A 72,089-nucleotide genomic window follows, 5' to 3' on the forward strand; every position below is an offset into this window, starting at 1 on the left:
TTAAGTTGAGGAAGCTTTTAAAATAAAGACAAATACTAAAAATTGAACAAGGGTATTTGGCTAGGTTCCTCCTTTTAAGACTGAAAAGACATTTCCAGCCTCTGGTCCAAATTTCCTAAACTGTACATCAGAGACTAAAGCAAGGTTTCTCCACATTAGCACTACTGGCATTTTGGGTAGATAGTTCTTTGTTGCGGGGCTGTCCTGTGAAAAGTAGTATATTTAGCAGCATCCCTGGCCTCTACCCATTAGATGCTAGTAGCATCCTCCCAGGTGTGAAAACCAAAAATGTCTCCAGTCATTGCCAAATGTTATACCTTGGAAGGCAAAGCTGCCTCTGATTGAGAGCCACTAGGCTAATGGGTACTCAAGGAAAGAAGGGCTCCTTGATCAAATATATATGGGCACTGCTGTGATAAACAACTTTAACCAGGTTTCTTTACTACAGGACTTCTCAGAGCCTTTAATGTGCTATTATGTATTATGAATCACCAAGAGGGGAGTTTAAAGTATGTAGTTTCCAAACATGGTAGAAAATCTATCTTACAAGTTCTGGACTGGTGCAGAACTACTTCGTCAACTACTCTCTCTTCATTACACACACACACACATACACACACACACACACACACACACACACACGCAGTGAGGGAAACAGAGAACAAACCTGAAAGCCCAGGTTGCTAGGGCCTGGTTACAAAATCTCATGCTCTGCAGAGTTGTTCGGTTTCTTTTTTTTATATATACATATTTTTTCTTTTTATACAGGGAAGTTTTTTTAGACAGTGAAAGCAAATATCCAAACCTTTGTCCTAATGCCAGTTGCCGTTGAGTCGATTCCGACTCGTAGCAACCCTATAGGACAGAGTGGAACTGCCCCACAGGGTTTCCAAGGAGCAGTTGGTGGATTCAAACTGCCAACTAATTTTGTTGTTGCTGTGGAGAATATAAACATCAATTCAACAGTTTCTATATGCACCATTTAGTGACACTGATGACATTCTTTGAATTGTGTAACCATTCTCACCCTCTTTTTTTGACTTGTTCCTCCCCCATTAACATAAAGTCACTGCCCCCTAAGGTTCCTATCTAATCTTTCCAGTTGCTGTTGTCAATTTGATCCCATATACACAGTTCTTAAAGAGCATAATGCTCAAGGCACACCTTTTTTATTAGTTAAGCGAAACCATTGTTCGGTTTTAAGATGACTTCAGGGAATATTTTTGGTTTAAGGTTTAAAGCTTACATCAGGGCAATGGTTTCAGGGGTACATCCAGCCTTCATGGCTCCAGGAAGTCTGGAGTCCATACAAATTTGAAGTTCTGTTCTGCATTTTCCCCCTTTTGATCAGGATTCTTTTATAGAATCTTTGATCAAAATGTTCAGTAATGATAGCTGGGCACCAACCAGTTCTTCTGGTCTCATGGCAAAGGAGGCAGTAGCTCATGGAGACAATTAGCCACACATTCCATATCCTCCTCCTATTCCTGACTCTCCTTCTTATGTTGTTCCAGGTGAATAGAGACCAATTGTTGTGCCTTGGATGGCTGCTTGCAAGCTTTTAAGACCCCAGGCACTATGCACCAGACTAGGAGGTAGAACAGAGGCACTACACGTGTTACTAGGCCAATTAACTGTGACGTCCCATAATACCATGACCCTGAACCTCCAAATCAAGAAACCAAATCCCCTAAGGTTTTTGGTTGTACATTAGCAGTCTCAGTAGCTACTCTTTGTGTGTGTGTGTGTGTGTGTGTGTGTTGTAGTTGTTGTAAATATATCTGTCAAACAACTTTTGCCCGTTGAACTTTTTACAGGTGTACAACTTATTGTCAGCAATTACAATAATGGCTGTGAAACCCTGCCCTCAATCAACATGACAACCCTACCTCTCCCCCGTCTCCTGCCCCTGGTAACTACTAATAAACTTTGTTCTCTATACTTTTGCCTTTTCTTGTCTTTCTATATAAGTGAAGTCATACAATATTTGTTCTTTTATGACTGACCATTTGTCCTACTCTTGATTAAACATCTAAAACTTGAAGAAAACCTTTCTCTTTTCCTTCCTGTTCACTCTGGGAAATAATTAAGCTCCAACTCCTTGGTAGCTACTCAGTGGCTATTGGCCAAGTGCCCAGGACGCACTCTGCCTAAGGCATTAGGTCATCACCATTTCAGTGCAGTACAGAATAAGAGCTAACGTTTGTTGGGTACTTTTACCCTGTGCCAAGGCACTGTTCTCAGTGCTTTACATGCATTGACTCATTATTCCTCACAACAACTGCAAATAAAGTTAGTACTATTAGTACCCAGGCCCCTTTTACAGATGAGGAACACAAAGAGGCTAAACAACTCGCCCAGGGTTATAGAGCCAGCAAGTGCAGGTGCCAGGAATCAAACCCAAGCAAACTGGTTCCATGACCCATGATCTAGTCATGGTGTTATGTTTTGATATGCTGAAAACACAATGCTATCAGTTTGTCAATACTACTCCATGGTACACCTTTAAGGAGCTCAGGTGGTGCAATGGTTAAGCACTTGGCTGCTACCAAATGGTCGGCAGTTGGAACCCACAAGCAGATCTGTGGGAGAAAAGACCTGGCTATCTGCTCCTGTAAAAATTACAGCCTACGAGACCCTAAGGAGCAGTTCTATTGTGTCATATAGGGCTGCTATGAGTTGGAATCAACTTGATGGCACCCAACAGCAACAATTACATGTTTACACTCTGGTAAGGCTCAATTGGGTATAGGCAGACTGGGAGAAAATGAAAGAATCACAAGATTGGGTGACTATACCTCAAGATCAGGTATAAGGTGAGCCTTGAGGCTGCTGGAAAAGAAAGGAGGTTGTGTTCAGAGGGAAGAATGTTGGGGTTGGATATCTAATACAAAATAGTTCTGGGAGATGACAAGATCCTGATTATAGCCCTAGATGTGGATAACTGAAGTTCAGGGTAGATGGCGGTAGATGAGTGGAGCAGATTAAAGAGTAGGGAGGCTAAGAAAGGAAATCCACAAAGACCTGAGGATCCCTCTGCTCAAGGCATTAGGTAACTGTTACTATTGATACACAATATCTAACAATTATGTTCTTGGACACCATTTTTTCATTTTTGCACTGACTTCACAAAGAGATCCCAGACCACAGTTTAGGAGGAATGCACACCAAGCTGGGAATGGTGGTCATCACTGAAGGCCAGGGGGTGGACAGGGCTATATGGGAATTTTATCATCTATATTACATATATATATATATATATATATATATATATATATATATTTGTTTACTGGGTTATATTACATATATCCATAAGACTTATTTTTTTTGAGTATGTTTATGGTACCTTTTAAAGAATAAAAATTGTTCTAAAGCTCTAATTTAGGAACTTAGGAAAGAAAGACTATGAACCAGGTTGTTCCCCCCCCTTTTTTTTAAATCATCAGGGGAGTGATAGGAAGGTGTTAGATGATACAGACATAGACAAGGGGTGGGCATGCTAGGTGGCTTAATCTCTTATTTATTTTCAGAGGAATGGACTGGCAGTAGCATTGTGGAGCTGGGAGAAGGCCAACCCTGCCTCCCAACCCTGCATTATCTGAGGGTTGATAGAGTAAACACCCCACCATTCAAGAAGGTGACAGGGGAAGCTATGTTCTTTTAAGGTAGCCAAGTTTCAGTTAAGGCAAGGAGTGGGGGAGAGGCTGAAGACATAGGAGGGTTCGATTTCCATGGAAAGAGGGTTCCAGAAGATATTGCAAAAAGGTGTGAGAAGGAGTGGTAGGAGAATGAGGGTGGGAAAGGCAGTGAAGCGTGGCCTGGGGACCATGCACAGGATGAGGGGTGACTGAGGCACTTACGTTTGAGGGGCTTATAAAAAAACAGCTGCCTTTGGGTCAGCCCCAACTCATGGCAACCCCATGTGTGTCAGAGTAGAACTGTGCTCCATAGGATTTTCAATGACAAGATTTTTCAGAAGTAGACTGGCAGGCCTTTCTTCCAAGGTGTCTCTAGGTGGACTTGCACCTCCAACCTTTCAGTTGGTATCCAATTACACCATTAGGATGGTAATGGGGGTGGGGGAGGAGTGGAGAATATAGAGGCCTTTAAGGGCCCAGAAAGACCTATGACATTGGGTTTAGAAATGTGGAACAGGCCTTCTGGATCTGAGTAGGATAGTGGACTTGAGCTGGGACACAACTGATGGTAGGATTTAGGTAGACAGAAAAAAAAAAAATTGACAATGGAAAGTCACAAAGGCCGAAGTGAGCATGGATAACTTGAGGGCCCATGAGCATGCCAGACAGACCCAAACTGAGGGTTTGTGTCAGGGATTAAAAGGCTGGCTTCTGAGGGTGGGGCTGGGCTCTGGAGAGCCTTATAAGGCAGCAGAGGAGTCAAGACATGATTTGTAAGAAACAGGGGCTCATTACAGGTTTTTAGCTGTGGAGGGACAGATGAAAATAGCATTTAAGGAAGATTAGTGTGAGAAATACCCATGCAAAGAGATGGGGCAGGAAAAGTTGTACTCCGGAAATTTTACAATTATTCAAACACAATGTGGTGCACATAGGGAGGAAAAGAAAAAAAATTTTTTAGTTTTAAAATCAAAACAACCAGAACTTATTTCAAATATGGGGGAGGGTGTGAAAAAGAGGTTAAAAATTTTTAAAATTTTGAACCTAGATGATAATAGACTTATATCAAGGACATGGGCAGACAACCTGAAAAGGATGATCAGCTTAGGGGGAAGAATTGGAAAATGATAAAATTCATTTTGGGACCTAGATTTATTGAATCTTATAGCACAATGAGGAAGCCCTGGTAGTGCAGTGGTTAAGCACTTGGCTGCTAACGAAAAGGTCAGCAGTTCGAACCCACCAGACGCTCCTCAGGAGAAAGATGTGGAAGTCTGCTTCCATAAAGATTACAGCCTTGGAAACCCTATGGGACAGTTCTACTCTGTTCTATAGAGTCACTATGAATCAACTCCATGGCACTGAGTGGGACAGCAAAATGAGACTTCACCTGGCCACATGGTAAAACTATCACATTTAATAAATGAAGACAATTTGAGTTTGAGATGACACAGGACATCTTAACAGAGATGTCCTAGAAGTAGCTGGCAGTCCATAGCTGCACTTTAGTGACAGAAGAAAACCAGTGACTTCAGTGACTTCAATTTCTGAGTCACAGGACTGTCTTGTCGATCTAATCTGTAAGAATGGATGAATTATCTGAGAGAAAGGGAATAGAGAGAGTAGAAGCCTCAAGACTTAGGAGGAGACAGGAGAAAACTGAACCAGAAAAGACAGGAATTTTGGCTCTATTTGCTAGCTATATGAACTTGACAATTTACCCTCTCTGAGTCTCGGGCTGTAGTCATATCAAGGCTGAGCAGGGGTAGGGTCTGCTTCCAAGCTCACTTACCTCATATAACCTCAGGTCCTTGCTACCTATTGGCCAGAGACATTAGGGCCTCTCCACAGGGCATTCATAACATAGCAGCTGGCTTCCCTCAGAATGAGCAAGTGAGAGGGTAAGAGAGTACAATCAAGACAAAGCTCAGTTTTTGTATAACCTAATCTCAGAAGTGACATCCCATCACTTCTACCAAATATTATTTGGTAGAAGTCAGTAAGTCCAGCCCACATTTAAGGTGAATGGTGAGAACACCAGGAGGTGGGATCACTGGCGGCCATTTTAGAAACAGCCTGCCACTATATCTCACAGTTATATACTTAGACATCATTTCTTTATTTTTGTAACTATTTCACCTAAAAAGGGCAATTCAATAAATGTTGAATCCACTGAGCTGGCCACAGACATAGTTGGGGCACAAAGAAGGCAAAAAACAATTCTACCGAGATAGGAAAGTCATGGAAATCTCCAAAGAGGAAAATTAGGCTTACACTGACTCTTAAAGAATAAACAGAAGTTTACCAGGAGACAAGATGAGGAAGTTAAAAGTTTATGCACTGATTCTAATTTAGATCATGAATCCTCATGATTTTAGGGCTGAATGAATACGACAGGCATGACAAAATTTTTTCATAATTTTCAAAATCTCTACTTATTAAAATGTGAGTCATTGAGTGCCTCATGGGATTTTATCATTTGATTTCAAATATATCTTCCAAACCCTAACAGTTCAACTCGGTGTACCATATCTTTTTGTTTGGCAGATATTTGTAGCAACAACACATTTGCTGTTTCCACTTTTCACACGTACGTTTCATGGCGTTCATTACACTGATCATGTTGTGCAATCATCAGCACTATCCGTTTCCAAATTTTTCCATCGGCCTTAACAGAAGCTAAGCTCAGTGTCCCCTGGACGATGAGTTCCCCTTTCCCTTTTCCTCTCATTCCTGGTAACTACTAATAAACGCTGAGTATACTTGATCTGGATAGTTATTTTACTAAATTAGCACTCCAAAGTTTCACCTGGAACCCTGGTAGTACAGTGGTTAAGAACTATGGCTGCTAACAAAAAGGTCAGCAGTTCTAACCCTGTGGGGCAGTTCTAATCTCTCTTATAGGGTTGCTATGAGTAGGAATTGACTTGACAGCAAAAGGTTTGGCTTTTTTGTTTTTAAATTTCACTCTTTCTAAAAATATTTTTATTTTATAGCAAACCTATAGGACAGAATAGAACTGCCAATAGGGTTTCCAAGGAGCACCTGGTGGATTCAAACTATCGACCTTTGGTTAGCAGCCGTAGCTCTTAACCACTATGCCACCAGGGTTTCCTATTATGAACATACAGATCAATCAAATATTTTTATGAAACAGCTCAGAAATTTAACTACAACGCACTTAAGAAAGTCTAAAGGCTATTCTCCCATATTCAAGACGATTACTTTATTACTATAAAGTCTCTAGTTTTATTTTTTGTTGTTGATCTTACCAATTACGTCAGCTTTGTAGGCCCACATACGTGGTTGCCCCACACCTTGCCTTCTTCGCCTAAGGATTTAGTGCTCTCAATGCTTAGGATTAAGAGTATGACTGCAGTTCAAATAAGCAGGTTTGAAAGTTTCCCAAAGTGACAAAAATGACACAAATTAGGTAGGTTTTCCAAAATCTTTTCATGCCTAGGGCCATCACTATAGAATATGTCACCCTATATTCCCCCAGGCAAATCTGTCCTACTCTCTGAGGCTGTCTGATCACTTGGCCTTTGATCCCATCTAACCAGACTCCCTAAGATCTAGGCAACCAGAGTACAGGAGCGAGGAATGATGTGACGTTCTAAGCAATGCCAGCTCGTAGTATTTGAAAGAATATTGATTTTGTTTATCTGACCAAAAGTTTAGCTCAGTTTTGCTCTACTATTGTTGTGGGCCATTGAGTTGCTTTCAACTCATTGCGACCCCATGTAACAGAGTAGAACTGCCCCACTGGATTTTCTAGGTTGTCATCTTTGTAGGAGCAAATTGCCTGATCTTTTTCCCATGGGGCCACTACATTAGGTGGGTTTGAACTGCCAACTCTTCAGTTAGCAGCCGAGGGCTCCTTTTCGCTTCACTAAAAAAAAAAAGAACCAAACCCATTGCCGTCAATTCTGACTCAAAGCAACCCTATAGGACAGAGTAGAACTGCCCCATAGAGTTTCCACAGAGCAGCTGGTAGATTTAAACTGCCAACTTTTTGCTTAGCGGCTGTAGCTCACCGTAGCTCTTAACCACTGTACCACCAGGGCTCCTTTGCTTCATTGTTAGCAACGAAATGTCAGCTCCTAGTACAAAACAGTCATACTCTGCTGCCAGCAGATTATGGTGCCTGGGAAGCAGGAGGCATGTCTCAACACAGACCATCTCACATTAAATCACCTCCCACTCAAAGGCTGCTGCTGGCAGCTGGAAATTTAATTTAGGAACCAATATACTGTTAAGCACCATTGTTTTTGTGTACAAAGAACAATGACTGACACTGTCTTTTTTTTTTTTTTTTAGCATTCTTGATGTTATAGTGTCCCTCGTTTTCTATTCATTCACTTTCTTTGAATAGCAAACTCTTTTCTTAATAATTAGGAACACAAGTAAACTTGAAATACCCCAGTATTTGTTTGGCAGTTCATTTCCACTTTCATGACTAAAATTGAAAATACTAAAAAAATCCAAAAAACTAGTCATTCCTCTAAAGTTAAACAAGGCTTTTTTTTTGTAGGCTACTGATTTTCTGGTAAGGGTGGGAGGTATGCCAATAAGATGGCCAAGCACAGATTAAAAAGCATCTTAATTTCAGGATGAATAAGCAAAGAAATATAACTTCTTTATATATTAACATGTAATCATATTTAGGTTAAGTGCTCAGCTGCTAGCCAGAAGGTTGGTAGTTCGAACCCACATAGCCACTCCACGGGAGAAAGACCTGGCAATTTGCTCCTGTAAAGACTCAGCCTAGAAAACCCTATGTACAGTTCTACTCTGTCACATGGGGTCTCTATGAGTCGAAAATAGGCCCCATGGCAACTAACAACAACAACGTTTTATGTTAAAATAATGCTGAGTTATATATATTTTAAATACATATATAATAAGATCAATGGATATATTTCACTTCTACATTGTGGTTTAGGAAAGAAAGTACCTAAGGGATCCCTGTGGTTAAACCCCTTCTCACCCATGTAGAAACTCCCCGTATCTCTGAACAAACCCAGTGACAAAATGGCTTTCTGCTCCAAAAGACATCCCATGGCATTGCCAGTTACTCCACTGTCAGCAAGCGATTAGAGTTCTGTGAGTGAGGCACTGTGCTAAGTGTTCTGTGAGATTAAACCAAAAACAACAACAATCAAAATCCTTGCCCTAAAGGAGCTTGATATCTTAACATAAAACAAGAGATTAAAAGTGCCATAAAAAGGCACAAACCAAACTTCTCGGAAGCTCGGAGGGAGGGCGAGACAGCATGAGTGGCCGAGGGAACCGCTGTTTCTGTTGTCTGGGCTAACATTGTGGTTTCTCTTGTCTACCTGTCAGAGCTTTATATAGCTAAGAGATGAAAGTTGTCCCAAGAGGCAATGATACTGAGTGGCTAGAGCTTGACCTTTGGCATTGAACACTTTGTATTTGAATCTGGACTCTCTTTTTTAGCTGGGTGACCTAGAGCAAGTTACAGAATCTCTGTACTTCTGTTTTCTCACTTATAAAATGGGCATGGTAAGACCTACCTGACAAACTTATTGGAGAACTAAATAATAATGCAAAGCGCTTTAGCACAGTGCCTGGCTAAACTTGATGTTTAAAAATTGGTAACTCTTGTTTTTACTTTTGGTCATTTTCCCTCCCTTAGTCTTTTTCCCCCAATGTAATATCTGTAGCATTTTTTAAAATCATTGCTAATATACACTGTTTTCTAGACCTCATCACCTTTATGGTTATCCTCCCACAAACTGTCTGGGTTTCATTCTCATTTGCAACGTGCTATCTAGACCTGTAAAGCAACAAAACTTCCCTACACCCAGAAAAACTACAGTTGGGGTTTGATCAAACCAAAAGTAAACCGTATTGCTACCACCCTTCTGGTTCATAGTTTTATTAATGCAGGCCAAAATGCATTTTAAAAGTTGGGTTTTTTTTTTTTGTGGCAATTCCATGCCTTTATTAGTTCATGGTAAGCTTGTGGTCAACTACATCTCTAGGCTCTATTTAGAGAAACAGTGAATATCAGTACCCCCCTCCCAGTTCCCCACCCCCTTTTTGTGCAATGAGTTTTTTGAACCTAAATGAAGTCCTTTTCATTTCTTTCTCCTGTGTAGCCCTGAACGCTTGGTTCCAAGTGACAGAAAGCTAGCTGGAACTACTTTAAACAGATAAGAAATTCTTCAGTTTGTCTAAGTAAATAGCAATAAAAACCAGACAGCTGGAATGCTGCCCTGCCCCTCATCAGGAAGAGCATTGGCTTCATTTTCTCACATGGGCTGCTTCTTGGAGCCACAACAGAAATGATTCCCTGTTCTCTTCAAGTCCTCCCTCCCTCAACCATTTATTAATAGAAAAATCTCAGGGAAAGAATGGAGTCAATCAAACATGTGCCATTCATTATGGAGCTGCTCCTGTCTCCAAGATGGGGTGCAAAGCTATCAGCCCTTAGACCAGTTACTGTGGCTGGGGAGGCAGAAGGTAAGAAGATAGCAGCTCCTCAATAGGCTCCAGGGTATGGGGTCGAGGGGAAGTTCCCCAAAGGAATGGGGAACGCACTTTCTGAAATAAATGGGAGCGGTGGCTCAGAGTTAAGTGAATTAGCCAAGCAGAGCCAGGGCTGGAACAAAGCTCTTTTAATTGCTGTCATATCATAGATAAGAAGCCCTGGTAGTGCAATGGTTAGGCGTTCCACTGCTACCAAAAGTTTTGGCAGTTGGAATCCACCAGCTGCCCTGAGGGAGAAAAGACATGACAATCTGCTCTCATAAAGATTACAACCTAGAAAACCCTATGGGACTGTTCTATTCTGTCATATACTGTCGCTATGTGTCAGAATCAACTTGATGGCACACAACAATAACATATCATCGATGGTTGAATGAGCTTTTTGGATTAGACACAAAAAGATTATTTTTGTGAAAGCAGGTAATTTGTTTTCTTCCTATTTTGATAAAGAACTAATACATTATTGTCATGACTTTTCTCCTGAAAAATAAAATTAGATAAAGCAAATTCAGATTGATAGAAACGTTTACAAGAGACCTTGCAATACTTCAAATTAAATGACTAATTCAAAATTTCTCATTAAATAAAACGGAGCCTACAGTCACTGTTATTAACAACCATTTAGAAAGTAGTTACTGTCACGCCCTTCATTTAAGAAGCAAAATTAGCTCATGGGCTGGGTGATTAATTAAAGAATAAGAGCAAACCACAATTCAAACTAGGGAAGATTAGATTTCAGAGCTCCATTTTCTAAGCCCTCAACCAAAAATTTTAGTATACCTGCCAAGCAGCTGTTTTCAGATCTAGAGAAAGATACAAACCTATCTTGTCATGCATGACCAAGACACGATACCCTTGTTATCAGATAACACCTAGCCCAAAAACCTAAACCCAGTGCCGTCAAGTCGATTCCGACTCATAGCGACCCTATAGGACAGAAGTAGAACTGCCCCATAGAGTTTTCAAGGAGCACCTGGTGGATTCAAACTGCCGACCCTTCGGTTAGCAGCCGTAGCACTTAACCACTATGCCACCAGGGTTTCCAATGCCTAGCAGCAGAGTAAAAACTAATTTCCCAAGGATTATATTAAGATGCAAGGCAGCAAACTGATGCGTAGGACACTATTCTTGTCACGTAAATTACATTTAATTTGCAAAACTGGATTATTGCTTTGGCCTCTTACGTAGATTTCTAATGTAGTCCTCTGAACAGTGAGTCATTTGTTTCTTGAAGTCATAAAAAATGTTAGTGTGTTGTTTATGATGCTTGAAGCTGTTGCTTCTCATTTTGAGTCACGCTGCATCAGCAGATGAAGGTCCTGAAAGCTTTACTCCACGTATGTCATCAAAGTTGACTCTACTTTGAGGAGGCAGCTCTCCCCCAGTTGTATTTTGAGTGCCTTCCAACCTGAGGGGTTCATCTTCCAGCACTATATCAGACGTTGTTCCACTGCTATTCACAAGGTTTTCACTGGCCAATTTTTTCAGAAGTAGATTGCCAAGTCCTTCTTCCTAGCCTGTCTTAGTCTGGATGTTTTGCTGAAACCTGTCTACCATAGGTGACCCTGCTGGCATTTGAAATACCAGTAGCGTAGCTTCCAGCATCACGGCAACACGCAAGCCACTACAGTACAACAAGCAGACAGATGAGTGGTGGTGGCATTCGACTGTGTAGATCCTAACAAATGATGGATAACATTACGAAGAACGGGAATTCCAGAACACTTCATTGTGCTCACGAGGAACCTGTACATAGCCCAAGAGGCAGTCATTCAAACAGAACAAGGGGATGCTGTGTGGTTTAAAGTCAGGAAAGGTGTGTGTCAGGGTTGGATCCTTTCACCACACTTACTCAATTTGTATGCTGAGCAAATGATTCAAGCAGCTGGATATGCTGGATATGAAGAACGGGGCATCATGTTTGGAGAAGACTTATTAACAATCTATGATATGCAGATGATACAACCTTGCTTGCTAAAGTGAAAAGGACTTGAAGTACTTAGCGATGAAGATCAAAGACCACAGCCTCCAGTATGGTTGCACCTCAACATAAAGAAAACAAAAATCCTCAGAAGTGGACCAATAAGAAACATCACGATAAATGGAGAAAATATTGAAGTTGTCAAGATTTCATTTTACTTGGATCCACAATCAACGTCCACAGAAGTAGCAGTCATGAAATCAAGTGACATATTGCACTGGGCAAATCTGCTGCAACAGACCTCTTTAAAGTGTTAAAAAGTAAAAATGTCACCTGGAGAACTAAGATGCGCCTCACCCACATCAGAGTATTTTCAATTGTCTCATATGCATGTGAAAGCTGGACAATGAATAAGAAAGACTGATGAATTGATACGTTTGAATCATGCTGTTGGTGAGGAATACTGAATATATCATGGGCTGCCAGAAGAAGGAACAAATCTCTCTTGGGAGTAGTACAACCAGAATGCTCCTGAGAAGCGAGGATGGTGAGACGTCATCAAACGTAGTTTGGGTATGTTGTCAGGAGGGGCCAGTCCCTGGAGAAGGACATCAGGTTTGGTAAAATGGACGGTCAGCGAAAAAGAGGATGAACCTCAACAAGATGGACTGATGCACTGGCTGCAACAATGGGCTCAAACATAGCAACAATTCTGAGGATGGCACAGGACCAGGCAGTGTTTCATTCTGTTGAACACAGACAGTGTCGCCATGAGTCAGAAGCAACTGGACGGCACCTAACAGCAACACTGCTTATGTTTATTACAGAAACCATTCAAGTCATTCAAGAGAGGTAAAATGCCCATCCATTCTAACGACATAGACAGTCACTGAAATAAAAATAGAAAACGTTTTTTTCTGGGTTCCTCATGAGAACAATTAAGTGTTCTGGAATTCCCATCCTCTGCAATGTTATCCATAATTTCTTATGATCCACACAGTCGAATGCCTTTGCATAGTCAATAAAACACAGGTAAACATCCTTCTGGTATTATCTGCTTTCAGCCAGGATCCATCTGACATCAGCAATGATATCCCTGGTTCCACATCCTCTTCTGAAACTGGCCTGAATTTCTGGCAGTTCCCTGTCAATATAGTGCTGCAACCGTTCTTGAATGATCTTCAGCAAAATTTTGCTTGCGTGTGATATTAATGTTATTGTTCTATAATTACCACATTTGGTTGGATCACCTTTCTTGGGAATAGGCATAAATATGGATCTCTTCCAGTCAGTTGGCCAGGAAGCTGTCGTCCATATTTCTTGGCATAGACGGGTGAACACCTCCAGCAGCGCATCTGTTTGTTGAAACATCTCAATTGATATTCCATCAATTCCTGGAGCCTTGTTTTTCGCCAACACCTTCAGAGCAGCTTGGACTTCTTCCTTTAGTACCATCGGTTCCTGATCATATGCCATCTCTTGAAATGGCTGAAAATCGACTAATTCTTTCTTGGTATAATGACTCTGTGTATCCCTTCCATCTTCTGTTGATGCTTCCTGCACCATTTAATATTTTCCCCATAGAATCTTTCACCACTGCAAATCGAGGCTTAAATTTTTTTCTTCAGTTCTCTCAGCTTGAGAAACAGTGAGTGTGTTCTTCCCTTTTGGTTTTCCATCTCCAGCTCTTTGCACATGTCATTATAATACTTTACTTTGTCTTCTCCAGATGCTCTTTGAAATCTTCTGTTCATTTCTTTTACTTCACCAATTCTTCCTTTTGCTTTAGCTCCTTGACATTCGAGAGCAAGTTTCAGAGTCTCCTCTGACATCCATCTTGGTCTTTTCTTTTTTTCCTGTGTTTTCAATGACCTCTTGCTTTCTTCATGTATGATGTCCTTGATGTCATTCGACAACTCGTCTGGTCTTCGGTCACTAGCGTTCAATGTGTCAAATCTATTCTTCAGATGGTCTCTAAATTCAGGTGGGATGTACTCAAGGTCATATTTTGGCTCTTGTGGGCTTGCTCTGATTTTCTTCAGTTTCAGCATGAACTTGGATATGAGCAATTGATTGTCTGTTCCAGTCGGCCCCTGGCTTTGCTCTGACTGATGATATTGAGCTTTTTCATCGTCTCTTTCCACAAATGTAGTCAATTTGATTTCTGTGTGTTCCATCTGGCGAGGTCCATGTGTATAGTCGCCATTTATGTAGGTGAAAGAAGGTATTTGCAATGAAGAAGTCATTGGTCTTGCAAATTTCTATCATTCGATCTCCAGCATTGTTTCTATCACCAAGGCCATATTTTCCAACTACTGATCCTTCTTCTTTGTTTTATTGACTATGCAAAGGCATTCAACTGTGCGGATCATAACAAATTATGGATAACAATGAGAACAGGAATTCCAGAACACTTAATTGTGCTCATGAGGAACCTTTACATAGATCAAGAGGCAGTTGTTTGGACAAAACAAGGGGATACTGATTGGTTTAAAGTCAGGAAAGGTGTGTGTCAGGGTTGTATTCTTTCACCATACCTATTCAATCTCTATGCTGAGCAAATAATACGAGAAGCTGGACTATATGAAGAAGAACAGGGCATCAGGATTGGTGGAAGACTCATTAACAGCCTGCGTTATGCAGATGACACAACCTTGCTTGCTAAAAGTGAAGAGCACTTGAAACACTTACTAATGAAGATCAAAGACCACAGCCTTCAGTATGGATTACACCTCCACATAAAGAAAACAAAAATCCTCACAACTGGACCAATGAGCAACATCATGATAAACGGAGAAAAAACTGAAGCTGTCAAGGATTTCATTTTACTTGGATCCACTATCAACACCCATGGAAGCAGCAGGCAAGAAATCAAAAGACGCATTGCATTGGGCAAATGTGCTGCAAAGGACCTCTTCAAAGTGCTGAAGAGCAAAGATGTCACCTTGAAGACTAAGGCGTGCCTGACTCAAGCCTTGGTATTTTCAATCACATCATACGCATGTGAAAGCTGGACAATGAATAAGGAAGACTGAAGAAGAATTGATGCCTTTGAATTGTGGTGTTGGTAAAGAACATTGAATATACCATGGACCGCCAAAAGAACGAACAAATCTATCTTAGAAGTACAACCAGGGTGCTCCTTAGAAGCAAGGATGGCGAGGCTGCGTCTTACATACTTCGGACATGTTGCCAGGAGGGATCAGTCCCTGGAGAAGGACATCAGGCTTGGCAGAGTACAGGGTCAGAGGAAAAGAGGAAGACCCTCAACAAGGTGGATTGACACAGTGGCTGCAACAATGAGCTCAAGCATAACAGTGATTGTAAGGATGGCTCAGGACCGGGCAGCGTTTTGTTCTGTTGTGCATAGGGTCGTTATGAGTCAGAACCGACTCGACGGCACCTAACAACAACAACATATCTGGGTTGGAATCCAGGCTCAAGCTCCCTTTGCTTGCCAGGCATATTATTCTACAGCTCAAATTATCCTGTGGGGAATAGAAATGATTTGCACCAAACCAGTGTTGGGATACAAGGCCTCCAGGGCACCTCTAATCTGGGATACCATAGCCGTGCTGACCTGGTCCCTACATTTTATGAGACAAAAAACTAAAAGATGACAATAGAAAGTCTCTTTCTAAATTAAATGATGTCATGCCTGAGGTGAAAACAAAACCAGGTAAAAGACTTACGGCTGTAAAGGACTTTCACAACAGATCCTTATAAAAGAAGCCACCACCTGTGTGCAACTGAGAGCGAGAATGATGTAAAATTTCAAGAGTGTACTCAGCAAAGTATTTTGGAAACATTCTTACCCATTTTTACTAATCCATAAAAAGCAGAGCACCAGATTCTTGATAAGCAAGTCAGCTTTTTTAGGAAGGTTACAGCCAGTGCACCAAAAAAAAAAAAAAAAGAATGTCAGTGTACAACTGAAGTATTATCAAAAGATTTAAAATGTGACTGGTTTAACTATTCAGAACTTACATATTTTGTGTTTCTGCATAAGTACTCTAGAAACTTTACTTAGCAATAAAATTTCCTATTAAGCTCTCTTTAGTTAAACATTCCCATTAGACTGGGACTTTTAATTACTATTTGGATCTTCACATTTCTCACACTTGATATATGTGATTACGTGATGTTTCTATTATAAACAAACAAACAAACAAACAACCCATTGCCGTTGAGTCAATTTTGACTTATAGCAGCCCTCTGGACAGAGTAGGACTCCCCCATCAAGCTTCCAAGGGGTGGCTGGTGGATTCAAACTGCCGACTTTTTGGTTAGCAGCCAAGCTCTTAACCACTGTGCCATTATAAGAGGATGATTTTAGGTTTTCCTATTGTTTTTGAGTGACTTGCCTTTGTTAACAATCTAATTCATTCAATCGTTTGTATTGATTGGCACAAAAGAAAATGGGTTTGAATTCATCAACCAGGATGCTCTAGGTGTGAATGGTATTATATTATCTCAGGGCTATTTAATGATAATACTTTCTCTGGCACTACCTGTGTATTTGTGTATGAGGAACCTGACTTAGCAAAAAACACCAAAACCCCAAACCCAATTAAATACACTGTTCTTATTAGTTAGCTATTTTTCTGTTAAAGTTACACACCGTGTCGTATGGAGCCCTGATGGTGCGATGGTTAAGAGCTTGGCTAACCAAAAACGTCGACAGTTCTAATCTCAACACCTGCTCCTTGGAAGCCCTATAAGGCAGTTCTACTCTGTCCTATAGTGTCACTATGAGTTGGAATCAACTCAATGACACTTAACAACAACAATGTTGTCTATTCCAACGCAGTCCTTTTCAAGGTTCTCTTGTATTCATTAAATCTAGCACTGTTCTTGAAATTCAAGTAGACAAGTATTAATCACATGGGCACGTAATTTTAATAGCAAAAGTTGCTGAACTGTTTCATGATATCAGTGATGTTGAATTAGGCACTAGTCTACCATCATTCTCTTCAAAAAGTAGTCAACACTCACCTACTTTCAGCTGTTCCTCACATTTTGGCAGCCAGTTCCTTCCACTCTCCTGAAATTGTCCACTTATAGGTCAGGGATAACTTCTTTTCAGGTCTTTGTCATTCTCCATGGATCACTGTTCTCCCTGCCACACACATATTAGTCCTTTCTCCCCTTTTCTAAAATGCAAATCACACCCGCAATTAAAACCTTTGAATGACTTTCCCAATGCTTTTGGGATAAAAATCCAAAACTCTTAACGTGAGATTGGAGTTTGCCAATGATTTGCCATTTGCAAAAACTGAAACCCCTTTTCAGACTGTTTGAGGGATATGACAAACCGAACACTTAGTCCACTTGGAACACTCTCTTCCTTTAACTGCTTGACACTATTGTGATTCTCTTTCTACTTCTCTGACTTGTCCTCTATCTTCTCTGCTGGCATCTCTACGTCTTCTCTCTGGCATTTCTCTAGGTCCTGTGCTCATATCCCTTTTCCCTATAGACCTCAACGGTTCCTGTCTGTAGGAAAATCTCCCCAACTGACACCCAAAAATGTCTTCAGGCCTCCAGGTACACATTTCCAGGGGCCTTTGAAGCATCTTTAGGAGCCCTGGTGGTGCAGTGGTTAAAGTGTTCAGCTGCTACCTGAAAGGTCGGTGGTTCGAACCCATAAGCCACTCTGTGGGAGAAAGATGTGGCTAGGAGTCTGCTTTTGTAAAGATTACAGCCTTGGAAACCCTATGGGGGCAGTACTACTCTGTCTTGTAGGGCTGCTGTGAGTCGGAATCGACTCAACGGTAGTGGGTTTCGTTTTGGACCATCTTTACTTGGATGTTTCACAAACAGCTCAAACTTTTTACGTTCACAGCAGACTCATCTTTTCCTTCCAAATTGGGTCTGTTTCTACCTCTGTTCATGGTACCAGAATTCTTCCTGTTGATAAGGGGGAAGACAGACACCACAAAAGGGCCCACCTACAAGCAAAGGAATATGGATTGCCAGCAGACACCAGAAATTAGGAGAGAGGGCCACAGAAGGAACTGACATGGCCAAGATCCAGATTTGGACTTTCAGCCTCCAGAACTGTGAGAAAAATAACTTTCTGTTCTTTAAAGCAGCCATTTGCATTTTTTGTTACAGCAGCACTAGGTAACTAAGACACTCTTTCTCCCAAACTTTGTTGTTGTTAGGTGCCACTGAGTCAATTTCAACTCATAGTGATGCCATGTGACAGAAGCAGAACTGCCCCATAGGGTTTTCTAGGCTTTGATCTTTACAAAGGCAGACAGCAATGTCCTTCTTCCATGGAGTCACTGGGTGGGTTCAAACCACCAACCTATTTGGTGAGTAGCTGAGTGCCTACCTGTTGCACCACAAAACTTTGTATCTCTTTTCAGTCCTATCCATTGATGCTAGAGTAACCTTTTAAAAAGTCTTTGGTTAAATCATGTCCTTGCTTAAACGGTTCCAAAATAAAGTTCAAGCTCAAATCCTTTTTTGATCTCACTCTAACTAGCCTTTTCAACCTTATTTGCAACCCTACCTCCTATGTTGGAGCCAGAAAGGGCGCTCAGTTCTCTAAACAGGCCCATTTCTTTCCTATTTCTGTGCCTTCTCTCACATATTTCTCTTGCCTGCAATATCTGCTCTTAAAATTACTCTCTACCTTTTCCCCAAGGGCAGTGTGGTTCAGTGGTAGAATTCTCCCCTTCCATGTGGGAGACCAATGCGCCTTATGCACAGCCACCGCTCATCTGTCAGTGGAGACTTGCTATGTGTTGCTATGATGCTCAACAGGTCTCAGCAGAGCTTCTAGACTAAGATGGACTAGGAACAAAGGCCTAGCAATCTACTGCCAAAAATCAGCCAGTGAAACCCTGGGGAACAAAACAGTCAGATCCCCAACTGAACAGAGCTCCCCAACCAATCAGACCAGGTGTTTCCTTCTATTGTGCACGGGTCCCCATGAGTTGGCCAACTCTAACAACCTTTTCCCAGCAGCCTTTTTCTTAGTTGCAATCATTTCCTCCTTCCAGCAGGTTCTTGCATTTTATCTGCTTATCTGTAAACAACTTAGCTATTTTGTGTAGTTGTCTTATTTCCCCTGCTAGATTGTAAGATTTCAAGTGTATCCATCTTTAGCTTCCCTTCCTCCACCAGAGGTCTAGTAAAATGTTGTGCTTATAAATGTTCTGAATTGAACAGAATTTTTAAGGAATTAAAGACAAAGCCAAGATGTAGCAGAGCAAAATATGTAAAAGGCAAAATCAGGAATAGAGTTCACAGCTCCTGATTTCTAATACTGTCTCATTCAAGAGAATACTTTCAATCCAAGCCTACACTGCAGCATGGAGAAATACCAGGCCTTTCTACTCCGTGAGGCTCCTTCTCTTCTTTTCCCTTTTGATGATTTATTAATCAGCCACAGTGCTGCTCACAGAGTAAAGGGAAGGTGGAGAGGAATGAAAGAACAAAGTCAGGGTCTTACTCTCAAAAAGTGTTAGTATGAAGTGACACTCACTACACATTACATTTGTGCTGTTGAGTGAGCCTGAGTTGCATGGCCCTAGCACAGGATAACTCAGGGTCTCTGGTCACTAGTGACAACCAAACCCACTGTCCTCAAGTGGACTCCAACTCACAGCCACCCTACAGGACAGATTAGAACTGCCCCATAGGGTTTCCAAGGCTGTAAATCTTAATGGAAGCAGGCTGCCACATCTTTCTGACCCGGAGCAGACTGGTGGGTTCCAACTCTGACCTTTTGGTTAGCAGCCTAGCGCTTAACCACTGCACCAGAGCTCCTTCACCAGTGACATCTGTAAAAAAATAAATTAAAAGCTATGCAGGTTATCTTAGACCCGTTGGTAAAAAGTTTGTAATGGAGTAGCAAAATTAAAATGATTGCAAACTCCAGACGTGGAGGAGGAAGGGAAGGATGACAAGCAATGTACGCTTGTAACATCAATAATCTCCCAACACTGGTTCTCCATTAATAATGACGGATTGGGTCTGAGTGTATCAACCATTTTAAAATGAAGACATAGAAGTCACAAATTCAAAACATTCCTTTTGCACCATATTGCAACGTACGGGCACTGGGGACATGGTCACGCGGTCACGAGCTTCTGTAACCACTCGAAAACTGGCTGATCCCTTCCTGGCCATTAAAAACTCCACTTCTGCAATGGAGTGCCAGCACCCCGCAGGGGCAGGAGCCGCACCCTCCGAGGGCAGTCCCCAAGCTTCACCGAGAGTCTGCACAAAGCGGAATGCTCTCGATGAGGAAATCTCTGGCGATGGCACCTACAGACCTTCCCTACATCCACTCCAGGCAGCGCGGAAGTCCCCCTGGCCCGGGCCGGGCAAAAAAGGGCGATCCCCGGCACCGCAGCAGGCGGGAGCCGGTCCCAGCTCACAATGCGCGGGGACCGCCGCTAGCTGAGCGCAGGCGTCCGAGGGGTGAGGGCGGAGGGCCGACGCAGAGCTCCCGCCCAGCCACCTCCTCCCGCCCCCACCCGCCCACGTCCGCCTGCCCTGGAGTTGCCGGGGGTGGGAGGGAGGGAAGCGGCCAGACGGTCAACATCAGCGCGGCTGAGTCGCGCCCCGCCCCTTCTCGCTCCCTCCCCGCCGTCCCTCTTCTTCTTCCGCCCCCTCCCTTCCCTGCTAGCCGCAGCCGGGCTCCTCTCGCTCGCGCGGCGCACGGCCGGCTGTGACGTCACCTGGCCCCGCCCCTTGCTATAAATACTGGCGTCTCTGGCGCCGCTTTCCCACACTCGGTGGCCCTTCGCTCCTCCGCAGTCTAGTCTTTTTTTCCTGTGTTGTCGCCTTCTCGGTTTCTTCTCATCCTTTCTCGTTCTGCTGCTCTGTGCTGTGACGAGGCCGAAACCTCTCCCCACCCAGCCCGCGCTTTTCCTTTACCCGCGCTGTTCTATTTCTCTCCTTCGGCCACCGCCGCCACTGCTGCACAGCTGGTGTCGGTGCCGCGCTTTTCCCCCCACGTCGTTCCGCAGCCTATGGCCCAGGCCGCCTTGGGTATTTCTGCTCAAGGTAACCACATCCCTCTTTAAAAATTCCGCCGAAAAAGAGAAGACGCTTTACCCGACTCTTTGGGCCGTTATCTCACGTGAGTATCGACCCAAGGGGCGCGGGGTCGGAGCGCAAGGGCGGCCGGGTCCCCCCAGCCGGGCCCCACCGCCCTACGGGCGTCCCCCCGCAGCGCTCCGCGGCGACCGCCTCTAACATGGCGGACGGCGGTGAGTGTGGCGGGTGGCGGTGCCTCCGGCGGTGGCGGTGACGGTGGCGGCGACACGCGGAGCTGGGGCGGCGGGCCTCGCCTTGGGGTCCTCAGGAGACCCCCGGACGCTCGGTGAATCCCGAGCCGCCGCGGTTGGGGCGAGGGGGTGTGTACGTGTGGGGGGCGCGCGCAGGGGTCTCGCCGCCGGGGGTCGCCGTCGCCTCCGGGCGCCGTGTGGTCCCCACCCCTCTCCCGTGGTGCATTGCTGTTTCCGGGGAGGGGGTCCGGCCCGCAGCCCTACGGGGCTGGGACCGCAACCCTGCCCCTGAGCAACACAGCCGGCTTGGCCTCCCGGAGCCTAGCGGCGGGCGGCGCGGTGCGCAGGAACCGCCGGGGCCTTCGGTTATGAATGGAGTAGGGCGGGCCCGGCGTCGGCCTCTGGTGACAGCTGCCGGAGGAGGTCGGATTCTTGGGGGTGCAGGGAGTGAGATTCCTCTCTGGTGGAGGAAAGTTGACGCCGCTCGGGGCCCGGCGGCGGGGAAGCCCTGGTGTCAGGTAGCGACTGGAGGCCTTTGGCCCCTTTTGGAAGCCTCGGGGCTGCTGCTCCACCCCCTGCAGCGTTCCTGATTGGGCCGAGTGGCCATCAGTCAGCGAAGTCACTCCCTGGAGCCTGAGAATTAGTCACCGTAGCATGGTTTTCGCATCCGCGCCACGGTTTCTGGGCAAAAAAGGGGGGAACGGTAGGCTTGAGTGGCTTACCAAGTACTGTCTAGACTGACCACAGTTAATGGAGGTGACCCTGATACAGTATGTATTCTGAACGTATACGCTCATGCAGAAACCTGGGGACATTTTCAAACAGTGCTGTTTCAGTAGATTCGCTGAATTTTATGGTAGCATCTTGGGTCATTAAATTGTTCTGTGTCCTGTAGTGTTTCTACCGTAGAGTCCCCCAACTTGGGTGGAAATCTGAGACCGCTTAGGGTAGATACAATTGTGTGTGGTGAGGAAAGGTATGATGTGGACCAGCTTGGCAGAAATACGGCCGATAGCCAAGAAGCGAAATTCTTTCGTTGCTTTTACAAATATGAGTGCAGATGCTGATCATAAAGACAGACCTTGAGGAGTTTACATTTAGTAGGAAAGATAGACTCCTAAATGATCGGAACTGATAATGATGGCAGGTGAAAACTGTGGTGCAGAGCTGAAATTATAGTAAAAAGACCAGATTTAATTGTCTTGAGAGACTGAGGAACCCCAGAAGACATGGCCCCCGGACTCTCTGTTAACCCAGAATTAAAACAATTCCCGAAGCCTACTCTTCACAAAAAGGTTAGACTGGACTATAAGACACAAAATGATACTTGTGCTTCTTAGTGCAAGTAGATACATGAGACTGAATGGGCAGCTCCTGTCCAGAGGCAAGATGAGAAGACAGAAAGGGACAGGAGCTGATTGAATGGACATGGGAAATTCCGGGGTGGAAAGGAGGAGTGTGTTGTCACATTACAGGGAGAGCAACTAGAGTCACATGACAGTGTGTGTATAAATTTTTGTATGAGAAACTAATTTGAACTGTATACGTTCACTTAAAACACAATTAAAAAAAATAAACACCAAAATACCAAAAAAAAAAGTGATAATGAGAAATGCAGCAATCAAGGAATCATTGCCTTTTTCTCCCAACGTTTATTATACAAGTTTCCAAACATATTAATAGTTCAAAGAATTATACCTCACCTAGATTCTACAATTAACATTTTGCTGTATATGCCTTATGTGTTCATCTTGCTACCTAGTCATCAATTCATCTTATCTGATACATTTCAGAGTAAGTTGGAGACTTAAGATCGCAGGCCCTCAAACTGCAGCATGCCAATATCATTAGAGTTCAGTACTTGTTTAATATTCTTTAAAAAGAATTTTTTTAAGTAAAAATTACATAACAGTAAAATGCAGAGATACTAAGTATACCATTAGATGAGTTTTGATAAATAAAAATACAGCTGTGAAATCCAAATCTGTCGAAATGTAGAATTATTACTATCAGTCCAAAAAGTTTTCTTGCCCCTTCAGTAGGTTATCTTCTCCCAGCCCACAAAGTCAATCATTGTTCAGATTTTTTTTTAAACTATTAGTTTTGCCTATTCTAGAACTTCATATAAATGGAATCACACAGTATGCACTTATGTAAGGCTTCTTTCACTTAACGTGTTTTTTATATTCATATTGCATTTATCAGGTTCTTTATTGCTAAGTAGTATTCCATTATATGAATATTTTGATTTTTTTATTACTTATTTGGAGTAATTTTAGATTTACAGAAAAGTTGCAAAGATACTACAAAAAAAAAGAAAAACCAAACCCAGTGCCGTCGAGTCAATTCTGACTCATAGTGACTCTATAGGACAGAGTAGAACTACCCCATAGAGTTTCCAAGGAGCGCCTGGCAGAATCGAACTGCCAACCCTTTGGCTAGCAGCTGTAGCACTTCACCACTGCGCCACCAGGGTTTCCAAAGATAGTACAGAGCTCTTGAAACCCTCACCTAATTTTCTCTGTTATTAACATATTACTGTGGTACATTTGTCAAAACTCAGAAACTGACTTTGGTACATTACCAGAGAAACTCCAGACTTATTTTGGATTTGACCAGTTTATTTATCTATTTTTTTAATTAACATCCTTAGTTCCAGAATTCAATGCAAGGTACCACATTGCATTTAAATAGTCATGTTTTGTCTGCCGTGTGACAGTTTTTTAGTCTTTCCTTGTTTATGTCTTTGACATTCTTAAGAAGTAGTGGCCAGGTATCCTGTAGCGTGTCCCCCAATTAGGGTTTGAAGTTTTTCTAATGATAAGATTGGAGGTTTGGATTTTTTGGAAAAAATATCACAGAGATAGCCTCATCACACCATGTGTGCAAGTTTAAAGATGACTAGTAAGGGTAGTATGAATTGTTTAGAGAAATACGGATAATTTTGGGACACTGACTTTTTGGGTAGTTTTTGTCAAAGTGATGGGAGGAGGGTTTTTTTGTTTTTTGCATCCTGCAGCTGACTCAGTCTAGTTTCCCTGTGCAAGTTCTAAGGTGTTGTGGTCAGAGATACTCCTCTTCAAACGGACCTTAACCAACTGATGTAGACACACCACTGTAAATGAGAATAATTTATCTCCTTTTCTCCACATTTTCATTTAACTCCTCTTTTCAAGGTTTCTCTAACAGTACGGATACACATTCCCTCAATCCTATATGTAAACGGCCCTCTTACTGTGTATACCTCTTTTACTCTATTAAAATGTGCCTTTCAAATTTGGGGGCCTTTATTCTCTACTAGTATCTTTTTGCTAAACAGAAATGTTTTAGAGATCTCACTCAAACACAGTCTTGAATGTCTGAAGTTTAATGTCCTTAACATTTTACATCACTGCTCTTAGGTTGTATTAAGCAGCAAAATGACTGGGTATGTAGCAGAGAAATGATAACTGTCTCACGCAGGATGATTGTCAGCCTGTGCCTTCGAATAATTGAGAATGAACTTCTTCTCTGTCCCCAGCATGAGTCGGCCTTTTACTTATGTTTTAGATTATCTTGATGCGGGAAGAATTGGAACTTTTTTTGTGGAGTACATTATTTGGGATCTAATGTAAGGTTATAGTCACCGTTGCATGTTGTTATGGGTTCTTGCCTCATCATAAGTCTTGAGAAAGTATGCTCAGTTTCCTCTATGTAGAAGGAATATTTTACTTCCCTCAGTCTTGGTTGCAGTGCCAGGTGCGTGCCTACAGTGCTTCAGAAATCCCGCACACTCTGGGCTTTGTAATACCTGGTTTTATCATTTTTCTGTCTTTCTCATCACTCGCTAGCAAATACTGTTGGTTGTATTACTTTAAAACAATACCCACTGAATTACAAATGAAGTATAGGTATAGCATTTTACTTTAGAGGTGATAAGTCTCATAATGGGTGATGACCATTTCTAAAACTTACATAGCATTTTATAGTGTACCAAGCATTAGTTCAGTGATAATAGAGTGAAAGTAGTTATAGATTAGGTTTGAGGAGGACATAAACGTCTTAGGTTACATGCCCAAATACATAAGGCAGTTTTCAAAAGTCATTTTAGACGCGTAATGAATTAGCTAAATCATAAAGTCTGACCCATCATCCTGGTATCAGTAGAACTTTATACTCTAAGCAAGGAACTTTGAATTAGAGTGGTAAAAGGGTGTTCTGGGTTCAGATTACTAGGTCATGCTGGAACATTTGCTTAGCCAGATTGGTGAAGATTGTGTGAAATTTTTGTATTTTAGGCCAGTTACAAATTTGGGTTGGGGGGACCATTAAAAGCAAAAAAATGGAGTTAGATGGGGACAGGAAACTTATGAGTAGGTAGATGAAGCAGCTTGGGAAGATGACTGTACCATCACCTTTGTGAATTTTGTAGTAAAGCAACTTGGAAAGGTTTGCTATATAGAAAGTACTTGGTACTATGGTAAACTCTTCGAACACATCATTTCTGTGTAATGTGATCCTCATTAAATATTGAACTAAATATTAAAATTATTCTACTAAACTATAACTTCGCCTTATTTCTACAGTTAAATTTTTTTTTTTTTTAATCAATTCAGTCTATTTGAAGCACAAGCCAATGTTTTTCAGCATAGTTGTTGTTAGATGCCTGTGGAGTGGGTTCGGACTCTTAGAGACTCTGTATACAACAGAATGAAACGCTGCCCTGTCCTGAGCCATCCTCAAAATTGTTACTATGCTTGAGCCCATTGTTGCAGCCACCGTGTCAGTTCATCTCGTTAGCATTAATTCTTTTATTTCTTTCTTTAGGGCGAACTTTCTGACCAAGTATACAACTACCCAGAGGGCCTAGGAGAAGTGCTGTATAGAGAGCAGTTCGATTTCAACGCGGAGCCACCTTGGGAACCTAGCTGATGATAGGGGGGTTCCATCTCCTAACTTGTCCATGTAAGTATATTCCCATCTGTGAGATCTTGTAAAATTGAAGTAAAGGAGGATGCCATGTTGCTCAGTCTTTCCCGATTTGAAATTGTACTTATTCTTTAAAGTGCAGCAGCCCTTACAGCTTTTTTTTGTTTTGGTCAAGTTTTAACATAGCTTAGAGGCTTGGCAGTTATAGGTACTGCTTCAGTTGTATGCATTGCTTACCAAAAATGTACTTTATTCGAATACATGACGGTTACTGTTAAAGTTCATGTAGCAAGATAAGTTGTAGGAACTCTTCTTAATCCAGTTTTAATATAAGTTGGAGAGGTTTTTTTTTTTTTTTTAACTTAAGATCTGGGTAATAGTTTATCACATCATTCAACCATTTAACTTAGTAGACTCCAGTATTTAGGCATGAGGAGAAAAAAAACATTCTTAAATAGAGTGAAGTTTCTGGTTCTAGTTCATTCAATGAACTTATACCTCAGAATGAGCATGGGATGTGAGAGGTGAAACTTAGTTCTTGATTTTCTAGTTATGAGCATCTTACTAGAATGAATGTGATTTTTCTAGAGTTTACATTCTTCCCATAAATTGACTTTGTAATGCTCAACTGGTGGGAAAAATGGTTGTTCTTCGAGGATTTACTGAGAGATGGTATATGTATATCTCCCAGTATGCCACCTTCCTAATGGATTTTCAAGCATAGTCTTTGACTATGCTTGACTTTTTACTTGTGGATTTGAATTTAAAATTGAATCCCTATGCAAAATGTAATTCCACAGTAAACTGCTTGAATTTGAGCTGCTAGATTTGTGTGGCTTGTTTTTAAAATTGAGTCACCATTTAAAGACTTTGGTGCCGATACTGATTTATTTTTTGGTGTTAAGGTTTGGGTATTTAAGTTGGCCAGAAACTTGGGACGGAATAAGATTAGAAATTTCACAAGAAAACAGAATATCAATTTAATGTTTCTTTAGTCCTAGGGAGGAAACAGTTTAAATAGTTGGATTCCTTTAAAGTTCTGCTGACTTAAAACCTTGAGCTGGAGACTTCCCATATTGGCTTGCTTCTGTATGAATTTAAGCAGATTGCTTTTTTTTTTTTTTTGAATCACACTTTCTTTAGCCCTAAACTGGTACAATAGTTTCTGTCTCTCTCTTTTTTAAATGTATTATGTATCTTACCCAGTGTGGTCCTTGAGTCAGCAGCATTGGCATCACTTGGGACAGCAATAGAGAATCTCAGCCCCACCTAAACCTGACTTAGGTGACTTGTATGTGTATTAAAGAGAAGCACTATAGCCACCATTCACTACCAAGTCAGTTACCTTAGTTTTTATAGAAAGGTGATCAGTTCATCCAGTCTACCAAGTCAGCTTAGAGATTTAAAACCTTTGGGAGTAGAATCTTGTTACCATTATAGTTATGAATAGACTCTCAGATGAAAATATAACAATATGCTTTATATTATAAGGAGATCATATTAGAGTATAAGCCTTCTTTTAATTTAGATTTCTTGCTTTAATGGAAACTTAAGCTTATATAGATATTTCTAACAGTGTTTTCTCTAAGAGATTTGAGAAACTGTTATCAGTGAGCTGACATATATTAATCATTCAGCCAAATCATGGAGTAGTGAAAAACACTTTGTCATTTTAAAGTAGTATTTATTTAGAGCAATTAGTAATATCATGGAACTCAGAAAGTCCACAGTTTCCCCTCTCTTTGGGAGAATGGGAGTGCATAAACTGTACTTAAGTATATTTATTTATTCTGCAGGTTCTGGCACCCTGAGTGACTGACTCTTTTTATTATGCACAGGTACAATGTATATTATGTTAAGTGAAACTGGTACTTGAAACTTTGCTCTAAAGCTGTAGCCCTGGTGGTGCAATAGTTAAGTCCCAGGCTGCTAACCGGAAGGGTTAGTAGTTCGAACCAACCAGTGGCTGTGCAGGCGAAAAGGCCTGGCAATCTCCTGTAAAGATTACACCCTAGGAAACCCTACAGGACAGTTCTACTCTGTTCTGTAGGGCCACTGTGAGTCAGGATTGACTTGACAGAAAAGAGCATAAAGCTACAGATCCCCGATCCTTTATTCGTGTAATCCCCAAATCAGAAATGTTCTAAAAAAGAAAAAAAATTTTTTTTTTTAAATAGCTTCCTTGGTTACAATAACTGATGTGACCTAAACTCATTTGGGAACAAAAACTTGACCTGAATCTGAGCTGCTTTGAGGTTATTTATATCTTTATTTATCCCATTTAGTGTTTATATTCCTAAGTTTTGTTGTAGAAATACTGTGGTAATGAAGTACTGACTCATATTCTCCTAGAGAGTATTTATATAACATAAAGTATATGTTTTATATTACCCTCCTAAAATCTGAGAAATTTTGAATTCAGAATATCTGGCCCCAAAGATTTCTTGACTTTAAGCATTAGTAAAAATGGCAAGAGAATTTCAAATTCCAGAAATGTATTGTCATTAGATATATACCAGTTTGCTCTGCTGGACATTCAGATGATGAAATTAATATTCTGTGGAACAATACTGTTTGCAAAATTATGAGGCACTAAAGGACTTACACATTGGCATTCATGGAAATTGCTTGGGACATAGCATGGCAAAGCATGTAGTATATTTTTTCGCAGATTAGCGTGCCCACGTAAATAACTTGCAGAAATTATGTAAAAGTTGTGATGTAATACACCCATGCATGTACTGCACATGTCTGGTGACATTTCCAGAAGTGAACTTTGGCCTCATTCGCCCTCATTCAGTAGTCCAGAGATGTTACTTTTGATTATATTTGTGTAATAAAGGTATAAGCCATGGCCAAGTAGTCATGGGTCGAGTTTGGTAGTACCCCAGTAATTGGAAGATAAAAATTGAAGCTGTGTGTTTCTGTTAATGTAAGTCGATAATTATGTCCCATCAATTTTGAGTCATAAATCAGAACCTTGAACCTACTGAAGCGTGTCCATAAATCACGTGCTATCAACAGGAAGTGAAAACAAAGTGAAGCCTGCACTGGCATAAATGACATCGAGTAGCTATCAATAGGAATCTGGCCTTTAATAAGAGGAGTTAACAAAGCAAAACTGATACACAGTTATTCTTGGCTCAACAGTTGAATGTGAAAACCTTATCACATCATCTTAAGTGAAACCATTAAGCTATGTTAAGTCTGCTGCTTTCATAGTCTCATTATGTTTCATTAGCGCTAGTATCTTTGATCAGTGATCATAAGTCACCTTAGTCATGTGCTTGCAAGCATTTAAAAAAGACCCTTGCTCCTTGTATACTTCACATTTGAATTTTGCTATCTCTTTACTAGAGCTAGCTGCTTATCAATTATATTGTACACAGTTTTTCAGTTTATAAATCTAAATCTTAGAACCATTTAGATCGTGCCAGGAATTAAACACAAGTGTTACACCACCAACTTCAAACTGAAAGTCATTTTGAGGGCAGAAGAAACAAGTAACAGTGTGGCAGTGAGAAAGTTTGAGGTTGTAGACTTGTCCATTCACGAATGGAGAAAGGAAAAGGAGCTGGAGAAAGTAAATCCGTGAAAATGTGCACTTATGGGCCCAAGGTGAAATGGCCTGAGTTGGAGCACGCCTTCAAAGAGTGGATTATTTCTCAAAGGGAACAAAATCAGGCTGTCTCTGCTGTCACAGTTCAGATCAGAGTGGAGCTTCTGGCAAATAAACGAACCCCAGGCTTCAAGGCACATTTCACCTGGGTTTCTAAATTCATGAAAAGGAATGACCTTTCTCTGAAAATGACAACCACTGTAGGTCCGCAACTTCCAGGTGACTGGGACCAAAAGATGGTCAACTTCGAAGGCTTCCAGGAGTGGATGTTGATGATAATAAAATGGCATCGCGAGCCTGTTCCGTTCACCATTGGTTGCACTTAGTTTAGCTACCTTAAATGAAGTTTCTATGAGAAGTGTTATCCTGGTAACCTTAAATCAGTGGGATAGAAAAAAAGATTGAAGTCAGTAACGTGAAAAAAAAATTGATAAAGTACACTTATAAAAATAATAGGCAGGGAGATTGTGCGGTTTGCCCCCCCAAAAAATAATGCATGCGTTATTTGCGTAAAAATGCAGTAACCGTATGAACTCTATTTGAACTGTGGTGCTGCAGTGGTTAAGCTCTTGGCTGCTAACCAAAAGGTTGAGGGTTCAAACCTACCAGTGGCTCTGTAGGAGAAAAGTCCTGGTAATCAGCTCACATGAAGATTACGGCCTAGGAAACCCTATAGGGCAGTTCTCTGTCATACAGGATCAGTAGGAGTTGAAATTGACTTAATGGCACACAAAAACCACAATATTTAATAATTATGTTAGTTATATCCCAGTACAATTTCTGTATAGGTGGTCTGAGTTGCAGAATTTGGCTTTAGGGCTATGTTTTAAAATCAAATAACTGTTTGAATTTTAAGATAGTTACTTCTGTTAAGTATCTGGAAACTTTGAAAGTTTACGTAAGAAATTTTGTTTGAAAACTTGATAGAGTATGTGTATAGTATAGTAGATGAGCACTGCAGAAATATTTTTTTCATTTTTTGCTTCAAGTGAAAGTTTACAAATCAAGTCAGCCTCATACAAAAATTTATGTACACCTTGCTATATACTCCTAGTTGCTTTCCCAGTAATGAGACAGCACACTCCTTCCCTCCACTCTATTTTTGTGTCCATTCAGTCAGCTTCTGACCCCCTCTGCCCTGTCATCTCCCTCCAGACAGGAGCTGCCCACATAGCCTCATGTGTCTACTTGATCCGAGAAGCTTACTCTTCATCAGTGTCATTTTCTATCCCATAGTCCAGTCCAATCCCTGTCTGAAGAGTTGGCTTTGGGAATGGTTCCTGTCTTGGGCTAACAGAAAGTCTGGGGACCATGACCTCTGGGATCCTTCTAGTCTCAGTCAGACCATTTAGTCTGGTCTTTTTATGAGAACTTGAGGCCTGCACGCCACTGCTGCCCAGCTCCGTTAGGGGTTCTCTGTTGTGTTCCCTGTCAGGGCAGTCATTGGTTGTAGCCGGGGCACCGTTTAGTTCTAGTCTCAGGCTGATGTAGTCTCTGGTTTATGTGGCCCTTTCTGTCTCTTGGGCTCAATAATTAATTACCTTGTGTCTTTGGTGTTCTTCATTTTCCTTTGCTCCAGGTGGGCTGAGACCAACTGATTCTCTACAGAAACATCTTAACAAATATTTCAATACCAATAATATTTTAGATTAATGAGATAGGTCTCTAATTGTGCAAAAGTTTTTATATGCTGTATTTAAGTCCCCGGGGTCTTTATTGCTGCCTTAAGTCTTTACCAATGGGCTGGATTTTTATTTTAGGAGTAGCTCCAATTACAATTAATAAGTTAGCATAATGGAAAATACTTACAGGCATCAATCCAGAGAAACTAAATTCTCTTCTAACCAGTTACCTCTATTAGTGGATCTGCTGATGAAGTCTGATTGAATTAATTTAACACACACCTTTTAACCTTGCATCGTATGTAAGTATGGAAAAGGGATTCGTTTAATTGATCCATTTAAATGGATTAAAAAAAAAATTTTTTTTTAATTTTACCTGATTGTCTTTCGTTGGCTATATTCACATTGAATAGTATTTAATGGTGCCTTGCTGCTTGTGTAAAAGTAGTAAAAATGATTCTGTTCAAGCACAATGTGAATAAATAGCATGGTAATAGATGAAAAAGGTTTCGGGTACACGGTACTCTCTTTGGCAAATTTGGAATCTTTTTAAGGAGGGCCGAAAAGAAAGCAGTATAAACCGAATGGTTGTTGCATTTACTAGGGGATGGATAGTAGATAGTCGATTGAGAGAATTAACAAAGACTAATAATCTGTGTGTCCTTGTTACAGCCCCTTTTTCCCATCTTGTTTCAGGTCTTTGATTCTCCCCCCACCCAAAAAGCATTTTGGGACATTTAGTATAAGATATAGTTTTATCTGTGAGTAATGCTTATAAACTGTAAAACCTATGCAGGTGATATCTGGCTGCTACTCTAGTCTGACCATTGTTCAGTTGAGCTATTTTAAGTGAAGTTGTCACACACTGGTAAGGTCCAGTTGTTGTGTGCCATCAAATTGATTCTGACTCATAGTAACCGTATAGGACAGAGTAGAACTACCCTGTAGGGTTTCCTAGGCTGTAATATTTACAGGAGCAGATCGCCAAGTCTTTTCTCCCATGGAGCCACTGAGTGGGTTTGAACCAATGACCTTTCAGTTATCAGTCAAGCACTTAACCATTGCGCCATCAGGGCTCCATTAAGGTCCAGTAAATACAGATTATTTTGTCCTTCACCTTCATTCCAGAGTCTTGCATGCTTATTTAATCAGAAGCACTTTGTCACAAGCCAACTGAAACAGAGGTTTAGCCATTCCTTTCTCTAATCCAGGGTCCTGCTGGCACAGTGGTTAAGAGTTCTGCTGCTAATCAAAAGGTTGGCAGTTCAAATCTACTAACTGCTCCTTAGAAGCCCTATGGGGCAGTTCTCCTCTGTCCTGTAGAGTTGTTATGAGTCGGAATTGACTCGATAGCAACGGGCTTGGTTTTTTTTTCCTCTCTTATCCAGTGTTCTTCATGTTATAGCATGAATAGAAAATATTTGTACAGCATACTGTTAGATAACAGGAGTCAAGGCAAAAACCCTTGTGAATTGCTCTGCTCTAGTCTTTGTTTTTTGTTCATTATCTTATGTAAGTACACATTTCAAGTCTCTACTCAGAACTCATTTGCTGTGGCATTTTATTACCTTTGTTCATTACTGTCCACCTTTGTAAGCTTTTGAACTGATCTTCATTATAAGGAATCCTGGTGGTGCAGTGGTTAAGTGCTCAGCTGCTACTCGAAAGGTTGGTGTTTCAAGTCCCTCCAGTGGCTCCATGGGAGAAAGATCTGGCAATCTGCTCCCAAAAAGATGACAACCAAGAAAACCATATGGGGCAGTTATACTCTGTCACATGGGGTCGCCGTGAGTTGAAAATGTACACCTAACAACACCAACACCTTAAGCAGAGTCATTTGGGGGTTATGATTTTTTCATTGTTGTGTGTGGAATTGATCCCTGGTGTAAAATTCATTATAAAAACAGCATCCTCTGGAACTGCTCTGTATACTACCCAGGTGGCTATTTAAATTTAATTACAACTGAATAAAATTTAAAAGTTCCTCAGTTGCATAAGCCACAGTTCAAGTCCTCATGAGCTATATAAGGCTAGTGGCTATTTTGGGCAGTGCAGATAAAGAGCATTTCCATTCTCACGCTAAGTTCTATTCAGCAGCACCGCTCTAGAATAATTAAACACTTACTAATAAGAACCGTACAAATTATATGCTCTCTTTGTCCTTTTTCCTTACATTTGTCCAATAAAAAGCTGTTCTTTACTGTGAGAACTTTTTTTTTTATTCTAGGCAAATTCTTCAGTTATCTTTTTACTATGATAATGCGCTCATGCAGACTGAAATTAATATTAGCTTTTTGAATATGTGACATTAGAAACATGGCCTCACAGGTTATTAACTTCGATTTTTATTATCTTGCTATATTCTGTATTCTACTGCAAGGATCTTCTGTGACACCCAGTTTGCAAAGCACTAAATAAGTATAGTATATCATCATCTAGGTTCACAATGATCAGCCTGTTATATCTGGCTATAAAGCCTTACCAAAAGTAGGGTTGGCTATCCTAGTATTTGAAAACGGGCAGCATAACAAAACAAAACCCAAATTTAACAAAACAACCCCCCAATAAATAAATAAACAATCCTCAAAATGGGATGTGTGTGCTATCCAAATTCTGAAGACCTCCTCCAGGTCGATAAGACAAAGTAAGAACAATAGAAAAATAGCAAGAGACCTGAAAACCATTTGGCATCAAGAACCCAGCAATTCCACTCCCAAATATCTGCCCAAGACTCACGCACCTAGAACAGCACTACTCAAACTGCCAATCAGCAAGATAGGTGCCAGAATATTGAAGTCGCACCCTGCTTGCTTCGCTGGTAAAGTCTTGTTACTGAAAAACGATCAACTGATCTAACAGTGACTGTGGCATTCAAGATGATTAGCTTGTGGACCAGCTAGTTCACAGACCGTGGCTGACACGTTGTTAAATGAGAATCTAATTCACTGTATAAACTTTCACTTAAAAAACAAAAAAAATTTTTTTAAGTGTATTGTGAAATTCGTACATATTTCTTCTCATTGAGACGTATCTTAGTATTCTGAAGCATTAAGTTGGCTGCCTTACACAGGCACTTAAAACTTAGACTGTAGGGCTGATTTCTTTTACGATTTTTTTTCCCACTTAACGTCTCCTATTTATTTTTGTTCTTATCTTCCGTTAAAAATAATTCTTCAGCGGTCATCTTCAGCGTTCTTTCTCTAGAACTTTGAAATGGAGTAGTTACTTCGTTTTTTTCCAACCTCATCATCTAAAAAATAAGTATCTTACAGGTATTGGTTGCTATTACTGACATTCCTCTTGCGCTCATTTGAAGCAAGCCTTGCCCTGATTTGCCTAAGGATTCAGGCTGTTGTTAATCCTCACTTATTTTTTGGTTTTGGTAGGGCAAGAGTAAGGAACCCTGGTGGCACAGTGGTTAAAGTACTTAGCTCCTAACCCACAGGTCAGCAGTTCAAATCCACCACTCACTCTGTGGGACAGAGATGTTTAACAGTCTGCTTCCATAAGGATTTATAACCTTAGAAACCCTATGGAGCAGTTCCACTCTGTCCTGTAGGCTCACTATGAGTTGGAATCAACTGGAAGGCAGTGGGTTTAGGGCAAAAGTTAATATGGTCTTATGATTGCCACTCAGTTTATTGGTATTTCCAGTCTACCAGTTCCGGTATGTAGCTTCTTGGAACTATTTTTTTTGTGTGTGATTCAAACCTCACATAGTGCCAAAGTCATTTTCTCGAAAGAAGTCTCTTCTAGTGCACCTCTGGTCAATTATTTCTAAAGATTTTCTGTGTGGTAAGTAACATTTTTCTGTTGGAAGTAGAATGTACAGGTGACTTCAATGGCATTGGGTATAGTTTTAAAAGCTGTGAGCTGAGTGCTAAGTCATCAAATGCGTGAGTAAAAATGAAATCAGCCATGTGGTTAAGGTAGAAATGCCCTTACTTTAGACTATCTTTGGAGTAACTATAGTAGTGAAATTTGAAAATATCTTAAGTTCTCATTTTTAATGAGTGGAAGTCCTTTTAGGAGAGTGTTTTAATGCATTACGGTTGGGTTTCCTGCTTAGGCGTCTCTGAAACAGTGCCGTCCACCCTTCAGCTCTCCCTGTTCTGCTTCCAGGGAGGTCTCCACTTCCGAAATCCAAGACCCATATTCATCCAGCTCGTGGCAAGTGGGCTGTTGCTTCCAGAATTATCTTGTGATTATTTGAGAGATGTATCAGTTTCTTCTGAAGTACAATCAACTGTAGACGCCTTTGTAGCAGGTGTGTAACAAGGCAAGTGCTCAGCTGCTGCAGCCGCTGTTTTTGGAGCTATCCTCTCACTGAATGTGAGGGTTCTTGAGCCTAGTGAAAGGCTCCAGGGAGCAGGACTGTTGGAAGCCTTTTGTGTCTTTGGCAGCTCCTCATGAGAAATGTATTTAAAAAAAAAAAAACACCAGTAGGAAGGTGTAAATAAGGAATGTTATACGTTTTTTTTTTTTCTAGCTGTGAAGTCCAAGAGGAATTATAAAGTTATTTTGATACAGCATCTATATTACAAAATAACCTGAGCTTTCTTGCCATTTATTGATAAGCCGTTTGGTATGGAAATAGCATAAAGATTTTTGTGAGTATATAACACTTCATAGTGTCCTGTCTATTGATTAAAAATAAACATCAGAACATTTATTAAAAGTAAATTTAACCTTAAGTTCCAAAGCATCTTGAACAGAATCTAAGATTTATATGTTAAAAAAAAAAAAAAAAGATTTATATAGGGGAGCACAAATGGTTAAGTGATGGATTACTAATCGGAAGGTTGGTGGGTCAAATCTACCCAGAGGCATCTTTCAAGTAATGCCTGGCAGTCTGCTTCCGAAAGGTTACAGTCTTGAAAACCCTGTGGAGTGCAGTTCTCTTCTGCATACATGGGGTCAGAATGACTTAACAGCAACCAACAACAGATTTTGTAAAGTTTAATAAATAATTCAGTGTCCAGCAGCATCAGACTGTAGCGGTCCGTAATGTGTTGGAGCCAGTAAATCAGTCCCATTTAGATTTGTAAGGCATAAAAAAATGGTGCCTATTTGGGATGTATTATTGCTGCCCAGGATTGGGGAGGTTTACCATCACCTGGGTTTAAGTCTGCATTTGGGTTTGAAGTCTGCATTCTTGGTGGAGAGAGGTTCCTGGAAAGACTCCCCATGATATTTAAAATTAAGCTGGGTTAACTTGGTGGATGTGCTCTGTGCCTGAGTGGTATGCCATATAAATTCTGCTCACTCCATGCCCAACACCCCCACACTTAATGCTGGCTTCCTAGAACATGCTGTGTGTCATAGATGCTAGTATTAACATTAACATATAACTAAGTAACTTTAATGCCTCAACGTTTTGGCAAAATATTTATTAGTTGTATTAAGTTTGGATTTAAGTAAGGCAGAAGTTTCAGAACATAAAGCCTTTTTGTGACAGTGAAGCTGTGAAGTATTTTTGCTAACATGTTAAGAAAATTGTAATGAAAAGTTCCTTAAGGTATAATTTTGAACTGCCTTTTTAGGACTCCCTCAGTGAGATTGGGGTACAATATTGGAGGTAAGAAAAACTCAACACCAGCTCACCTTCATTCACCAAATTACTATCCCTTTTTAATTGTTGGAAATATATGGCTTCCTAGTGACATTTTATTCCAGGGGTTTCTTGGCTAAAAATGTATTAGAAAATCTGTCTCCTAAAGATTCTTGTGTTTTACATATTCTTTTGATGATTAGTGTCTTCTGGGCATGGTTTTTAGCTTTTAACTGTAACTGATAGGAAACCCTGGTGGTGTAGTGGTTAAGTCCTCCGGCTGCTAACCAAAAGTTCAGCAGTTCCCGTCCACCAGGCGCTCCTTGGAAACTCTATGGGGCAGTTCTCCTCTGCCCTATAAGGTCGCTATGAGTCGGAATCGACTCGATGCCAGTGGGTTTGGGATAGTTGTGCTTTGCATTTACATGTGGGTCATTTGTATACCGGGGTCATGGGCGCCTTTTAAGAATGTGCAAATTGGGCCTTCATTTTCAAAACATTTCCAAGGAGTTCCTTACCACTCACTACCCTTGTCCATCTGTTCCTGAGCACTACTCTGAGCTAGGAATTAAAGGCGATCTCAGAACCTTCAGCGAGCATCTGAAAAGATAAACAGATCAAAGATCACTTTCCAAGAATATAATTTAAAATTTTTTGAAGGCTTATATCTCACTGCCATCTTTAATGTTGTTGTTAGGTGCCATTGAGTCAGTTCCGACTCATAGAAACCCTGTGTACAACAGAACAAAACGCTGCCCAGTCCTGCACCATCCTCGAAGTCATCGTTAGTTTGAGCCCATTGTTGCAGCTATTGTGTCATTCCGTTTTGTCGAGAGTTGTCGTCTGTTTCAGTGACCCTGGCTTTGATAAACTGTAATACTAGTGTAGTACTATAGTACATGTAACTAAATATTACATGTACTACATCTGTTTTAATGGTTTCAGATGTGTTAGATGCCTTTTGTCAATCAGTGATTGCTTAACAATGCTGAAGTTAATTGTTAAGTCAGAGCTCCATTTCAAAGGTAAACAGCCCGTTCACAAGCATTGTAACATCTACAATCTTCAGTGCAGAGCATGCTTTCCGATGTTCTAGTTCATATTGGTAGTATTCTTACTTGTCAGCTATTTTAGTTTGTTCTGCATTTGATGTTTCGACTTTCAGTCTACAGTGATAGAAAGTAGGTCACTGGGTGCCTGGAGTAGGGTGGGATTTCTTGCAAAAGAGGGACATGAAGAACTTTGGGGAGATGGAAAAGTTTTATACCAGTATCTTTATGGCAGTGGTGGAGTCTCTGGGTGGTGCAAATGGTAAGCGTACTCTGCTGCAAACCAAAAGTTTGGCAGTTTGAGTCCACCCAGAGAGGCCTTGGAAGAAAGGTCTGGCCGATCTAATACACAAAAGTCAGCCATTGAAAACCTATGGAGCACGGTTCTACTCTGACACACATGGGGTCTCCATGAGCCAGAATTGACTAGACAGCAACTGGGTTTGCTGCTGCTGCTGTTTTTTTTGCTGGAATGGTAGTGGTGAATACACAAGTGTATACATTCGTCAAAATGATTGTGTATTGCGTGTCAACTTTCAATCAGGTTGATTAAAAAAATTGCAGATTAGGGATCTACATATCAGAATTGGGCAAAAGGGAAAGGGAATAGCAAGATTAATTAAAATGTACAAAATTAAGAGTCCTGGGAAGAAAGGTAAAAAGGCTATGGAGTAAGCATGATGTTTCTTTACCATGTATGAATAAACTCAGTTTTTATCAACTGTGGGAATTTACATGTCTGAGAGATGATTTCTTGATTATGGGGATGTGATAAAGCTCTATTAAAGAAATTTGGAGATCTGTGTTAGATTTCTAAAAAAAGGAATCCTGTGTTTTTTAAGGATAGGATTCTGGGAAATAGGTTTTCCATTTTGCTTTAATTAAGAAGTTGATCAGCATATCTAGAGCTAGACTGCTTAGCTCCAGATCATTTATTTGCTGTGTAATCAAGCTACTTAATTATCCTGTGTTCTCTTGTCTCCATCTGTAAAATGAGGGTTGTGATGTTAACATTAAGAGAATTAATATTGTGTAAATAAAGTACTTAGAACAGTGTCACGCACTGTTAGAAAAAATGTTTGCTGTTATATTTGAGCTAGTTTAGCAAGCAATGAAAATTAGACCTACTAGATAATATCGTTTGAAAATAGTTGAGGAGTGTCTTTATTCCTGTGACCACAGTACTCTAGAAAAAGCTCTGAAGAGTGTGAGCATTCAGCAGGTAAGATTGTGGATCAAGTGGACCTGATGTTTTTGTAAGTAATGAAGATCCTGAATGTTTGAGAAAAATTACTCTTTCTTTATAAAGTGATAGGAAATTGAGGTTTATCTTGTCATGACTTTTTAAAGGTAGACATTGCGGCAGCAGTTGCCTGGGGTGTCCCATATGTGGATAACTCAGGGCTTTCAAGTAAACATTGTATGTGTAATAGAATATGCTTAGGAGCTAACTCCTGCACCGAAATGCTAGGTTAAAAATCTTGATTAAATTTTATTTCATCTTCTTAATAGAATAAATGAAAGCTGTTTTGTGATGCCTGAAATAACAGGAAGTTCTTACCTCACTGGGTTTTTTTACATTTACCTTTGCATTTGTTTTTGAATGAGTCTCGTTTGCTCTTTTATACTGCTCTTAATGCCCAGTTAAATATCCCCTAAAATTGATGTTCTAGCTGAAGTTACATTGTTTAAAATAAACATGTATCCTCAAGCCATATGTGTTGTACATCAGTCCAGGTATGACCACCTTGAGAGGATGTTCAGGCTGTGATTTGACTTCACTGCATAAGCATTAGGGCTCGTGTAGATAGACTTAAATCACCAGCTCTTCAGCTTCCACCGTAGCATGAAAGGGCTTTGAGAAGCTGAGTTGAATGTAGTTGGCTTCTTGCGGAAGTGTTTTAAAAGTTAAAAAGTACTGTGTTTTATGAAGTCTAATACTGAAGTTTACTGACAAGTTAGTTTTGGCACAACCAAAAAGCTGACACTTTGAGGACCACTGATAGTTTACTTTTAGGATCAGGGTCATCACCCACGGTGATGCATGGAACATTCAGGAGAGAAGGTACCAGGGACACAGAGGCTGTGCAGGTTTTAAAATAGCCTGTCAAGACAGCTGTTCCATGCCCATTATTAATGTGGCAGCCAGAGCTTTTGTTCTTAATTGGTACCAGGTAGTGGGTAGTATCCTTGTGGAAGATGAGAATGAGTAAGACATTAGATGAAGAAATGCCATAGTTTCCTCATTTTAGCAATCTAAGACCACCTTTCTGACAGTGATAGTATAAGATAAGGATGATTTAAAAATTCATTTTGTGATTGTTTTATGCATGAATTATCTGTTAGTACTAATAATGCTATTAGTGCTATTTGGCTGAACATCAGTTCCATATTTAAAAAAAAAAAAAATGCCCTAAAGTAACCGATGGACCCGTGAAGAATTCAGCAAAGAAGGTAAATCTGTATGTCAGTGTGATCTGGACAGGAAAATGGGTGATTTCAGGGAGGGGGATTGGTTTTATTAATAGATGAATTGGTGGATTGGGGAGGGGTTGGAGCTTGTTACATAGCCTGATACATTTTTTAAAAATCAGAATTCTGAGTAACTGGTACAGGATATACTTACACCTGGAGCCCTGGTGGTACAGTGGTTAAAACACTCAGCTGTTAACCAGAAGATCAGCTGTTCAAACCACCATTGGCTCTATGAGAGAAAGATGTGGCAGTTTGCTTCTGTAAAGATGACAGCCTTGGAAACCCAATGGTGCGGTTCTCTTCTGTCCTACAGGGTCGCCATGAGTTGGAGTTGACAGCAGTGGGTTTGGTTTTTTGGGTTTTAACTTAAACCTAGTTTCCAATTATAATTGCTTTTTTGTGTGTCTGGCATTTGGCAGCTGGATTTTAACTGTTCTGATCTCATATTATGTGGCTGTTTCTATTAACAGATTTTTAGTTACATGATATATAATTTTTTTTTACAACAGTCTTTTGAAGTAGTTAAGTGAGGTTTGAAGAAATTGACTTACAGGATTGCACAGGTGTTAATATATGACATAACCGGAACCAGGTCTTCTGATTCACCAAATCAGGCCACCTCATAAGAGGACCGACGTTGTTAACCTGATGTAGCTAGCACCACTCTCTCTTGTGCTGAGACTAGGCAGGCTTTATCAAAGCTGTAGATTGTTCTGTAAAGCTCCTCCCCTACCATCACATTTCTCTTACTTGGTGAGTTTTCACCTACTCTGTGTTGGAGACAAAAGAATTGCATTTAAAAGATATTTTCTGGAATTACCGTGCAATGCTGTGTGGTGGGGCTGGCAAGTTCAGACTAGTATTTTTGTTTCTTGGCTACACGTGATACTTTCACTACCTTTCTGTACTTAAATAAAAGTGTACATATTATGAAAGAAGCACAAAACAAAATATGAATAATACAAGCTGGATCTGCAACTCTGTATAAATAAGGTGACCATATGGGTATGCAGTGCACATGTGGTTACCCTCTCAAAAAAAAAATACATTATATTGATTTGCTCTTTAAATGTATAAAATATGTACTTAATCCTTTTTTAAAACGGGCTTTAAAGGATATTAATGACCCCGTGTTGCAGAAAGTGTGATTACACAGATCTGTCACTAAATTAGGCACCTACCGTACTTTCCTGGACAACTCATACATTTTTAGCTAGTGAAATAATACAGACTTTGATGAAACTTGTATTTCGACAGTTTGTTGCATATTCTAAGGACCCAGACATAAGGCTTGGTGGCCCGTCTCTTGTTTTTCTTGGTTTATGACTTTCGGCTTTGTGGAATACGGCTGAGATGAAAGGATTTATCGATGACGCAAACTACTCCGTTGGCCTGTTGGATGAAGGAACAAACCTTGGAAATGTTATTGATAACTATGTTAATGAACATACCCTGGTAAGTGTGCTATCTCATATTTCACCAGTACAGTGTTGTTGGTAACCTTCCTACTGCTCAGACATGAATGCATTGTTAATGTCCAAGATGTCAATCTGATATATTTCCCTCCAGTCCTCTCAGTGGTGGTGAGCTTTTTTTTCTAGCCCGTGTTAGAAAAAAAAAAAAATGCTTCCTTATAGCCCCTTTTCTACTGTTATCTTTTAGCAGCTGGCTCTTTTATGTTTTATTTGCTTTCTTGATCTTTGTCAGCTACCCTCATAATCAGTATATGACTACTTACTCATTTTTATCAACTGTATTCTTAAGTGGATTTTAATTTAATTTTCAAATCTTGCTTGTGTATGTTAACTCAGAATTATATACTGCATTGTATATTAAAACTGTCCCGGGAATCAATTTCTATGGGATCATTTTCATTTTAAGCTTATAGAATTATTTTTGCTTATTAACCTGCTGATGGAATTTCTTTCTTTATTGGAACTAATGTCTCATATTCCCCAAATTTGTTGAATTATTATTTTCAGATTACTGGCATTCGGTAATAGGATACCAAAAAAAAAAAAAAATTAACCTTCAGGTTGCAAATGTAATCAGGTCTTCCTTACCCCAGCAAAATCCCTCTCCCTCTGCCATCAGACCTCTAGAAAAAATAGTGACGTTCACTGTCACATTGTTAAACCTACTGCTGACAAGCCACTCTATAGTTAATCTCTCTCATGTCACCAGGAACCTCCTGGTCAAAGTATGGTGACCTCTGTCTTAGTCACTTAAGAATTCTGACTCTTCTGACTTCTCCTCGTCAGATAGAATCTTTGAAATACTCCTTTTCATCTTCGTTTTTGTCCTACATCCTAAATATCTCAACACTTAGTAATGTAGTGAGTGTTATTCCTCAACTCTGTTCTTTCCCCTGACAGTCTCATCTAATTGTATGGCTCAAGAACGATTCCTTCTAGGGTTTTTTTGGTTTGTTTTTCTGTGTTACTCAGTCCACCTTTTGCTTGTTCACACTTAGCCTGCAGAGTCTCTGCTTCATAACATCGTTGGATCCATCCCTTTGTCAATTTCCATCACCATTATCCCAGTCACTTGAACACGTACCATTATGGTAACCTCATAACTTATTTCCCTTTTCGTTTTTCTGTTGTTTTTTTCTAAGCCTTTACTTCATCTTCTTGAAAATTCATTAAACACAAAACTCTCCAAATTCATTTTCCATTGCCTGTAGAGAATTTTCTATCACCTGTTGAGAATTTTTCAGACTTACACTTGCCTAAGATAAGAAAGGAAACAATAACTTTTTTATCCCATTTCTCTTGCTCTGGGTACCTGTAATTTTCTTTTTTTTTTTTTCCCATTAAAGTAAAAAAAATTTTTTATCTCCAGAACACTAGGGAATGGTGTGCTTTGTAAGGGTGGATAACTCCTGAATCTGCCACACGTGACCTATAATTTCCAATTATGTCTCTCCTCCACTTATGTTCCACTAATATATCATTTTCAGATAATCTTGATTGCTTTTCAAACATTTAAGTGTTACGCTTGCTAAATAAGATGATTTTGTCTGCCATCTAACATTGAGTAATTTATGCTCTGACTGGCACTGTCATTTCTCTGGTCCTACAATAGCCACAGCTTTAAAATCATGACCTACCTTTCCCCAAACTCTTAATTAAGTCAGTTTCTTTCTTTTGAGGGAAGACTGTTCTTATTCAGGTTTATTTGGCATTTGGTATATTCTATATTTTTTTATTCTCATTTTGCCATCTCTGTGCACACAGATTACCAACTTTGTCTCCTTAAAAATGGATTCTTAGTGAAGTTACTTCCTTGTTTTACCATCCTGTCTTTAGGTGCAGTATGTAATAGAGTTACATAGCTTGTTTGTTTAGCATTCCTAATTCTACTCGTTGTATTAGAAAGTTATATCCTGAACTGCCAAAGTAGGTGTAGATTTTAAACAGTGGCAGGGAGGATGGAAGGAATAAAAGTTCTCCTTCCTCCTGTTAACCAAAAAGTAAAACTGAGGTAATTGATTCTGAAATAAAAAGTTTCAGTAGTTGATTCTTTTTTTTTTTTAAGTGAGGAAGTATTTTAAGACTATTGTAGAGCACAGGAAAAAGTCAAGTTTAAAAACAAAGAACAAATATGTTTAAATTCTCATTGGTGTTTAGTAGATCTAGCTTAATTACTCCACCAACCTTTAAATCTAGTCATGTTATCTACATGTACATCAAGGCTCAATGTGGAGGAAAGGGGAGTTCTTTCTTTAGTTGTGGGATACTCTTATTTTCAGCAATTCTTTGATCATGTTTTTCTTTTTTTTCATGACTATAATAGACAGGAAAAAATGCATTTTTTGTGGGAGATCTTGGAAAGATTGTGAAGAAACACAGTCAGTGGCAGAATGTAGTGGCTCAGATAAAGCCATTCTACATGGTCAAGTGCAACTCCACGCCAGCTGTGCTTGAGATTTTGGCAGCTCTTGGAACTGGATTTGCTTGTTCCAATAAAGTAAGTGTCTTTCATTACTTATTTTACCACTAAACTGCAACATTTTAACTTACTTTAACTATGAGTTACCCACAACAGTAGGAATATAATTACAAAAAAGCCTGATTTTTTGAGTGAGGTTTTGTAAAACTGTTTAAATTTGCAGTCTAATATTGGAAATCTATGAACTTCTCAAGTGTTACTGATGAAAGGGATGTTCCAGTGAGATGAAACTTTGAAAATCTTTATCTCTAATCAGCACCATTAGTTGTTTCTCTTTCTTATATTAGGGCTAACTAGACCAGATTACTTCTATTACTGTAATTAATACTCTAAATGATGAAATTTCTCTGTTGGTAATTCTGTCTTTTTAAAGGTCTGATGAAGTTTTTACTAGAGTATGGTAAACGTTATAAGAATATGAACTGTGACATAATTTAACCAAAAATAAATTTATATACTACAATTGATGAAAGATAATGGAAATTTTGCTTTATAGATGATACCTTTAAAAATCTATTTTCACAGAATGAAATGGTTTTAGTGCAAGAATTGGGTGTATCACCAGAAAACATTATTTATATAAGTCCATGCAAGCAAGTATCTCAGATAAAGTATGCAGCAAAAGTTGGCGTGAATATCATGACATGTGACAATGATGTTGAATTGAAGAAAATTGCACGTAATCATCCAAATGCCAAGTAAGTGTAAAAACAAGCACATAAGAATATTCCCTTACTGCTTAGGGGTTAGGTTTGTCTTTAGCCTGGGAAGAGGGGCAGTTGTGGTAGGGCAGTGGTGTATATTATAATTATTGTAACTATCTTATTTAAATAAGCTCCTATATGGAAGTGCTGTGAGTCAGAATTGACTCAGTGGCAACAGGTTTGGTTTGTTGGTTTTAATAGCATCTTATTGGTTTTCTGCTTTGGAATAAGATAAGGATAGTTTCAGATATAAACTTGTAATCTTTAGTTAAAGAAAATCTGATTGGTGTAATACCAAATTGCGGCCACAGCTGTATTTTTATAATTACATTAACCCTCTTAGTTATTCGGTATATGAGGAACAAGTCAGCTTTGCTTGTCTGTTTTGGCTAGCTGAGGGCTTAATCCGTCTTTGGCTATGGTTCTTGAATGGTCCTTAGTGACAGTATCTTAGGAGCCTAGCTTGTAAGATTGGAGTGGTTTCTTCATTTAAGGTCCATACATCTGCCTTAGGGCAAATGAGTGAAACTTTTTTCACTCATATGAAAATGAAGACATTTTTACTTTCACTTATATGCATCCTAAGATACTGTGTGTTTGTGTATGTGGTGGTGGTGTTGATTTTTAAGGTTTTCTTTTTAAGTAAAAAAAATTTAAGGCAAAATCAATGATGTCGTATATTAATATGTCAAGAGGACTTTGAATATATAACATTCTTTCATTACCTCTAATGAGTTACTGTGTGTTATATGTTCCTGAAAATGTGTGTCATATCCATATTTTCTTGGTATTTCTATAATTTTATTATTGACCTTGCTAGTTAGTGTTCATAGAAAACTGTCCTGACAGGTTTGATTACCTGGGAAACTTGTATTTGGATAAAGGCCTTTGTTGGAAAATTTGTAGGGAACCACCTGTCTGTACTAAAAAAATCTTCCTGTTTCATGCTCTTTTGAAGACAAGATCTGATTTTGGGGCAACAATTAAGTACGCTTTGCTGCTAACCCGAAGGTTGGTGGTTCAAACCCACCCAGCTGCTCCATGGGAGAAAGGCCTGGTAATCTGCTCCTGTAAAGATTAAAACCAAACCCATTGCTGTCAAGTCAATTCCAACTCATAGCAACCCTGTAGAACAGAGTAAAACTGCCCCGTAGGGTTTCCAAGGAGCAGCTGGTAGATCTGAATTGCTGACCATTTGTTTAGCAGCCAAATGCTTAACCACTGTGCCACCAGGGTCTACAGCCCAGAAAACCCTATGGGGCAGTTCTACTCTGTCACGTGGGGTTGTCAAAAATCGACTCAGTGGCACCTAACAACAACTGCATGTTAGCCTCTAAACTGAATGGTATGGTCTTTATAGAGTTGGTTCTACTTCTAGGTAGAATAATTTTGCTTTTATTAGACTTGCCATCTGATCATACATTCATCAGGACTTGAGGAAACAGTTTTTTTATTTTAAGAAAGTCAGCATTTGTGTATTTGCAGTTTTTAGTGGTTTGTAATTTAAAGAACTCCATTTAGTCTTGGTTGTCATGCTTTGGAAGGAGGTACCAAATGGATTTGAATCTGTAGTCTAGAAGGCAATTATTTAGGCCCTTACAATAACTCAAAGCTTCCTAGCTATGTTTTGTTTCCAGTTAGAAACCTGCTAGATAAAAGAGATTAATAGGAATATTCAGAATAAGTGGCAGAGGGATAGCTAACTAGAACAATTTGGGAAATTTGAAGGTATTTAAAGCCCTGATATTTTTATTGAAAAACAATGGTGGCATTGCTATTCAATTTAGTCTTTCTAGGTGGATTTATTGACTGATGGACTTCATTTGAAAGTAATGTCATCTTTCATTACAGAGCCCAACTGACTCTTGGTGCAACAACAGAGTCTTAACTTGCTGCATTTTCCAAATTCCCATCCTTGTAAGCTTCACGCCTTAGGCCCTAATGGCTAGTTTTTTCTCTATACAGGATTATTTTTCATTAGGTTCACTTGATTCGCCCGTCGCTGGATTGGGAGCAACACACTTCTACAATCTTCAGGCTTCACATGTGCTGATGATGATGTAAACCAACTCTGCCCCAATCATCTTCCCCTTCTCTTAGGGTCTTACTACATATTGCAACAGAAGATAATATTGGAGGTGAAGAGGATAACATGAAGTTTGGCACTACATTGAAGAACTGTAGGCATCTCTTGGAATGTGCTAAGGAACTTGATGTCCAAATAATTGGGGTTAAGTGAGTATTCATTTTAAACTTGATTATACAGTGATAATTTTCTGGTTATTGCCTTAAGACTACATTTGTATGGAATCTGGAGCCCTGGTGGTACAGTGGTTGAGAGTGGGACTGCTAAGCAAAAGGTCAGCAGTTTGAATCCACCAGCCACTCCATGGAAACACTTCGGGGCAGTTCTGGTCTGTCCTATAAGGTCACTATGAGTAGCAGTCGACTTGATGGGAACAAATTATCTTTCATACTGTTTTGCACCTGTACCACCTCCTTCCCCAGTAAAGAGACAAAACAGTAAATACTGTTTCATCTAGGTTAGTGCAGAGTAATTTAAGCCATCTCCTTATAATTGGCAGAATTGCTAGAATTTTGATGAATACTAAAATGACATTCAACTTCTTTTTTGTTGTAGGTGTCATTTCATTTTTTCTTTTTCCTATTCCAAGAATTTTTTCTCTTCCCCTTATTAATCCCTCAAAGGTACTTCAATAAATCAGTAGACTTTGTATTACCCTCTTGGTTTTATGTGTTAGGAAACTGGGACTAGAGAGGTTTAATGATTTGATCATCCACGAGAAGTAATTAATTAAGGACAGAGTAGGACTAAGCCTCAAATTTTCTGAGTTTCAGTCCATTCTGAGTCTTGCAACTGAAAGTACAGAGTTCCCAAAGATAAATTTTTTATTTCTACCTTAGGTGACAATATTAGCAAATATGAGAGTTTCATTCTTATTTCATCACATTTTATTGCAGTAATGACTTTTTGAGTGTACAGTTCTGTGAATCTTAACACATGCAGAGATGTGTATAACTACTGCTGCAATCAGGATACAAAACTATATTTCAAATAACTAAGTATTCCGTTTTGAGTATTTGCTAAGTGCATGTGCTTTGAGTAGAGCGTATCACTGGACTGAATGTGTTCTTTTGTATTTAGTTCACAATAGACATATTTTTGTATTTTGTCAGATAAAATGGAACACTCAAAAGATTTTTTGGCCCAATTTTACTGAGGTTGCTTACTCTACCATAAATAAAAGCATGCCCCTATTTGATAGCCAGGAAGCTTGGCTAGTGACTCTGTTTTGTGTAAATGTTGGCTTTTCTTAACAGCTGGTATTGTAATGTGGATAACTAGAGGCCAGTGCTCCTAGTACTTTGGTAAAGTTAATCTGAACACTTAGGGTGTCCAGATGATGAACAGTAATTGACAAAGAATTATAAGAAGGGCCTCTAAAGCTTACTGCTGCTTTAAATTTATTGCCCTGTTTTTTTTTTCAGATTTCATGTTTCGAGTGCTTGCAAAGAATCTCAAGTATACGTACATGCTCTGTCTGATGCCCGATGTGTGTTTGACATGGCTGTAAGTTCTTTTCTTAAATTATTTTGTTATCTTAAGCCAGGATATTATTAAGACTAAGATTCGGTGTTTTCTACATTTTCCTACCTAATTATGTCACACACACCTTATTTTCTATAATAGTAGCATTCAGAGTTCCATATAGTCAAATCTTGTTAAGTGGGTAAGGAAGTAGAGTGGTAGTTTATTTACATATGTCTAGATAATAGATAAAAGCATAATGATAGTAAATTATGTTTATAATCAATTGTAATGCGATTCAAAAACAACAGTAGAAAATCCATAACATTGTATCATAAAAACCAAAGGCCTTCTTATACTAAAGGACAGAACGGATTAAGATGATACTATTTGCACCCTGGGGGTAGATAAGATGTTTCAAAATGTCCCTCTATCCATTACACTTGGCAAAGCATTTAAAGTATTTTTTTCATCTCTAGGGAGAATTTGGCTTCAAGATGAATATGTTAGACATTGGTGGAGGCTTCACAGGAACTGAGTTCCAATTGGAAGAGGTAAACTTGGACAGATGGACATAACAGAATAACCTCTCTCTGCTGCTTGACCGGTAGATGTGTAGACTAGGTTTTCACAATGGGAATAGACATGTCAGGCAGAAGCTAAAACTTGTAATACTCTGTAATAATGTCATTCTAGGAAAATAACAGGCAGTGAGAATACCTAATTTTGAAAAGTTTAATAAAATTCTTTGAGCTCTGTAACATAAGCTTATCACAGAATTTTCTGTTTCCGTTCTTCTATTGAGTACTTAATGGTACAAATGAATTTGTAACTTGGATAATTTATGTGCTTTTATCTAGATGCATGTCACTCTTCACCTTCTTGTTCCTCTACCCTCTTCTGCTTATTCTGTAATACCTAGAAACTACTATTTTCTTGAAAATTTGTCTTCTCTGTTGCTAGCAATCAAGTATAGAAAAAATAATCACCAATAGTTACCTTCTGCTGGAGTTGCATACATTTTTTAAAATAAATGGCATTCTGATAGTTACAAAATAAACTTTGATGACTTGAAGGCCTGTTTAATGGCTTGAAGATAACTTCTGACTAGCTAAACTTCATGGTCTGCAGTTGTAACTACCCACTTCTAGAAAACTTATTTAATAGCTGTCAGGCTCTTAATACTGAGAATTATCTACTCCAATGTTGAAACCGTAATCTGGCATTTAAAATCCGTAGGTTAATCATGTTATCAGCCCTTTGTTGGATGTCTACTTTCCTGAAGGATCTGGCATTAAAATAATCTCAGAGCCTGGAAGCTACTATGTGTCTTCTGCATTTACACTTGCAGTTAACATCATTGCAAAGAAAGTTGTTGAAAATGATAAATTTTCCTCTGGAGGTAAGTTACCCAGTTACACTTTTCTTTCTCTTAGTAGCTAATTCCAGTTATTCTGGAGATGAATTTATTAGAAACTAAGATGTAAATATACTGTAGGACATTTCATGAGTTGTAATGTTATGAGTATTTGTCAGTCAGCTGTGGGCATCTGGGGAGCTCTCAGAATGTTCTCGCCATGGTTCCACTCCATAAAGCTTCCTGAATCCATCTGTAGTGGAACTGATGTGTAAATATGCATATTTTAGATAAACTTCCCCAAGTGATTTCCCAACACCTTTTTTTTTTTTTGTACATTAGATAAAGGTTTACAGAACAAACTAGTTTCTCATCAAACAGTTAGTATACACATTATTCTTTGACATTGGTTAACAACCCCTCGACATGTCAACCCTCCCTTCTCAACCCTGGGTTCCCTGTCACCAGCTTTCCTGTTCCCTCCTTTCTTCCGGTCCCTGCCCCAGGGCTGGTGCACCTCTTTAGTCCTGTTTTGTTCCATGGGCCTGTTCAATCTTTGGCTGAGAGGTGAACCTCAGGAGTGACCTCATTACCAGGCTGAAAGGGTGTCTGGGGCCATACTCAGGGTTTCTCCAGTCTCTGTCAGGCCAGCAAGTCTGGTCTTTCTTTTTGAGTTAGAATTTTGTTATACATTTTTCTCCAGCACTGTCCGGGACCCTCTGTTGTGATCCCTGTCAGAGCAGTCAGTGGTGGTAGCTGGGCACCATCTAGTTTTACCAGATTCAGTCTGGTGGAGGCCATGGTAGATGTGGACTAATCTTGCCCTTGTATCCTTAGTTTTCTTTATTCTTCCTTGCTCCCGAAGGGGTGAGACCAGTGGAGTATCCTAGATGGCTGCTCACAGGCTTTTAAGACCCCAGACGCTACTCACTAAAGTAGAATGTAGAACATATTCTTTATAAACTGTGATACGCCAGTTGAGCTAGATGTTCCCCGAGACCATGGTCTCCACAGCCCTCAGCTCAGCAGTTCAGTCCTTCAGGGAGTTTGGATGTGTCTGTATAAGGTACCATGATCTTACCTTATACAGGTTGTGTTGGCTTGCCCAGTATTGTGTACTGTCTTACCCTTCACCAAAGTTTCCACTTAGCTATTTTCTATTAAGTGTTTTTCAGCCCCCACCCCTACCCTCCCTTGTAACCATCAAAGATTGTTTCTTTTTGTATGTAAACCTTTCCATGAGTTTTTACAGTAGTATTTTCATACAGTATTTGTCTTTTTGTCATTGACTCAGCGTAATGTCCTCCAAATTCATCGTTGTTCTTTAGCTTTGGGTAATACTCCGTTGGGTATATGTAACACAGTTTATTTATCCATTCATCTGTTGAAGGGCATCTAGGTTGTTTTCATCTTTTTTGCTTTTGTGAACAATGCTGCAGTGAACATGGGTGTGCATATGTCTATTTGTGTGACAGCTCTTATTTCTCTAGGATATATATTTTTCTAGGATTGCTGAATCATATGGTATTTCTATTTCTAGCTTTCCAAGAAAGCGCCATATCGTTTTCCAAAATGGTTGTATCATTTTACATTCCCACCAGCAGTGCATGAGTTTTGATCTCCCCGCAGCCTCTCCAACATTTGTTATTTCCTGTTTTTTTGGATTTGTGCCAGTGATGGGGGTGAGATGGTATTTCATTGTGGTTTTGATTTGCATTTCTGTAATGGCTAGAGAGCATGAGCATTTCCTCATGTGTCTCTTGGCTGGCTTGAATGTCTTCTTTGGTAAAGTGTCTGTTCATTCCTTTGCCCATTTTTAAATTGGATTGTTTGACTTTTTGTTGTAGAGGTGTTGGATTTTCTTGTAGATTAGATCTTTTGTCTCATTTGTAATAGCCAAAAAATTTTTTTCCAGTCTGTAGGTTCTTTTTACTCTTTTGGTGAAGTCTTTTGATTGATTTCTCAGTGCTTGTTAAGAATCCTTGCTCTACTCTGCTGCCTCTGTTATGTTCCTTTTGCCCAGATGGGTCACGAGGGAATCTATCTACCTCATACTTTCTTATGTAACAAGGGCCAGTGAAGAAGGGCACCCAACTCTCGTCACCCTTTTAATCCATCTTTGGTCAAACTAACAAAGGCACTTGACAGTATGTCATGTGGGCCAGTATCTCTTAAAAATACATAGGAAGTGCAGTCGGCCCTCCATATCCACTGGTTCTGCACCCGTGGTTCCAACCAACCACAGATCGAAAATACTCAAGAAAAATAAACCAAACTTTTTTTTTCTTGTGATTATTCCCTGAACGATACAGTATGACAGCTATTTACATAGTATTTACATTGTGTTAGGTATTATTAGTAATCTAAAGATGATTTAAAGTATATGGGAAGATGTGCCTAGGTTATCTGGAAATATTGCCATTTTATGTAAGTGACTTGAGCATCCTCGGATTTTTGGTATCCACAGGGGTGGGGTTCCTGGAATATTGAGGGACAACTGTACTGTTCTTCACTAAGTAGATAAGCAGACAACTTTTTTTCCTGTAGTTTTTCAAATCTTTGTATGAGCAAAGATAAGAGACCGCTTTTTTTTTTTCCTTTTGAGTTTTATACTTTCTTAAACTTGAAGAGTGTCAAGGATATAAGGAATTTCCATAGATCCTTTGCCCAGGTTCATTGTTTTCATTTTGCCCTATTTGCTTTATCATTGTCTATATATACACATACAAATAATTTTTTCCTTTAGTTATATTTCCCTGGTTACAAAAGTCAGATAATATTGATACAGCACCGTTACCTAATCTACAGTCCATTGGAAAATTGTCCATTTTCCCAGTATTGTCTTCAATAGCTTTTTGTTTTTGTTATTTTATGTCCAGTCCAGGTCCATACATTGCGTTTAATTGTCATATCTCTTTTAATCTAGAAAAAATTTCTCAACCTCACTTTTTGTTTTTTTGACATTTTTGAAAAGTAGAAGTTTTATTAAATGTCTGGGATTGTCTAATGGCTTCTTATGATTCGGGTCCTGCATTTTTGGTAGGAAACCCACTGAAGCGATATTCTTTCTGAATGCGTTGTATTAGGAGGCACATGATAGCAGTCTCTTCAGTATTGGTGATGCTAGTTTTAAGTTTGGATCACTTGGTTGAGATAGTGTCAGCCAGATTTCTCTCCATGGTGAAGTGAGGATATAACTTGAAGACTTTATAAACAGTTTTTTGTCAGAAACATTCATTTTAGCATCTGTCAATGAATTTCGAATTCTATATTCAGTCTATGTATTAGTTGGCCTTTTACTGTGAATAATAGCTTTCCCTTCCCCCTATATATTTGTTCATATTAGATTATACTCTACTGAGTAAGTTACCTATGAATCTATTACTTTCACATATTTTTTAATGCTCGTACCATCATATGGGCCAGTGGGAGGCCCTTTAGCTGGGTCCTTTTGACATGCATTACTGACTGTACATCAAAATGTCCCGGGCTTATCTTATACTTTTTCTGCCTCATTCCTGGAATCAGCCGTTTCTGCAAGGAGCCTTGGTTCATTGTAGTAGAGAGTGGTATTTTAAAAACCAAGAAATGAGTATTGGATGTGCTCACTGCTACTGGAGGGTCATTGCTTCTAGGCTTTCTCACTGGACAGAGCTAGGAAATACATGTATGTGTATATACGTGTATACATATATCTCTGTAGTAAAAGGAGAGCCTGGGTGGTGCAAATTGTTAACACGCTCGGTTGCTAATGGAAAGGTTGGCAGTTCAAGTTTACTCTGAGGCGCTTCAGAAGAAAGTCTGGTGATCTGCTTCCCAGAAATGAGCCACTGGAAACCTGGTAGAGCAGAGTTCTACTCTGACACACACAGGGTCGCTGTGAGTCAGAAGTGACAAAGTGGCAGCTGGTTTGGGTCATATATTAAAAACCATGAGTTTATACTGATAGTTCTGCTTTTTCCCTTTCCCATATTTTTAACTGCCCCAGGAGTGAGAAACCTAGTTCCCATTTCTTTTCACAGTTGCTTAAGTCCAGAATACAAAGTATTTTCAGAATTGGTAACCCATACTACTGCAAAAAGCAAACCATTTAACTACAATTCAGTGTCTGTTTAACTTAGTATTTTCTGTTTTGTTTTGTTTTTAAGGTAAAACCTACATACAGTGAAATGTATGTAGTGTGTAGTTTAAGTATATAATTGAATGAGTTGATGAAGGTATGCAACCACATCCCCAATATCAAGATAGAGAGATCATACTCATAATCTTAGGAATTTCTTTCTCAGGCAGTTTGCCCCTCTCCTCCACCTCCGATAGCCACTGTTCTTCTTTTTTCCCACTATAGATTATTTTTTATAGATTATTTTAGGCTGTTCATGAACTTACAATAAGTGGAATTATATAGTATATACTCGTGTAAGGTGCCTCAGCGTGTCTGAAATTGATCCATATTTTATGTTTATTGCTAAGTAGTATTCCTCCATTGTGTGAATTTATCCATTTTCTTTTGGTGATGGACATCTGGCTTGTTTCCAAGTTTTGACTGCTGTGAATAAACCTGTTAAGAACATTATTGTACAAGTCTTCTGATTTCTCTTAGATAAATAATGAAAAGAATTGCTGAATCATAGAGTAGGTGTTTCTGTGATGGTATAACAAATTTCCAAACATTTTCTCAAAGTGGTTATTATCATTTTACCCTCCCACTGACTATATATGAAAGTTTTGGTTTCTCCACACCTTCACCAATTTTTTTTGTATTTGCCTTTTAATATTATCAATTCTTCTAAATGTGTGGTGGGGCTCGTTGTGATTTGAATTTGCATTTACCTGATGACTGTTTTCATGTGCTCGTTGAAACGTGTTCAGTTCTTTAAGCTACGAGTTTTGTTCTGAGGTATGTCAGTCTGTGTCTATTTTTAGTCAATTTAAATGTGTTAAGAAATGTGAGAACTACATTAAGCAGTTCTGTAAAAACTAAATCTATTTGTTATGCCTTGTATTATCTCCTAACTATATAGTAGACATTTTACTATAAATTCATTTTATTTTTTCTCTTTGTATTTCAGTAGAAAAAACCGGAAGTGATGAACCAGCCTTTATGTATTATATGAATGATGGTGTTTATGGTTCTTTTGCATGTAAACTGTCTGAGGACTTAAATACCATTCCAGAGGTTCACAAGGCAAGTTTTATGATAAATACTATCAAAATCTATTTGACAGTTTATAAGCAGAGCTGTTAGTTTAAGATGCATGTCAATTTTTTGAGTAAATATTTTAGCATGTGGAAAATTACCACCTGTTTTTTGGAAACCCTGGTGGCATAGTGGCTGCTAACCAAAGGGTTCGTAGTTTGAATCCGCCAGGTGCTCCTTGGCAACATTATGGGGCAGTTCTGCTCTGTCCTGTAGGGTCGCTATGAGTCAGAATCAACTTGACGGCACTGGGTTTAGTCTGATACCTTGAAATGGAGTCAGTGGTCCCACTGGGGCTGAGAAGGAGGTCCAGGACAGGAGCATCACTGGGGTTGAGAAGGAGGTCTAGGACAGGAGCACCACTGCCCCTAGTTCTGTGCCTTTTTTCAATCCGTAACATGAGTACATTGGATCTGAAATAGTGAAAGTTCTTTAATTCTTGCATATGCGTGAGTAAAAAATGATTTTTGTAAAAACCTTTTCTTTTCCTACAGAAATACAAGAAAGATGAGCCTCTGTTTACAAGCAGCCTTTGGGGTCCATCCTGTGATGAGCTTGACCAGATTGTGGAAAGTTGTCTTCTTCCTGAGCTGAATGTGGGAGATTGGCTTATCTTTGATAACATGGGAGCAGATTCTTTCCATGAACCATCTGCTTTTAATGATTTTCAGAGGCCAGCCATTTATTACATGATGTCATTTAGTGATTGGTAAGGTGATGATTTTGTCTTAAAGCAGATGGGATATTTGAGGTGGCATTTTAGATTTTTTGATTACTTTAATTCTGTGATGAATGTATACCTTACGAGTAAGGTATACCCTTTTAAGGTTTTTGGAAGACTTGTTAATTTCATTGTCCGTTTGTTATGTGGTTTATGCAGTAGTATTTATGTTAAATCACAAGATTTTGCTTATTTTTTCTTTTTATGTAGGTATGAGATGCAAGATGCTGGAATTACTTCAGACATAATGATGAAGAACTTCTTCTTTGTGCCTTCTTGCATTCAGTTGAACCAAGAAGACAGCTTTTCCACTGAAGCTTAAGCAGGCGTTAACAGTTCTTTAGATCTAAAGTTGCAGGTTAAGCTTGTCTGGTCAACATTCCAATGCGGGGGGGAAAAAATCTGAACAATCTTATTCTGTTAATTTTCTTGAAAACAAACACTATTAGTAATAGCTGTTTGGGACCAGACAAAATCTGCTGTCAAATATAATTCACTGGGGCTAATGGGAGATTTAGATAATGTATCCAGATTTAAACTTACCAGTTTGCCCTACCCCTAAGTGTTTAAAATAAAATATGCAACAAAATGGATGACTTAGTGGAGATGGAAGCCCATTAATTGGGTTCCCCATTAAACCGTTTACATACAATTACACAGTTTTTATACTAAGGATTTGTGTTAAAAAGTCATGTAGAGTTAATGTCTTTCACCCAGATAGATCAAATGTCAGTGGAAGACCGGTGTGACTTCATTAGATACGTTTAGTGTATTTAGAATGTGTAAATTTGTGCTTTGAACTGTAGTTTAATAAATGTAAAATTGCATCATAGTGTTTGTTGTATTTGACCTAATGTAACCCTTGTATGATTGCAATAAAATTTTTGTGTAGATTTTACTGTTTTTTCAGGCTAAAACTTTGGGGAAAGGGGCTAGCTTAGCAAAGGTAGTTTTGAAATAGATGTGTATATGGACTGTTTTGAAGGTTATTTTTCTTTATAGCCCATTTAAGTTTAGTTTGGCTCAGTATGTTTTTCAATTATTTAATTAGTAATTTAAGTAAAATGTTTGGTAAATCATTGTGAAGTTCAGATTCATTATGGAGAGTTGATGTGCAGTAAGCATGATGTTTAACAATATTAACACCAGAAATGTAACTCCTGCATAAACCAGTTGTAATAATTAATAGGTGTTTCTGTATAGATAGAATGCGTAGAGTACCTTAGTAAATCTTTGATTTCCACATCTTTTGTCTGAAATGGAAGATTCTATTAAATACTTTCAGTAAGCTCTGGGGGGAGGGAAAGAAAATTGCAGAAAACTGCAGGGCACTAAAATTCAAAAGAAGGGCTACACCCATATCCAGAAACCTAACACTCTTTTGCACGGAATATTATTTAATTTCAGAGTTGGGGGGAGGTGTGGGTAAAGCACACTGTTTTCTTCAATTTCTCAATTGCAGTGATTTCAATCTTCTTTTTTTTTTTAATCTATGCCCTTAGTTCCTGTTACTTCCCATTTGTTCAGCTTACTGGTAACTGTAATTCTTTTCATACTAAAATTTTGTGGTGGTTGAGGAAGGGAGCAACGTCACTAATCTGACAGTTGTTGCCAAGAATTTGCATTGTTCACTGCTAGTTTGTTAGTAATCTTAGATCTCAGAATCACCATAGTAATAAAATAAACAGGGGTCATTTTTTCCTAACTTAATCTATGTTCAGATGTGGAATTTCTGTCTTCCAAGAGGAAATGTGACTTCACTTTGGTGCCAATGGACAGAAAATTCTACCTGTGCTACATAGGAAAAGTTTGGAATGCACTTATAGCTGGTTTTTACACCTTGATGTCAAGGTGCAAAGAAATTGATCATGAATTGCTAGTAAATTTCAATCTTTTAAACCAGTAGGTGCTTAATATTTTTGATTTGATTAATGCCCATTTGAATTTCATGGGTTCTATTAATATAATAAAATTTAGGACCCCAATCCATTGTCATCTAATTCCCCTTGGACTCTTCCAAGGTATAACGTGGGGTTTTATGCAGAATTCTAGACTACCATGCAACTTTTTTTTAACTGTACTAAGAGGGAGGAATTGTTGCCTGCCTTCCTTACGTGTTGTGCTTTGTTGTGGTCCATAAATGCCAAACCTTTTTAAAAGATGGTACAACTTTGAGTCCTTGCCTTGAGTATACAACCTTGAGCTATATGGCATGTTAATTTTGCCATGTCCATGGAGAGCTGTTCTATGTGAAACAGCTCAGAGTTGGAAACGTCACATGTGAATGATATGGTAACTTTCAGAAATGTCTGTAATGTATTTGAAGACTGTTCGCCATAAATCTGAAGTTTGAACCTATGTATTTCATTTCAATTTGGTATGCTAAAAAGGTACTGAATTAATGTAATCTTTTTTTCCCCACAATATTGTAATCTCAGTTCAGAATTTATTTGAAAATATAAATCCCAAATGATTTCTATATAGTAAATTGAACTGTAAAGGTAACTTGTGTGTGATTCTGAATACACAGATAAAATGTTTTTATTCCTCATCAAATTTTACTCTGGTGGCTTCTGTTATAAAATAGACTTGAAATTTTACATGTCAGCTTTGTATATATTCACCTGCAGCATTCTTTCAGAATCTCATTTTGTTTACTACAAAATAACAGCTTTGAATCTAGTAAAGTGATGCTGGTAATTACTTAATGGAACAATGGACGTTTTGATAAGGTCAAACCAAGATGTTTCTAGGGCCACCTTCCTAGGCACATTAATTTACCACTTCTAAGAATTTTATACATAGGCTAAATAAATGGATCTACATAAACAAGCTAGATATTCCAAGTGAACTTGGGCACTGATAACATTCAGTACACATACAGACGAAGAAAGCCAAATACTGTTCAATCCCTTTCTCGTGAAGGAATTGCTCTCTGCTACTTTCTTTTTTTTTTTTACTTTCAGTAAGTGAATTTCTCTGCTGGAGAGCCTGTGACATGGCACCATCTAAATAGGTTTTTTGACAATATATTTGGGGGCTACTCATTTGGCTTTGGAATTTCCTGGTTTCTTTGTAGAAATTACTGTAAAAAAACTGTAGATGGGTACTAATTGGGAAGGGGGCTAGCCAGCAAAAGTAGCTACTTGCACCAGATGGGTTTTTAATAGTACATTTGGTTGCTCACTTGTCTTGATTTTATGAAGTCTTCTGAACTAAACTCTGCTGAGATGAGAAACTTTTTTTCTTGAACATTTTTGAATATGGGTAACTTGGTATAAAATTCCTTAGTGTTTTCCTAGAAGAAAAAAGCTTGATTTTTTAGGCAAGGCAGGGGTATATGGTAGTCAAAGTTAGGGTGTAGGCTTTGACTCCAGTCAGCATCAAATCCTAACTGCCAGTAAGTAGAGTGTACATGGGCTAGTCATCTGATCTTTCTGTGCTTCAGTTTCCTCAACTATAAAATGGGGTAATAAAAGTACCAGCTTCATAGGGTTATGAGGCTATAACAGTTGTAAGGTGCTGAGAACAGTACCTGGCACACAGAAAATAAACAAGCCCTTTGCGTAGAATTGAGATTCTGCCTTAGACCCGATAGGACAGTAGAACTCCTCATAGGGTTTCCAAGGAGCAGCTGGTGGATTCAAACTGCCAGCTTCTTGGTTGGTAGCCACGCTCTTAACCACTGTACCACCTGGGCTCCATGGCATACAATAGGGTTCAGTAAATTTCGAATATTACCATTTAGACTATGTTTTTTTGGGCAAGTTGCTCTGGGCCATGATTTTTTAAAAAAAAAAAAAAAACTGATTTTCTTACCTGTCGTCAAATGGGGATAATAGAACCTAATCTTGCCCATTGTAGGAATTCAAAGAGGTAATAGCAAAGGTGCCTAGCTGTAGTGTCTGGCATGTAGGTAACACTAAGCAAATAACAGCTGTGCTTGATGCTTGGTCTTTTTTTAAGGTGATTTTTGCATATATTTGACCTCACCCGTTCGGTTTTGGACATGTAAATTGGTGGGGGTTGATGCGTTGATCCCTGTTATTTAAGTTACTTGATTTCAGAATAACCTGGCAGTGTTGTCTAAAAGCACCATCTGTTTGTGAAAGCAGTGAAATTGGCTGGCAGAAAGCAATAAAAAAAAGAAACGAGAGAAAAGGCTTCCACATTCAGGTTGTAAATAAATTTGCTACAAATACTTCTCATTCTTATCCTGAAGGCAAAATAGAAGTATGGTACAAAGTGTGTATAGATGAAGGCTTTCATAATGGGGATAAACCTGTCCTACCAATAAAAACCAAACGTGTTGCCCTTGAGTTAATTCCGACTCAGCAACCCTATAGGACAGAGTAGATATTGCCCTACGGGGGTTCCAAGGAGCTGCTGGTGGATTCAAAACTCTTGACCTGGTTAGAAGCCTGAGCTCTGAACTACTGCACCACTAGGCTCCAGGTCTTGAACAGTTTTTGCTGAAGGCTGATCTGTTAATCTTATTAAGGGTGGCTGTATTTTGGAACCAAAAGTAAATTATATCTGATTTCTGGAGCTTTGTCCCCCTCTGGGAGTAGAATCAAATTTGAGTCAAGGACTGTTTGAGCATGTGATTATTCATACCATTTGTGTTGCTAATTTGGGACATGGAGGAAGTATAGAAATGATAGCAAAGTCTTTTATGAAAACCTCTCAGGTTTTCTGGCTCTGAAAACTTGGAGTTCCTACTCTTAAACATACTGAGGAGTTGTTTTTCCTTTGCCTAAAACAGATTATGGGTGCCACATTTGTCTTTCAAATCATAGTGCATAAAAAAGAATATAGATAAATGCTGAAGCCACCCCTGGCTCAAAAGACATTCTGACTTAAATGTTATATAGTTGAAGGATTTGTGTTTTGTGGGAAACTGGGACTGGCCAAGTTTAAGGACAATGAGTAGAAGGTTTAATCTACCCAACATGCTCACTTGGAGCAGGTAAAATACCATCTTTCTTAACACCTGAATTCCATGGCCTATGTTGACTTGAATTTTAAAAAGCAATTCCATTGTTAAATGGACTTTTCAAACTCTGATTTTTACCATATTATTGTTTATGCCTTTTAAAACCCTTTATAGTTGATTTTATTTGCTAAAGCTATTGAGAAGATTGGCACTGGGTCAGTTATAGGAAGTTGAAAAGTTAAGAACCTACAACTGGCTAAAAGATGTAGTGATTTTTGCATCCTTGAGAAAGAAGGGTTGTATAAGATTGCAAAAGAAGATCTTGCAGGAAACGGGGTGGGGCAGGGAGAGGGGGCTTAATCTGATTAATTTAGCCCCAGATTCCTTTCAGTTAAGCATTTTCTGAATAATGGCAGGGCCAGGCTTTATCTGATGTGTGCTTGTGGCGATCAGTTTTTAGCAATCTGCAGAAGAGGGAATACTTAGCTAAAGTGTAAGAATTTTAATTTTTTGGATTTCATTCATTTCCTCACATCCATTTTCTATTTTCTTAAATTTATATAATCCCATTTTTAAATTATAACTGCTCTACTTTATGGGAGGTTTTCAGGTTGATATTCCAAGCCTATTTATCATTTCTGTGATTTTTAAATTTCTAATAGCGAATTTTTTATAATTTATTTTTGCTAATAATATATACAGAACCTACACCAATTCAGCAATTTCTGTGTGTACAGTTCAGTGACATTACATTTTTCTAGTTGTGCAACCATTCTCACCTCCTTTTCCAAGTTGTTCCTCCGCCATTAACATAAACTCACTGCCTCCTAAGTTTCCTATCCAGACTCTTGAGTTGCTATGGTCAATGTGATCCCATATAGATTTTTTTTTTTTTTTTTAAAGAGCACAGTGGTGGAGGCAGACAGTCCTTACTAGCTAAGCTAAATTATTTGATTTTAAGAAGACATCAGGAGATATTTTTGGCTTAAGGTTTAAAAATTAGGGCAATAGTTTCAGGGGTTCACTCAGCTTCCATGGCTCCAGTGAGACTATAATCCATGAGAATTTAAAATTCTGTTCTCCATCTTCTCCCTTTGGATCAGAATAGAATCTTTGATCAAAATGTTCAGCAGTGGTAGCCAGGTACCATCCAGTTCCTCTGGTGGTGTGGCAAAGGGGGCAGTTGTTCATGGAGGCAATGAGCCACACATTCCATTTCCTCCTATTCCTAACTCTTCTTCCTCTGTTGCTCCAGGCAAATAGAGACCAATTATTGTATCTTGGATGGCCATTTGCAAGCTTTTGAAATCCCGTGGTGGGATTGTGGTTAAGAGCTGTGACTGCTAACCAAAAGGTCCACAGTTCAAATCCACCAGGCACTCCTCTGAAACCCTGTGGGGTAGTTCTACTCTTTTTTTTTTTTTTTCAGTCACTGTTGTAAATATATCTTGTCTCATAACTTCCGCCAATTCAACTTTTTACGGGTGTACAACTTACTGACAGCAATTTCATTAATAGGTTGTGCAACCCTACCCTTAATGTGATTTATCCATCATCGTAAACCAAAAGTCAGTACTCCGTAAGCAGTAACGCTCCAATTTCCCCCCTCCCTTCTGCCCCTGGTAAAATAGAGGGTCAGCGAAAAAGCGGAAGAACTCCAAGGAGATAAATTGACACAGGGGCTGCAAGAATGGGCTCAAACAGCAATTGTGAGGATGGTTCAGGGCAGTGTTTAGTTGTGTTGTGCATAGGGTCGCTGTGAATGAGTTGGAACCGACTTAACAGCACCTAACAACAACAACCCATCCCTGGTGCAATGAACATTGGTGTACAGTATTTGAATTTCTGCTTTCAAGTCTTTTGGGTATATACCTAGGAGAGGAATTGCTAGGTCACATGGTTCTATTTTTAGTTCTTTGAAGAACCCCCAGTTTTCCACAATGGCTGTACCATTTTGCATCCCACCAACAATGGATATGTGTTCCAATTTTCTCACATCCTTGCCAACATTTGTCATTTTCCGATTTTTTTTTATCTTAGCCATCCTGTTGTGTGCCATTGAGTCAATTCTGACTCATAGTGACCCTACAGGACAGAGTAGAACTGCCCCATAGGGTTTCCAAGGCTGTAAACTTTATGGAAGCAGACTGCCATATCTTTCTCCTATGGAGTAGTTGGTTAGTTTGAACCTCCGACTTCTCAGTTAGTAGCCAAGTGCTTAACCACTTCACCACCAGGGCTCCTTGAGCCATCCTAGTCTGAGTGAGATGGTATCTCATTGTGGTTTTTATTTGCATCTCTGATGGCTAATGACGCCGAGCATCTTTTCATGTGTTTGGTGGCCATTTTGATTGTCTCTTTGGTAAAATGTCTATTCAAGTCCTTTGCCCATTTTATGATTGTGTTATTTGCCCTTTTGTTGTTGTCAAAATTTTATATATATATTTTGGTTATTAGATTCTTTTTGGATATGTGGTTTCTGAAGATATTCTCCCAGTCTGTAGCTTGTGTTTTCACTCTTTTGCTAAAGTCTTTTGATGAACATAAGTTTTTAATTTTTTATTAAGTCCTATTTATTTCTTTTGTCTTTTGTTGTTTGTGCTTTTGTTATTGTACTAGACAATCCATTGCTAAAAGCTAGGCCTTGACAACATTGCCCCTGCATTTTCTTCTAAGAATGTTTTGGTTTTAGTTTTCACATTTAGGTCTTTAATCCATTTCGAATTTGTTTTTGTGAACGATGTGAGGCATGGATCCTGTTTCATTTTTCTTTAGGTGGAAATCCAATTTCCCCAGCACCATTTATTGAAGAGATTCTTTTTCCCCATCAAATGGACTCAGCACCCTGGTCAAAAATCAGTTGACCATAGTTTATTTCTGGATTCTCAATTCTATTCCATTTGTCTATGTGCCTATTGTTATACCAGTATCAGCCTGTTTTGATTAATGCAGCTGTATAATATGATTTAAAATCAGGAAGTGTGAGTCTTCCTACTTTGTTCTCTTTCAGCATTGCTTTAGCTATTTGGGGTCTCTTGCCATTATGTATAAAGTTGAGGATTGGTTTTTCCATTTCTGTAAAGAAAGCTGTTGGAATTTTTATCAGGATTGCATTGAATCTATAGATTGCTTTGGGTAGTATTGACATCTTAACGATATTAAGTCTTCTAATCCTAGGTGTTTTATTCTCTTAGATGATATTGTAAATGGAATCATTTCCCTAATTTCCTTTTCAGATTTCTCATTCCTGGTGTATAGAATCCCAAATGATTTTTGTTTGTTGACCTTGCACCCTACAACTTTGCTAAATTCCTCTATTAGCTCCAGAAGCTTTCTTGTTCCCTTTTTCTGTTTTTGATTTTGGTTTGTATCTTTCATGATTAGAGGCGTTCCTCAGATACCTGGTAGCCTTGTATCACAGGGAGAATAAAGAGCTAATTGGAAGCTCTGAGTGTATGAGTGCAGGTTGTCACCTGAATGTGATCTGTCCTGGTGCATTAGTTGAGAAGCCTCTTGCCATTATTCTGAGGTCTTTCTTCTTGGGCCTGTTAGATTCCCACTGAATGCTCTTGGGTAGTGGACCAGCTGCCAGCATTCTAAAAGTCAATTGGAGTAAGAGGATTGAGGTTTTGCATTTTATGCAGTAGAGTGCCTCACCTATGCCTAGCATCTGCCCTTCCAGAGACCTGTTCGCCCTAGAGAATAAACCTCCCGTCTACCAAGAAAAGAGGGCACTTGCCTAGCTATGGAGTGTAGGAAAAAGGATCTGGGGTTTGAGTGTTTAAATAGATTTTCAGCCAATCCTTATTTTACCCCCACCTCCAGAGGTCATAGGTCACAAGCACTCCCAAATACTGTACCTTTTAGCATTTTAATTTTGGGAATATTCCACCACCACTACCACCCCCGCTTGCTTGAGATTCAGTTTCCCGAACCTGATAAATTATTCACTAGCCTGTCCACTTCCCAGTTTCCATTTTTTGTCTTTTTTCCTGATCCCCGCATCCTTGTGTTTTTGCCCATAAAAATTCCCTTTTAGTGGAGTTTCAGGAAGGAACAAGAATAGATACGTATATCCAATCTGCCATTGATAACATGCCCCTCCATATATTTTGTCATCATTGTTGTCAGGGGCCGTTGAATTGCTTCCTACTCAGAGCTACCCTATGTACAATAGATTGAAACATTGCCCAGTCCTGCACCATCCTCACAGTCATTGCTATGTTTGAACCCATTGTTGCAGCCTCTTGTCAATCCATCTCATTTAGGGTCTTCCCCTTTTTCACTGACACTGTACCTAGCATAACATCCTCCTCCAGGGACAGGACCCTCCTGATACCATGTCCAAAGTATGTGAGACAAAGTCTCACAGTCCTCGCTTCTAAGGAGCATTCTGGCTGTACTTCTTCCCAGACAAATTTGTTCATTCTTTTGGCAGTCCATGGTATATTCAATATTTTTCACCAACAGCATAATTCAAGCACATCAATTCTTCTTCGGTCTTCCTTATTCATCGTCCGGCTTTCACATGCCTATGAGGTGGTTGAAAATACCACCTATACCACGTGTAAATTGTTAAATAAGGGGCCTTTTAGGTTTTAGGAAACCTTTCAAACTGCCTCTGTCTCATGGAACTGAAATTGGAAGGAATTTTAAAGATACTGTGGTATCCAACTACAAAAAGTATATTGACTTGAGTTACACCTTAAAGTTTTCCAAGTGGCTTGATTTAATTGGGTACAGTTTTCTGCCTTCTCAAAGACAAAATCATACTTTGGGAAGTGCAAAATTTGTGTTATGTTCAAATCAATCCCTAATATACCCATCACATTGGAACAAGTTTGCAGTTTCAGCACTGTAGAAGAACTGACTGTATTTTACTCTATTGGGAGAAGGTTTGAGGTGTGTATCAATAACCCTCCACTACACATGACCCTGTTTGCCTGAAGAAATTTATAATTTAAGACTTACACTAAGGACTGGAACAAGTTTGTTAGTGGTATGACCCATGGTTACTCTAGGATGCATGTTATTTAAAGGTGATGTCCCTAGATCTTTTTTCTTCCAAGATAGAAACCAATTGGTTTTTGTGCCCTTTGTGCATATAACTTCCTGCTAAGACATGGTTGAGCCATGTGAAAAAATTCTCTCTGGACATCTTTTAAGTCTAGGGTGTTTGATGAGATTCTTTATAAAAAGCAGTACAGGAGCTCCTTCAAGGTAAGACTGAGAAAGTAGATGTGGCAAGGCTACCAACATCAAACCTTCCCAGGGGGTCAAATAATAAGCATCTCTTCACAGCCCTTACCTATAAGACTCAAATCCTTAGTTAAATATTTCTAGGTTCAATCTTAATCTTCCTTTATGTTTTCTGACTTCTGGCCATAGACCCATGATGGATGATAAGAAAACTCATGATGACATCCTTAGTTAAGAGGCCTCTTGAACTATTATGAAAGCCCTGTGCTGTACTATGGCACCAATTGTAACACCAATCATTTCTGTAATTGGAATAGCAGCAAGGAGGCTCAATCGTACTACTGGGGGGCTGTAGCTATTAGCTGAATCTTGCTGCCATAGGAACACTTGTTCCCAGCACTTTTTTAAGGATTTTGTTTCTTGACCCTTTTAGTCCTCTAGATGAACTCTCTCAACCTGCAAAGCAACCCTGTGAGATGGACTCTTAGATGGGGCTACCAAAGCACAGAGGACCCAGTAACTTGAGACTCTCACACAGCTAGTAAGTGGTAGAGCTGGGACTGTAACCCCAGCAGTATGGCTCTGGACTTAATCTCTCCCCCATGACCCTACTACACTCACTCAGATCTCAGAATGACAGACCAAATTCAGAATTTTCTATACGAGGCTCTATTTAGATGTAGAAAATCTAGACACAGAAGATCCATGTCTTCAATTTCAGTTTTCATTTCCTTATTTTCAAATTTAAAAACCCCGGAAGCCCAAAAATAATGCTAAACTCTGCATGAGTCACTAATCAGTCCTATAATATGATAGGAGCCCTGGTAGCACAGTGGTTAAGAGCTTGGCTGCTAACCAAAATGTCAGCAGTTTGAATCCCCCAGCCACTCCTTGGAAACCCTGTGGAGCAGCTCTACTCTGTCCTGTAGGGTCGCTATGAGTCAGAATTGACGGCAACAGGTTTGGGTGGTTTATATATATATATATATATATATATATATATATATATATATATATATATATATATATATATATATATATATATATAGTACTGAAGTTAGATCATTTTCACCAGTCCCACAGCTACTATTGGTACCAATTAAAGTTTATATTTACTGCCAGTCAATAATTTAAATGACTTATGTATTCTCACAAATACCAAAATTAGAGATAACACATTGAAGAAGACAGAATTGCCATCTGATGCTTCACATCAGCCAAAATTGTACCCCCTGATTGGTTTTTCCCTCTTCCCTTCCCCCAAAAAGCATCCGTTTTTCAGTAACCAGCTGCAGACTTGATATTATAGAAGATCTCTCGGGATTGAAGAGGTGGTTAAAAATAGGTCTTGGATGAATCCAAAACATATATAGCAACACTACTTATCCAACAATGTCACTGATCAACGATCAACAACACAACAGAAGATCAGGAAGACCTCTGATCTGCCCACACACATCCCATAAAGTCTCTGCATAAAACTCATCCATTTTGATCTGGGGGAAAAAAGGCACCAAGCCCTTCACTGAAATTAAACCCAATTCTAACTACTTCGGTTTCCTAGACACTCTGAGATAGAGTTACATGCAGAAACTTTACTGGATGGGCTCTTGGGAGATAGAAGGCAAGATCAGGCAGAGGGTGAAGCTATCCACAATGCAGTTCCATCAGAGGTCTTACTAATCCTCTGGAGAGTTCTGGAGCTGGGATGGGTTGAGCCAATTTGAGAGGAGGGGCTGGGACTTTGTATCCCAGTATCGGCCAATCACTGCCCACAGGCCACCCTTTGGAAGGAGACATAACCTTGGAGCGAGCATTTCCTTGTGGCAGAGGGCAACTCTCAATGAGGGACAAAGTTGTGACCCCATTCCTAAGGAAGAATGTGGCTAGGTACTGCAGTTGTGAGCCTTCGGCAACTGATACTCTGAGCAGCTAGGGAATGGATGTGTTGGCCTAGGATCTTGGTAGAGCACCACAGTATCTACTACAGTCATTAAAAGAAAAAGACTATATTATGTTTAATGTCTAAGAAACTCAGAACCACAGTTTCTGCTAAGACATATGTTTGTGGCCATTTGGCGCAAGTGCAGTATCTTGACCTCTGGCCTATCTGCCTGCTCACTCCCTTTCCCTCTCTGTGACTGCTCCTTTCTTCTTCCCCCTCCCTTTCTTTCTTTATCACATTTTCAAGCTCTCCATGCCTTCTTGCTTTGTTTTGTTTATATTCTTTTCCTACAAAGTTTAGGGATTTTTCCCTATTATAAAATTCTTTGAAATTATTATAAGAATTCAAAAACACAGAAAAGTATAAAGAAGATAATTTTTTTAAAAAACCATCTAATGGTGGCTGAACAACACGATAAAAACATTTAATGTCACTGAGCTGTTCTTGTGGAGATGGTTGAGATGGCAAATGTTTTGTTACGTATATATTTACCCCAATTTTAAAAAAAGGAAAAAAATCACCTGGAAGCTCTCCAGCGGAGACAGCTACCTTTACTGTTCCGGGGCACTGCCTTTTATACACATCTCTCTTATTCTAGCATTCCAACCCTCTTCCTCTACCAGTCCAAAACAGGAAAAGTCTGACTTCATTACTTAACACTGACTGCTCAGCATTTTACTTCCGTTGTTTCCAATCAGTTTAGGCCTTTTATATCTAATAGAGAGACCCCTGGCGGCACAATGGTTAAGGGTTTGGCTACTAACCAAAAGGTCAGTGGTTCGAACCCGCCAGCCGCTCCGTGGGAAAAAGATGTGGCAGTCTGCTTTTGTAAAGATTACAACCTTGGAAACCCTATGGGGCAATTCTACTCTGTCCTATAGGGTCGCTATGAGTTGGAATTGACTCGACAGCAATGGGTTTCGTTTGGTTTTGTGTATCTCTAATAGTACAGACAATGGCCTTCAGGTAATACAGGTGTACTGTGACTGGAGGAGAAAATATAGGGAGACAAGGAGTCCTTCTGTCTCTGAAGTCAGTCCACCCTCAGGCTAGCCCTCAGGTAGACCTGCCACAGTGATTTGGAAGCCTGAAAATGGTAGATTCCAATTGTCCCTTCCAAACTGAAGGTGGCTGCTTTCTGACTCTCCAGATGTCTCTCCTCCAGGGCAAGGTGAGCCCTAGGCCTCCACGGCCCAGTTTGGAGGGCAACCAAGAGTATGAGAGCATGTCCAAGAATAGTTCTTTAACCTGAGTGTCCTCTTCTCATTCTCAACATCTTAGTCTCTCTCTCCCTGTAACTCAGGCTCCAGAGTCAGATACCAGCACCTCTGACGCCCATCATCCATTTCCTCGTACTATACTCACCTCCCCTCTTCAGCCTGCTGACCACCCTCCCTGCTGACCACAGCACAGTTCCAACAGAATAGCCACAGCATCGAACCCACCCAGATGCCCAGGGCAGGGGTGAGAGGCAGGGGCAGAGACCAGGCCTGGTTCCAGAGCTCTGCCAACTGAAGCCCCACCTGTCTCTTGCCTGGACTATTTCAACGGTTTCTAACTGTTCTCTCTGCTGGGATCTCCCTTCGTGCCACTATCCTTATGACTGCAGAGTGAGTTTTCTGAAACTGGTCTGGTTAAGTCACTATTCTGCTTTAAAATCTCCAACCAAAGGCACCATCTTGGGACTCATTCTATGAGATCTCTCAGCACCTCTCAGATACCTTGACTTCTTCACAGCAAAGCCCGAGGGAAATTTCAACTTTATCCTTTATACATTCATTCAATTTTTTATTTATTCATTCATCTATCCAACACATATTTTTTGAGAACCTACTATGTGCCAGGCACTATTCTAGTCCTGGGACAATAGCAGTGAACAAAATAGCCCCAAATCCCTGCCTGAATTCCAGTGGACTTCCTAGAGCCTTCAACTGAGTTCTAGAGTTTGTCTGAGAGACAGGCCTGCCCTGCTTGATAGCTAAGACTGGCACAGAAAGTGGTCTGACCCTTTAGGTGAGATTCTGCCCACTCATATTCAGGGAGGTTGCCCTGGGCAGGAATCACGAGTGTGATATTTAATTAACCCAATCTTACACCAAGCAACCACAGGTTCTGTGCTACCCCTGCCCCATCCCTAGCTCTCTCTGCCTGTGACCCAGAACCAAGGACCAGCCCTCTATCCCAAACTCTAACCTCGCTGGTGCCTGACTCAGTGCTCATGAGGCAGCAGTAGAGCCTGGGGCATCCTGATTCTATTTTTACCACTTATTATTAACTGTGTGACCTTGGATGAGCTATTTAACCTCTCTGAGCCTCAGCTATCTCTTCTGTAAAAGGTAGCTATTATCATTGCTGTGTAACAAATTACCCCAAAATTAAGAGGATTAAGACAACAATGAACATTTATTATCTCACAGTTTCTGTGAGTCAGGAATTCAGTAGCAGCTTAGCTGGGTGGTTCTGGCTCAGTGTCTCTCACAAAGTTGTAGTCAAGCTGTCACCTGGGGCGGCCATCATCTGAAGGCTTGACTGGGACTGGAGGATCAACTGCCAAGATGGCTCATGCACATGCCTGGCAAGGTATTATTGGCTATTGGCAGGAGGCTTTCATGAACCTCTCCATAGGGCTGTTTGAGGGGCCTCCTAACATGGCAGCTGGCTTCCCCCAGCAAGTGATCCCAGAAAACGCAAACAGGAGCTACAAGGTCTGTTATGGCGTAGTCTTGGGAGCCACACTCTGTCATTTCTGCATATCCTATTGGTTACACAGTCCAAGTAAGAATCATTGAAAAACCTCTGGTGTCACAGTGGTTAAGCGCTCGGCTGCTAACCAAAAAGGTCAGTGGTTCAAACCCACCAGCCATGTCACGGGCGAAAGGTGCTTCCATAAAGATTAAAAAACCAAACCTGTTCTGACCCATAGCAACCCTGTAGGACATAGTAGAACTGCCCACTAGGGTTTCCAAGGAGCGGCTTTGTGGATTCGAACTGCTAACCTTTTGGCTAGCAGCCGAGTTCTTATCCATTGTGCCATCAGAGCTCCTCCGTAAAGACTAAAAAAAAAAGAAAACTACAGCCTTGGAAATCCTATGGGGCAGTACTACTCTGTCCTATAGGGTCACTATTAGTCAGAATTGACTCGAGGGCAGTAGGCCTGGTTTTTTTGTGTGTGTGTGTGAATCACTGAGTTTTTATGGATTGAATTGTGCCCTCCCAAAATGTGTCTAATTGACTAGGCCATTATTCCCAGTATTGTGTGGTTGTCCTCCATTTTGTGATTTGATGTAATTTTCCTATGTGTTGTAAACCCTAACTTTTTTGATGTTAATGAGGCAAGATTAGAGGCAGTTATGTTAATGAGGCAGGACTCAATCTACAGGTTAGGTTGTGTCTTGAATCAATTTTTTTTGCAATATAAAAGACAGAAACAAGCAGAGAGACAAGGGGACCTCATGCCACCAAGAATGAAGAGCCATGAGTGGAGCATTTCCTTTGGAATGGGGTTCCTGCACTGAGAAGCTCGAAGACCCCAGAAAGTTTGATGACAAGGACCTTCTCCCAGAGCCAACAGAGAGAGAAAGTCTTCCCCTGGAGCTGGCACTCTGAATTCAGACTTCTAGCCTCCTAGACTATGAGAAGATAAATTTCTGTTTGTTAAAGCCATCCACTTGAGGTATTTCTGTTAGAGTAGCAACAGATAACTAAGACAGGGGCCTTCTTAGGGGCTGGCTGCCACAGTGAAGGGAGCACATTTACTCACAGAATCATGATGATGCATTAAAGTGTTGAGCAAATAGCTATTTAATAAAAGTTAGCTTTTACTATATAGTGGTATAGTACAAGACAAGGCATATAGCACGCATGGACTGTAGAGGCAGACTTCCTGGGTCAAAATCCTGGCACTACTACTTATCAGTCCTGTGAACTTGGGCTAGTTACTCAAACTGAGTCTCATTTCCTCGCCTATAAAAATAGG

The 72,089-nt window shown here is 39.8% G+C and overlaps 1 protein-coding gene across 2 annotated transcripts; it reads left to right on the forward strand.

Moving 5' to 3' along the window:
- The first annotated feature begins 20,803 nt into the window (after window positions 1-20,803).
- AZIN1 (antizyme inhibitor 1) lies at window positions 20,804-58,579 on the forward strand. Of its 2 annotated transcripts, XM_049853675.1 has the most exons (13): window positions 20,804-21,178; window positions 26,133-26,270; window positions 35,598-35,742; window positions 41,808-42,005; window positions 44,349-44,522; window positions 45,030-45,202; window positions 47,309-47,443; window positions 48,719-48,800; window positions 49,238-49,312; window positions 49,998-50,160; window positions 55,185-55,300; window positions 55,807-56,021; window positions 56,244-58,579. In XM_049853675.1, exons 4-13 carry the CDS (start codon window positions 41,904-41,906, stop codon window positions 56,353-56,355), a joined length of 1,347 nt encoding a protein of 448 aa, XP_049709632.1. In that variant the 5' UTR covers window positions 20,804-21,178; window positions 26,133-26,270; window positions 35,598-35,742; window positions 41,808-41,903; the 3' UTR covers window positions 56,356-58,579. The 2 variants fall into 2 exon arrangements, with proteins under 2 accessions (XP_049709632.1, XP_049709631.1); XM_049853674.1 differs by lacking the exon at window positions 35,598-35,742.
- The last annotated feature ends 13,510 nt before the right edge of the window (window positions 58,580-72,089 follow it).

The sequence above is a fragment of the Elephas maximus genome, chromosome 15, assembly GCF_024166365.1.
Source record: "Elephas maximus indicus isolate mEleMax1 chromosome 15, mEleMax1 primary haplotype, whole genome shotgun sequence".
Taxonomy (NCBI): domain Eukaryota; kingdom Metazoa; phylum Chordata; class Mammalia; order Proboscidea; family Elephantidae; genus Elephas; species Elephas maximus.

Excerpts from the sequence above, each read along its gene's own strand:
- AZIN1 (XM_049853675.1), top strand. The coding sequence starts at position 41,904 with ATGAAAGGATTTATCGATGACGCAAACTACTCCGTTGGCCTGTTGGAT. Across the intron at positions 48,801-49,237 it reads GATGTGTGTTTGACATGGCT|GGAGAATTTGGCTTCAAGAT; the intron begins GTAAGTTCTTTT and ends TTTCATCTCTAG. Across the intron at positions 55,301-55,806 it reads CCATTCCAGAGGTTCACAAG|AAATACAAGAAAGATGAGCC; the intron begins GCAAGTTTTATG and ends CTTTTCCTACAG.